This window comes from Micromys minutus, assembly GCF_963924665.1.
Source record: "Micromys minutus genome assembly, chromosome: 6".
NCBI classification, from domain to species: Eukaryota; Metazoa; Chordata; class Mammalia; order Rodentia; family Muridae; genus Micromys; species Micromys minutus.
The window spans coordinates 55,372,311-55,444,399 of NC_137975.1; the positions used below are offsets into that span (position 1 = coordinate 55,372,311).

At 39.2% G+C, this 72,089-nt stretch overlaps 1 pseudogene across 1 annotated transcript; it reads left to right on the plus strand.

Moving 5' to 3' along the window:
• The first annotated feature begins 17,516 nt into the window (after positions 1–17,516).
• Positions 17,517–17,975, plus strand: LOC308422008 (large ribosomal subunit protein eL24-like; annotated as a pseudogene). The gene has a single exon. The product of its transcript is annotated as a large ribosomal subunit protein eL24-like (transcript).
• The last annotated feature ends 54,114 nt before the right edge of the window (positions 17,976–72,089 follow it).

Consider the following 72,089-nt stretch of genomic DNA (forward strand, 5'->3'; position numbering starts at 1 on the left):
TATGCTACATGCATGTAAGTATCCCGGAATTTAAAAAGCATGTGAGATTCTACCTATAGGTGGAATTATAGGCAGCTGTGAGCCCTCGGTAGTGGAGCTGAGAACCAAATGGGGTTTTATTAAAGAGTAGTACAGAGCTATTAACTGCTGAGCCATATCTTCAGATCACCTCCTTCTTAATAATTTTTATTATTTCAGGGTTTTTAAATAACTCCAAAATATAAATCCTTCATGTGCTTTTTTATATATATCTAAGCCTTTTAGTGCCCTGTAAGTCCAAAATATGCTCGAAGAATTGAATAAGAAAACATAATTGGTAACATTGCCCTGATATGAAGAGTGACTAATACTGTGTTTCTGAGACGAAGATTTGACTCCATGAACTCACATGCATGGACACTTGACAACAGTAACCGAGAGGAAAAGGTTCCTGTTGACAAACTCCAAGCAGCAAAGCCTAGGAGGAGACCGAAGGTGCTCTGAGGGCTTTATGTATAAGCTGCAAATAGCCAGCCCTAGGAGAGCTAGCAGAAGGGTAGAAATGTTGCCTTGTATTCTTTAACATAACAAATAATTATGGAGCTGGCAAGATGTGGATTAAGACACTTGCAACCATAACTAAACTACGTGAGTTCAGTCATCAGAATCTGTGTAGCAGAAAGATAGAGCCAACTACTGAAAGTTATTCTCGTATCTCCATATATGTACCAGGGCACATGCACATGCATGTACACACATACACACACATACACAACATATATACATATATATATATTATACAAAAATTAACAAATAAGCATGGACAAATAAAGCCAAGGAAATCAGAAATGCATGTTTCTTAAGAGAAAATTTAAAATAATGAGACTCGAATTGCTTACATATAATCTGAGAATATAGTTTCTCCCTCTTCCTGTTTCTCATGTGAGGACAACTATGAGGCATAGGAGTCAGAACGCAGCTCAATGTCATCCCCCTGGATCAACTTGAGAAACCAGGCATGGATAAAATGTTCCTGGTGAGTGATATGAGCCAAGACTATTGAGAAGTGAGAAAAGCTTGCTGGAAGGAGTTTGGATGCTGCTTCTTTCAGGGGCATGGAAGTCCTTCATAGCTTCAAGCTTTCCTGCTTTGTTGGGATGATGGTAATTCATGGTAATTTTCCTTGAGAAATATATAGCATTTGTACATTAGCAAATTTTATACATGACCACTATAAAGAAAGAACCTCAATCATATTGATGGCTTCTATTGTTCCTAGACTGTGATCTCAGATAAATATACATTTACATTAATACTACTCACATTAGGCTATTTATAAATTTATAGCCTTGCTTTGTAATTGGTCTCACAGGTAGCTTCCTTCAACTAAAGGCACTGCAGGGCAATGGTGCAGCTGTACCCTAGAGACAAAAGAGATAAAAACAATAGCCAAAAACAAATTATTGGTGAATTGAAACCTATACTTAAATAGACATTATTTTTATTTATCTATCTATTTATTTATTTATTTATTTATTTATTTTGCAAAATGGACTTTCTAATTACAACAAAGGTATTAATAAAATATTGAGCAGGAATATTAATCCAATATTGAAATATGATAAGTCCCCTGAATGAAAACCAAACCAACTCCTCCTTTCATTCAGTAACATGGCTTTAGGTCTCTTTTTAGAACTAATTCCATTATGCATTATATTCCCATAGGGCAAAGTAAAATTAATGTTCTTGTAGATAGAAGGAAGTCATAGAATAAGAGTCTTCTTAGGCTAACCTTAACATATTTTTGTTCAAGGAAAGAAAATGTTTTTTAAAACCACTCCTCCTTCTCTGCTCTGGTGTGAATTTAGTTACAATGTGAAACCAGTTCTCAGTCCAATATTGGATGTGAGCATCTGCCTCTGTATTTCTCAGGCTCTGGCAGAGACACTGTATCAGGTTCCTGAGAATGGGGTCCCCAATGGAGGAGTCAGAGAAAGGACTAACGAAGCTGAAGGGGTTCACAACCTCATAGGAAGAACAATACCAACCAACAAGTCACCACCCCCAGGGCTCCCAAACCAAAAAATACACATGGAGAGACCCATGGGTCCAACCACATATGTAGCCAATGATAGCTTGTTCCTGTGACTGCTCAATGCCCCACTGTAGGGGAATTCCAAGACAGAAAAGTGGAAAAGAGTGGCTGAGTGGGGAATCACACTCACAGAAGTGGGGGTGGGGGGAATGAGAGAGTATTCTGGAGAGGAAACCAGGAAAGGGGATAACATTTGAAATATAAATAATGAAAATATCCAATAAAAAGAACACACACACACACACACACACACACAGAGAGAGAGAGAGAGAGAGAGAGAGAGAGTTTAAGGCTTTATACCTTGGTAAATTTAACTGCAGAGTCATCAAATGGTTTGTCACTAAGTCTGATAACTGAGTTAAGTTCTCAAGACTCACCTAGCAGAAGGAAAGAACTGATTCCACCGTTTATCCTCTGACCTCTAGATATATTATATACCATAGAACATGGGCCAGCATGCATACACATGACTCCAGATGAATGTATGCAGCCCTAAGCATGGGTGCACAAAAACATCTACATTCAGGCACACAATAATATTAAATAAAATTTATGTATATAAATATTTTTTGAATTGTGATTGCACAGTTTATGTAAATATTAAATCTGCATCCAAAATATACAACAAGGTACAGTGTGGAAAATCTTAAAGATGATTCCTTATTATGTTCTATGACAGAAATAAGATAATCATAACTTGGCACAACCCTGATTTAGTCTTAGAACTATGTTTAAGTCTCGAATGACACAATAAGTGTCAATATCTCTTTAGAAACAAATCCAAATTTTAATAGATATTTTTCTAACTCAAAGAAATACTGGTTTTTTTAAATAGCCTTCTCCATGCTCCCGTTACTACAAAATGACATCGAGATGTCTCAACCCTTCTGTGCCCCTTTGTCAAGATTGGTAACATTTATCTTCCAACCTCTGGCCATCATGTCCCAGAAATGATGACATGGAGCAATGTTCAGGCATCATCATGGTGGTAGGATCTAGTTTTGTTCTTTATGGTTTCCATTACTTGTTTCTCAAAAGAGAAATAGATCAGTAGTTAGCTCTTTGAAGGCTCTTCCAGAAGACTAGCATTCTGTTCCCACATAGGGTCACTCTCCGCTACTAGAATCTCCAGCTCTAGGAAACCTAACACCCATTCCTAGCTTCTTCAGTTACCCACATTTGTGTGTGTACATGAGCACGCACATACACACACACACACACACACACACACACACAAATATATAAATATTTTGAAGCCTTTTTAAAGTCATTCCTCTTTAAGAATAATCAAATAAATATTATTTCCCTAAAAAATAAAGATGTGCATTTCATAGTCCTATGTGATCTACTTCTGAGTTCTAGCATAAGGTTGCACAGTTTACATAGGGTGGGTGAGAAGAGAAGCGAGCAGGACAACAGACCCAGAACTGAGGATCTACATGTAGAAAATGGCTTCTAAAGAGTGTACGGGGGATTTTTGGCTACGACTCAAGTAGGTAGGATCACAGAGACAACATTATCAACCTGGGCAGCTGACAGTTCAAAGAGGATGAGGCAAGGAGCTCATAGAACCTAGGAGAGGAAAAATATGACTCAGAATAATAAAGAAATTAGGAAACAGGCAAAGTTCCTGGTGCCATCAAGTTTCCAGTCTGCAGAGTGAGACAAGTATATGAAGGGTGACAAATGTCCTGAGCAGGGAAGTGATGAGTGTTTACAGGGCACATGACAGGGTCTCCTGTTCTAACCTATCTTCATGGAAAAGAAGTAACACTAAATTAACATTAAGAATCATTGGTTTTAAGAGAGCACAGAAAAAATACTCTGGGTGAAAAATAAAATATTATGACAAGATTATAGATGACCCATGTCGTCATGTAAGATAATGTCAATCATCCCCTTTTGACACAAGCCAGTGACTCAGTCATGGGCTCATAGTTCCTGATTTTAGTCTGAACTCTCTCTCACCTTCCAAGACAGACTTGAGCCAAGTCATTCTACATTTATCTGAAGCTTCTTCTCTTATGTAACTTGAACAAAAGGTGACAAACAGCATCTTTCCGTGTTATTTAGAAATCTGTAGGACTCATATTTATGGAGTCTCCAGTGCCCTTTGAGTTCCCAAGTCATAGGCAGATCATGTCTAATTAGTTTCTCTTTCCATATGTTTCATCATACATGTTCTGTCTCCCTCTCATATGTCAAATTATAAGTTTCTCGGTGATATGGAATGCTCTTATTCATAGGAACATGTCTCTATGGGATGTAAATATTTGTTCCTTGAAATTCAAGTCAAAGCCAAACAAAAATGTCTCACTCTCTGCATTTTACTACAAAAAAAATTATATGTCTCTGACATCAATACATCAGGCATTAGTCATATTTATTTCAACACTCCTTAATAAAAAATAAGTAATTGTTATGGTCAATATGCTTAAGTTATATGATAACTTGATGTTCTTCATTGAATACATTTTTGACTAATGTGTTTTGTCCTGTTCTTCCCCAAAACTTGTAAACAAAACAATAAGAATACTTGGGTACAAGGCTGAACCTCCATGTGTCCCAGTAGTAACATGCAGTATGAGTGAGTTGTCATATCTTATTTGATTTAGAGATGTGTGCTACTGGGATGTTAGGGATGGGTCTAATCTAAGTCATTTCTCAATTAAAAGGCAGGTAATCCTCTCAGAATTCTGCCATTTAACAGAGTGCATGTTTTAGTACATATTTAATAAGATATAACAGTAATTGCCTCTTTAGCTCTTCCTATCTAGACTTGAGCCAATGAGTACATTAAATTTGCTATGAAGATGATCTGTTCAGAATATATCTACAGGCAAAAGAAATGAAGAAGGCCCTGCTCTTCTGGATAGTTTTATCACTAAGCTAATCAGCTCAGGAGCTGGCCATTAGGAACACACTGTATCCTTTAGCAGAAAAGCTGTACTGGTGATTAACACATGACATTTATGTAGAGCTGTGCACTTAACAGAGGCTTTTCACACGCACACTACTTCATTCAGTTGACTCAGCAACAGGCCAGATAACCTGCTAGCTGCATTCATCTCTGAGCCCATGTGATCTTCATATGGGCCAAAGAGATTTCATGAGCGTGACACGTGAAGATCACAGGGTTGATCTGCAACATCCATGAACACATAATTTGCCTCAGTTGTCTAGCCTAGCAATATGGTAAGGTTGTTCCAGTTAACTATTCCATAAAACAAATATGTTGCTGTCAAGCATGGTGGCACACACCTATGATCCTAGCACTAAAAAGGTCCAGTGTAAGAATGAACTAAGAACTTCATAAGAACATATTCCAAAACATGAAGGTGAAAGGAAGGAAGGAAGGAAAGAAAGAAAACAGAGAGAGGGAGTAAGGGAAGAGAAGAGATATAGAAGTGGAGGAAGAAAGGGAAATAGAGATTTTAAAAAATGTTGATGGACAAGTGACTATCTATTTCTTGTTTACTTTTTTTAGAAATGGAGTATCAATAGTATCATTTTTGGACTCTGCAGCTCCACCCAGAGATTTAATGTTCACTGAAAGAAATGTTTATTGTGTTTGGGTTGTAGGCATAGCACTTCTCAGAACCTATTCCAACCATCACACTAAACTGCATGGCAAACAGAATCAATCTCTGTTTCCTTTTGCATCATCAAAATAGGTTTTAGAAGACGTTGGGCCATTTAGACATCTCACTGTAACTATATGGAAGGCAGAACTTCCTAGGTGGTGAAATATTTTTGGAAAGAATGTATTTTCACTCCATTTGAAAAGAAAAATACTTGGCAAAGAAACGGCAGCTTTGATATTCAGGTTACTGAGAGTGGCGGCTCAGACTTGCAATCCCAGTGTGGAGAGACTAAGGCACCATAGCTTCAATAAAGTATGGGGGACAGTAAGGTCCTGTTTTGAAAGAAAAAAATGTTCAAGTAAAATATTCATACTATGAGAGAGCAGAGCTCTACACTGGTGATGAAAAAAATTTAAGCTTCCACACCTGGCTCCAGAAGTTCAGTCCCACCTTCAGATTCAGTCTTGTGGAAACTTTATCCATTAAATTTATAGTCTGAACATAAGCAAAGTTGAAGACACATGGAATGCTGGAAATATTAACACACACACACACACACACACACACACACACACACACGAGGAAGAGAGAGAACACATCAAGCCCCATGGTACCTGGCTGGGCACCTCCCCTGGGTGTGGCCTTCTAGCTTGATTCCTTCCCCAGGCATCTCTTTATCTCTTGCTCATCTGTCATTAGTTCCTGTCAGTGGAGTACAGCCATTCCAGATGGAGAAAATCATTCTTAACAGAATTAGGGAAATGAAAAAAGTTTTTGGTCATGGAAATCCCCACGGTTTTAAACTGATATTTTATTCATGTTTGGAAAACAGTGCTTGTGGCTATTTCCATCTTCATCTGTTTTGGCATTTCCTGTTTTAATTCAGAAACCAAATGTATTACAAACAAGGAGGGTCTTGGCCTAATTCCAGATCTGTATGCCAAAAGAGATCCACCAACTAACCAAATGACTGCCAGATTTTATGAAAAAAGAGAGAGAAATTTGATATAAATTACCTCATAGAATCAAGGTCAGAATTTTCTATAAAACTAGGGAGAAAGCCTGCTAGAGAAAGCCAAGTCCTTTCTGTGCTAGCCAGTTGAGTTCGTAGGTGATGTGGAAGAGCAGAAACCTGTGGTATAAGGAAAGATTTTGATGATTACATCATGAAAGAAAGAACTGCCTTCTCACTACCTACATCCAGCTTCTCTTCCCATTTCTTTCCCATTGGCTTTGAATCTTGAGGAAATGTTGGTCACAGCTGATTGGGTAGAATCTGAAGTTTACTGTAGCCATTAGATTCTATAACTGTAGAAAAACAATAATCACGGAACTAAAGAGCTTTCAAACCAGATTTTAAAAAAATACCATGGATGGTTGTTAGAGTTGGGAAAGAATGGTGGTTTTTTCTCACTTGTGACAGTTGATGACACTGTTGTAGCTGTCTCACCACGTGATACCCATCAAGGCAACAAGGACAACAAAACTATCTTCACTCAATATGAGACTCATCTGAGATTTGCTTATGAACAAATTTGCAAATTGCGTGTGTGGCTAACCTGGATTAAGGACTAGACAAGTTTTCAGAAAAAAAAAAATGCTGTGAGCCACAAGCAACAGAGTTTAGATCAGAGCCAGGAAATATGACCCATTGAACTGTTAATCAAAAGGAAATATCAAATCAAATAGTGAGATCTATGCCTACAGTGAGAAAGGGACTCGATGAGACACTGATAAATTTGCGGTTTTCTTAACACAATTGAGAATTAAACCCTCAAGTGATGAAAATAGGCACAAGCAGTTTAAAGGAAATAGAGCATTCTCTCATTTGGTAATTATTTCTGCCTTATGACAAAGGAAAAATACCAGATATATTTTCTCAAAACAGATCTGTAAATAAATGAAAATTTCTGGGAAAGCTATGAAATACTACTAACCATCTCTATGGTGTATTTGATGTTAAATTGCCTTCCCATATATTTCTCTTATTTTTTAAATGTACATTATTATTATCCCTCTTTTTACTTTTTCAAGTCCACATTAAGAAACACTGGTACGAAGTAAAGGCAGAACAATACAAAATGGTCACCCAACAACCTACTGACCCGCAGTGATGCTTTAATCCCAGGAATACAAGGCAAGGAAGAGTCAACATTCACTATATTTGCAAAGAGGTGAATAATTTATCAATAATCTAAAACCCAAGATTTTTATTCCTATATTGTTTTTTAATCCAGCAAGTTTGTTTTTCTTGTGTTGCTTTATACTCATCCATAAATGCAAAATAAGATTAATATGAGCTCAGTTCCAAAAGTAAATGAAGTACTAAAATGGATCTCATTTAGAATCTAGAAAGAAACTCTTCCTTCAGAATGGTCCATCAGATATTCCATTCCCAGTCACAGCTTTTGAAAATTTGACTGAAACACAGAAACACGCAAAATAAATTTGCTGAGCATGTCATGAATTACAGCAGATCGGGGGAGGAGATGAAGAGAGCCCAGAGCAGATCCTGCTGAGGTCTCCAATTGCAGAGGGCCTTGTCTTCACACATAGATTTGAAACAGAGGAAGAGGGACATACCTGAGGCAGGTACTTGTGGTTCAGTCTGACTTCCTCTTCAACTGTTCTTCAAGACTTCAAACTTCTCTGGACACCAACAGCGTGGGTGCTACTGATCCCTCCAGCCACACCATGTATGATGCCATCCACCCTCTCCTACTTACACAGCCTGATCCTTCCATTAAGCCTAATAAAATTGTTCTTCTACCTTTAACGTTAGCAAAGTTAATTAATTCATATTAATAGAAAAAATGTCTTGGCAAACCCAGATGAAAATCCTTTCATTGATGCAATCAACTACTTTCCTCCAGATAATTGCCCGCTCAGGCTGAGAAATTGAAAGCATGCCAGGCTGAAATGCTTTTAAAGACTTCAATCAACATTCTCCCCCAAAAAATGAAGAAATAAAAAGCCAGAGGGCAGATCACGGACCACACTCCACTCTTAACATTACCCAGCCACACGTATTTATATTATGAGCACTTGACTTCCACATTTGACCCCAGATTGGCCTCTGAATTGGTAGAAGAAAAGGAAAGGGACAAGGCTGTATAGTCCAGAGAAAGCAGAAATAACCTGTCTTATTAAATTACTTATATTTCTAAGCAAGTTTAAAATAACACAAGACCACCATCCTCCAGTCTTGAGATTTGAGGTTTATTTTTAGACAGAATGTTTTCATTTCTTAATTAGTTCTTTGGCTCTTCATACAGTTAAAAATGGATAAAGGTGTTTTATTCTCTCTTGTAACTTCCTATAAGACCTTGTGTTGAAGCAAATATATATAGTTTTCAGGAAAATAAATCAACAACAGTTTTATATTAGGCAGAAGTATCAAGTAGTTTCTAGTAACTCAAAGAATAATTATGACTTACTTTTCAAAAGCAAAAATTGAAACTTTATCCAAAGTAAACTTTGAAATACTAGAATTTTATACTGCCAACAGAAGTATGGAGAGGTGGAAACACTAGATTGTGGCCTTTGCCTGAAGAAACCTTTATGGTTTCAATATGAATTACCTGCTCACTTATTTTTGAGCACTTGAGCAGCTGCTGGTAGGATTTGGTTGTTGTTTTGTTGTTCGTTTGTTTCTTGTTTGGTTTGTGGAGTTTTTTAGGAGGGGAAGATTCTAGAAACTAAAAAATGAGATGTGTCTGGCAAAAGTAGGTCACGGGCAGTGAGTAGGTCTTAGGCTTTTATTTTCTCGGACCCTGTCTGTCTTATTCTGTATTTGCCTTTAGTGAGATGATGCACTGTCCTGTGGCAAACTCTCCTGATGTGTGATGTTCAACTTAAGTACGTGAATCCAAACATGCACAGACGGAACTCTCTGAAACTAGGAGCCAAAATCAATCTTTCTGCTTTAATATTTCCTCTCGCAAATACTTGAGCATAGAGATGAGACAACTCAGTAAGGCAGGCACTTCCCCCAGCCTGTGTGTGTACTCCTTCCCCATCACCTGCCGATTTTGAGCATATAGTTGAACTAGACTAATCAGTTAATCAAGAGACAAAGTACACAAATTGACTAATTTGTACATTTCATAGAGTGTAACTTTAAATATGGTTTTAGTTCATTTTCTCTATCTGATTAACATGTTTTATTATTATAAGAATAAAGTCAAAACTATGTCATACTGGTGTCTTTATACTCTCCCGTCTTAAGGTGAGGAGCATGTTTAAGGACATTAGTTGTGTACTCAACAACTAAATTCCACTAGAAAGATCCAGGAAAAATGAACATTAAAACAACTCTCAGATTTTAAATGTCTTTAAAAAATATTCTATCAATCATAGAGTTTAAGGAATACACTTGTAGATGGCATATGATAAAATAGTTTTAAGGAGTCAATCACAATCAATTATTTTCTCATAATTAAATACTTGAAATGAAGTGATTGTGTTAAATGGGTTTATGTTGTGGCTCATTGTTAAATGTTTTCAAAGGTATATGTGCATGAACACTCAGTTGTAGTATTTAGGAAGGGTGGAGAACATTTGGTAAAATATTGCTCAAGGAAAGAAGCCACTGGTTTTAGACATTATAGGATTTGGGGATTGATTTTGGCTTTGGTTTGGTTTGAGACTGTGTCTAAACCAATGGCTAGCTATGGCTAAACTTCACCTGGCTTTGTAGGCTATGCTGACTCCAATTCATAGACATATGCCTGCTTCTTTCTCCAGAGTACTGGCATTAAAATCATGCATCCATCATGCCAGTTGGTTCATTAGGACTGCATAACCCAGGCCCACTTTTTGTATACTCTCTTACCTTCTTGACTACAGAGGCAATGTGAGCAACAGATTTCTGCTTCCACTGCCATGACTTCACCAAAATGACTCCCTGTATCTATTCAGATATATAAGCTTTTCTTCCCTGAAGTTTCTTAACAGGTATTGAATGAAGCAGGTAACTAATACAGGATTTATTATTGGGTTACAAATAACATCCATTGTTATATGATAATACTTATAAAAATCATGTCTAGAAGAATTAGTCTTTATTATTAAAGTGCTATGAAAAAGATTTTTTTTCTATGTATACAATTCCTGTGTTTAAAAGTAACTTATAGATACTCATGAGGCCGGTAAGCCTGACCAGTTTATCTGAGTCTGTAATTTTAAGAACTATTTCACATTTCTCGTTTTTGTCACTAGACGCTTGGATGTGCCACAGTCATAAGTACTCCATTAACTTCTATGTGCCTAACCTACCTTGTTGTCCTTGTTCCTTTGAACTGAAATTACTAAATTAAAATCACTTCCTAGGGTCAGTATGAAACCAAACAGGAATACACAAGGAAGGGGCATTTGTGAGTCAATAAAGATTAACAGTGGGGAACAAGCCAACCCCAGAAGTCATTCTTAGATTATCCCAACTTAATTTTTATTCTTGATGTAATCATACATGTTATAGAAGCCATGGTGCTTGTAGCATCTGCTAAGAAAAATAATCTTAAGACGACTTTGAGTAAATGGTAAGTATTAACAGATCCTAAGGAACCATCCTATTTCAGAATAATTAGGCTTTGACAATAGTTTGCACTCAGTATAGTTGTGCAACAATAATCACTTCTTGTAAATGATCTCATGGATTTCAATTTTAATGAGGCTTAGGAGTGAACAATCCACTTAATGGAGGAGGAGTGGGCCACTGGGAATAAGATGTGACTTCAGAATAAGAAGAGATCTGGGACCCGATTTAGTGGGGTCATTTGAATTATGATTTCTTTCTTTCTTTTTTTTTTAAGATTTCTTTATCCAACTTAGAATCAGTTATCTTGGATCTGCATTTCCTCCTCCCCTTGTCAAGCCACTCGGTCTAACTAATTGGTTCTCATTCTACTGCATAAGGTTCTCCAAAACCCATCATCCACACACTTGGCATAGGAGAGTCGTGAGATAAAAGAGAAGGAACTTCATTCAAACAAACTTTTAGGGGCAGTCCACAATAGTGTTTTGGTGTGGCTGAGTGACAGACTGAAAATTCCTTACTTACTGGAATTTCAGTTTTACCTGGCCAGACATGGTTGTACTTTTACATAACCACAGATTATAGGAGGCTTGGGCATAGTGAATACTCCCTAAAATGTTTATGGGGTAAATCAAATCCAGCCTTAACAGAAGAAAGCCTACTTTTAAAAATATAAAATAAACTCAGAGTTGTTGTTGTTATTGTTGTTTTCCTCCTCCTCCTTCCTCCTCCTCTTCTTTCTCCTCCTCCTCCACTTTCTCCTCTTGCTCTTCTTTTTCCTCTTCCTCCTCCTCTTCCTCCTCCCTCCTTTTCTTCTCTTCCTCCTCCTCTTCCTTTTTCTTCTTGCTCTTGTTGTTTCTGTTCTCCTTCTTCTTCTTTTTCTTCTTTCTTTCTTTCTTTCTTTCTTTCTTTCTTCCTTCTTCTTCTTTTACTTTTTCTTCTTCTTCGTTTTCTTCTTCCCCTCTTCCTCCACCTCCGCCTTCTCCTCTTCTTTCTCCTCTTTTACTTTGCCTCCTCATCCTTCTCTTCTTTCTTTTTTCTTTTTCCTTCCTTCCTTCTTTCCTTCCATTCTCTCTCTCTTCCTTCCTTCCTTCTTTCTTTTTCTCTCCCTGTCTCTCTCTCTAACACTCTCCTTTCCTACTCCCTTCCTTCCTTCTTCTCTCTGTCTCTATCTCTCACTCTTTCATTCTACTTTTTCTAAATCTGGCAGCTACACAATGTACACATGGAAAGATGGGTTCAGTGCAGAATTTTGTCAGACATTTATTGACTACCTAAGTACTCTCCAAATTATTCCACAAAATAGAGTCAGATGGAACAATTCCTAACTGATTTTTCCAGGCCACAATAACCCTTATTTCTAAACCACACAAAGACTCTTCAAGGAAAGAGAACTTCAGACCAGTCTCACTTATGAGCATTGATGCAAAAATACTCAACAAAATCTTTGCAAACAGAATCCAAGCACACATCAAAATGGTCATTCACCATGATCAATTAGGCTTCATCCCTGGGATGCAGGGATAGTTTAATATTTGTAAATCCATCAACATAATCCACCATATAAACAAACTCAAAAAAAAAACACATGGTCATCTCACTACATGCTAAGAAAGCATTTGACAAAATTCAACACCCCTTCATGTTAAAAGTTTTAGAAAGAACAGGAATCCAAGGCCCATATATAAACATAATAAAAGCAATATACAGCAAACCAATAGCCAATATCAAACTTGATGATGAGAAACTTGAATCAATCCCACTAAAGTCATGGACTAGACAAGGCTGCCCACTCTCCCCCTACCTATTTAACATAGTACTGGAAGTCCTGGCTGGAGCAGTTAGACAGCAAAAGGAAATCAAAGGAATACAAATTATAAAGAAAGAAGTAAAAACATGACTCTTTGCAGATGATAGTGTATGTAAGTGACTCCAAACATTCCACCAGAGAACCTCTACTGCTGATAAACAAGTTCAACAAAGTGGTTGGATATAAAAATAACTCAAACAAATCAGTAGCCTTCCTCTACTCAAAGGACAAACTTGCAGAGAAAGAAATTAGGGGAAAAAAATAGCCTTCAAAATACAAACAATATGAAATATCTCGGTGTGACTCTAACTAAGCAAGTGAAAAAGCTGTATGACAAGAATTTCAAATCTCTGGAGAAGGAAATTGAGGAAGATCTCTGAAAATGGAAAGATCTCCCATGCTCATGGATTGGAAGGATCAACATTATAAAACTGGCCATCTTACCAAAAGCAATCTACAGATTCAGTGCAATCCCCATCAAAATGCCAACCCAATTCTTCATAGAGTTGGAAAGAGCAATGTGCAATTTCATCTGGAATAACAAAAGACCTAGAATAGTGGAATCCATCCTCAACAACAAGAAAACATCTGCTGGAATTACCATCCCTGACCTCAAGCTATATTACAAGGCAATTGTGCTAAAAACTGCATGGTACTGGTATAGAGATAGGCACATGGATCAATGGAATAGAATGGAAGATCCAGAAATGAGCCCTCACATATATGGTCATTTGATTTTTGACAAAGGAGCTGTAAACATTCAATGGGAAAAGGACAGCCTATTCAACAAAGGGAGTTGGTCCAACTGGCACTCAGCATGCAGAAGAATGAAAATAGACTCTTTCTTATCTCCTTGTACAAAGCTCAAGTGCAAGTGGATCAAAGATCTCCACATTAACCCAGGTACACTGAAACTATTAAAAGAGAAAGTAGGAAAATCTTAGAACACATAGGCACAAAAGAAAATCTCTTGAAGAGAACACCAATGGCGTGTGCTTTAAGGTCAAATATTGACAAATGGGACTTAATGAGATTGCAAAGTTTCTGTAAGGCTAAGGACACTGTCATGAAAACAAAATGGTAGCCAACAGAGTGGGAGAAGATCTTTACCAACCCCACATCTGACAGAGGCCTAATATCCAAGGTATACAAAGAACTCAAGAAGCTAGACACTAGAGAATCAAACAACCCTATTAAAAATGGGGTACAGAGATAAACAAAAAGTTCTCAATTGAGGAATATCTAATTGCTGTGAAGCATCTAAGGAAATCTGGACATCCTTAGTCATCAGGGAAGCACAAATCAAAACCACCCTGAGATTCCACCTCACACCAGTCATAATGTCTAAGATCAAAAATTCAGATGACACCAGATGCTGGCGAGGATTCGGAGAAAGAGGAACACTTCTCCATTGTTGGTGGGGTTGTAAACTGGTACAACCACTCTGGAAATCCATCTGGCGGTTCCTCGGAAAATTGGACATAGTACTACTGGAAGACCCAGTTATTCCACTTCTGGGCATATACCCCAGGGAAGCTCCAACATACAACAAAGACACATGCACCACAATGTTCATAGCAGCCCTATTTATAATAGCCAGAAGCTGGAAAGAACCCAGATGTCCTTCAGTAGATGAATGGATACAGAAATTGCCGTACATTTACACAATGGAATACTACTCAGCTATCAGAAACAATGACTTTATAAAATTCTTAAGAAAATGGATGCATCTAGAGAATATCATTCTGAGTGATGTAACCCAGTCACAAAATAACAGACATAATTTGCAGTCACTGTTATTTCAATACTAACCCGTGAAAGCTCTGAACACTCCAGAAACAACTCACAGACTACATGAAGTTCAAGAAAAACAAAAGCCAAAGAAAAAATGAGAAATCTTTACACACCAAGAAAACTTTGAGTATTTCCAGGTTACATCTTGTTTTACATGTACTTTATGCTCATTGTCACTAGTAGGATCTTAATGTACACTATCAAACCTTTAAAAAAATCAAGTACTGACAAAAATGTATTCATATACTTTTATGCCAGAATGCTTTTAAAATATGTACATTTATCTCTGTTTTCTTAAAATAAAAATTTTCAATTTAAAAAATTAATTTATATGTTAATCGTAATAGAAGCTTAACTACAAAAAAATAGTAATAAAACAATCACAGTAAAATAGTCTTACTATAAAATTCCCAGTGAATGTGGTGTTTCTTCTTTCAGTTGTCTTACTATACTTACTATACTTGCATATTTTCTCTTATGACAGGTACCTTATAGTATACCCAAATTGTCAACACTGTAATTGCCCAACTTTGGGGACCATACAAAGGTTACTAGAAGACAAATACTGTGACACAGTGCTGGCTGATCTGATAACCCAGGTGGTTATTCACTAATGAGCAGGTTGCATATGCAGCGAGGTCAGATTTTATCGTGCTACTCAGAAAGGCGTGCAGTTTAACCTCACAAGATACTTCTGGAATTTTCCATTGAAATTTTTCAGACTGGAGCTGACCACAGGTAATGGAAAAGTAAACTGCAGATAAGGCAAAGCTGTTGTCTCCTGTAAAGTGCTTGGGGAGACACTTGGAATGATCTCACAAATGATGTCTTTCCATAAAAGACAAAACCAGAAAGCAGAGTAACTGGGCCCTCTCATCCTCTCTGTCCCCTGTGCCCCCCAAACACAGGATAATTTGAAGAAATTACTCTTACAAAACTATGGTAGCTCACTCAAAGTTTATCATAAAACAGAATTTTATCCTGGAAACTACAGCTCGTTCCTGAAGTTACCCAAAATGAACAACATGTTGAATGATTCTGAATGCATTCTCAGTTCCAGAGTTGATGAAGATGCCTCCATAAAGGATCCTTCAAGCTTTGATTTGATCAAGGGGACTGAGCTGGGGGAAGCAGATGTTGTAATCTGCAGGAAAAAGTATAGAAGGGGCATGTGATTAGCAGGCTCTTAGTTCAGACTAGAGAGATCCTTGCAGCTGCAAATCAGATAGGATGAGAGTCAAATCTGCAAGACCCCATCCTTTCAAATCAAGGTTTCAGTGTGAAACTCATTCTCTGTTCCCAGTGCCACAAGTGCTGTCTTACAGCAAAATGCTCTGAACTGAAAAAGAGCTCCACTGACTGGTGTTCTAAGCATGCTCCCCAGTAGTGCTCCATTAATAAACTCCATTGCTTCTGCACACTTTGTCATTGAGCACAGTTTTCTCTTCCGCAGATATTTGCAGAATTTGCAGAATCATTTGGATAAGTCTAGATAACTATTTCTAGATACTTGTCACTCTTTATTCATGAACTACTTAGAGGTATGTGTCTATTTCTTTTAATGCACTTAGCATCAACACACAGTGCTTTAGAAAGCTGACAGCCTTTCCCCCAGCCTTATTTACATTGTAGCTATAAATGCACTGAAGTCACTCATCCTATATTATTACATTGTCATGGTTGCTACCTTGTCTTTCACTGCTCCTCCCTCCCTCTGTCTCTTGCCTTCTGGCAGATCCTCCTGTCACTAGGCCAATTATCAATAACTATTCAGCTTTTCCTTCTGACCAAATGGATTCCTTGTTCTTTAGCTGATGACAGTCTTAGAAGGACGCAGCCAAACTGGCCGTTAGCTTCTGACCTCTCTATAGACAACCTTATTATGGTAATTGTAAGGCTGGAAGTAGCAGAGACTAGGCCAATTACACCTGTCCTTTTCCCAATTCAGCCTGGGTTTAAATTACTCAGATGGGGTAGGGAGCATGCTTTTGGCTCTGGTTGAACAACAACTTTTCTTCTATTCTTGTGAAATTCAGAGACAGACATTTCTAATTATGGTTGTCATTAGGACATAATGAGCTAGTATTTCTTTAAATTGCATCATTCTTTATCAAACAAACCAATGTACTATATTTTAATAAGTAACTTTACTGGGGTATTTAAATTAAACAAATCTTTTAAATATATCTCTTTGAAATACAACAAAGCCTAAACTGAAAACAACCACTGCTTGCATTTGTAGTCATTTTGATATTAATGAATATAGAGATTTATGTAAATATTTAATATTAATAAGACTTTTAAATATTATGTTTGTATGTGGTTATATCTATAAAATTATGCATAGTTAATTCTATAAATGGCTAACCGTGGCATACATACATAATTATACCAGGAAATATATATATGCACATTATAGCTAAATGAATTCATTCTTTTAATTGCATTGTAAAAAACATTAGGAAGGAGAAGCTTTTACACTCATTTTAAAATTAAATTGGTGAGCATCAGAGTAGCACCCATATTAAATAATATATCGCTATTAATTTAAATTGAAATTAAACACATATATTCTTTTTTAATTTTAGCTAATTCCTCGTAGAATGTCTTTAATCAATTCAAGTCCTACATTTTCCGAGTACTTAGATACTCCTAGGGTGCTATTTTCGAAAAGAAATTTGGGGCCATCTTTCCCCAGGCAGGGTGACGTCTATCACCATGAAGGTCCAGCGGTGCAGTTTTAGTTGGTACGAGATCTACCCAGGACACAGGCGGCGCTAAGCCAGGACCGACCGGAAGGTTTCCCAGTCTCTCAGTGCAAAATGCGAGTCTGCATTCCTTTCCAAAAGGAATCCTCGGCAGATCAACTGGACTGTCCTCTACAGAAGAAAACACAAGAAAGGACAGTCGGAAGAAATTCAAAGATAAGAACCCGCCGTGCAGTCACGTTCCAGGGAGCCATCACTGGTGCATCTCTTGCTGATAAAATGTTCAAGAGGAATCAGAAACCAGAAGTTAGGAAAGCTCGATGAGAGCAGGCCATAAGGGCTGCCAGGGAAGCAAAAAAGGCTAAGCAAACATCAAGAAGACAGCAATGGCTGCTGCCAAGACCCCCACAAGGCAGCACCTAAACAAAAGATTGTGAAGCCTGTGAAGGTCTTTTCTTTGAGTTGGTAGGAAACGCTAAATTAGTAGATCTGAGTTTAAAATAAAGATCTGTCTTTAACTCAAAATGAAAGAAAGAAAGAAAGAAAGAAAGAAAGAAAGAAAGAAAGAAAGAAAGAAAGAAAGAAAGAAAGAAAGAAAGAAGGAAGGAAGGAAGGAAGGAAGGAAGGAAGGAAGGAAGGAAGGAAGGAAGGAAGGAAAGAAAGAAAGAAGGAAGGAAGGAAAGAAGGAAAGAAGGAAGAAGGAAAGAAAAAGAAATTTGGGAATCAGAGAGGCACAAACAGCTTAGAAATGGTACATTAGTTCAAGAATCCTTGCAAAGGCTGTATAGGTGATTTGAAAAAAGCATGTCTCTGCCAGGAGGGATTTTCCAAGATGAGGCCTCTCATCCTCAGTTTCGTGGCTCTGTTGCTCCTTCTGTTAATCTGATGTTGGAAGGAGCCACGTGAATGATGGTGAAGGGAACATGACAACTTTTGCACGAAAGAGTTCAGACGATCCACGTCTATCTCCAACAGTCTCACATGGGGAAGGCAAGATTCTTCTCTACTTTGTAAACATCTTCCCAGGAGGAGATAAGGTCTTTCTCCAGCAAAGTAGTCAAAACCTGGTTCATAGATTCACCACAGACCAGTTCCACTCATAGACACAAACAGGACTCCTTTAACAAGAGCTGTCTCATTCTCCCACCAAATCATCAGAGTTAAAACATAAACCCTAGTCAACGTTTCCAGTGCACCCTACTATTTATTCTCTATATTTTTGGTTCCCTTACCTAGGAATAATAGCCATATCTAAGAAGGAGAATCATCATGAAATACATTAAGTATTTAAATCCAGGTCTTAGCATGATGCCTCTCCCAATAATTCTACATGTTAGGATTTTCCTGGGTTAAGTAACAAACCTGAGCTCAATCCTGATTCTAGTATTTACAACTGTAAAGACAACACAGTGCCTCTAAAGATGAGGCTCAAGAGAAGAAATGTCTATAAATTTAACATACTTCTGATCTGTTTCTATGACTCCCTAATCTTCATAATTGCTTTCCTTTTCTCCCTTTCATTCTTCCTTTGGATAATTGAGTCACAGGACTTTGCACTGTCATATATAATCTATGTACAAGAATAATAACATACACATAGGACTTCATGTCACACACGTATATTTTTATTTTCTGGAAGAATAGTGTGTTTTTGCTGCCAACACCCACTCAACCAGCACACCCTGATTTTCTTCTGCTTCCTTTCCCTGTACTGATTCTCACTCTGAAATCACCTGGAGACCACCTAGGAAACAAATCTTCCAGAAAGCTTCAAGCTTATCCATACCCTACATGGTTATTCTGTCTTTCCTTGCTCATATCCTAAATCTCCTTGTCTTGTAGACTCCAGAATTGTAAAGTTGTATCTTTGCTTGAAGCTTTTTGTACCAGTCCTTAGAAATGCATTTGCCCCAGAATTATTGACTTGTGTGTGTGTTGGGGGTGAGGGGACTAATAGCTCAATCAGTGAAGTGCTTCCATAAAAACCAGAATTCAACCCCAAGGATTCATGAATAAAATAAAGTGTAATGACCCTTGTTTACAACCCTAGCATGGGGACACCAAAAAAGCAGGATCCCCAAGGCCAGCCAGTCTTGCCCACTATGCTAAATCTAAGCCAGTTAGAAATCTTGTCTCAAAAGAACTAGAACTCAAAGATAGACAGCCCATGAGGGACACAGTAGCCAAAGTTGTCCTTTGGCCTTCAGATACATCTGCACCTGAACACACACACACACACACACACACACATCCATTTTCTTAGTGTAACTAAGCACACAAAGCCTCGGATGGCCATGTCCACGTTAGAATAACTTTACAAGTCTCATTAAGGTTATTCTGGTCCTTGAGTCCCCACTAGAACCTGAGCAACCATTTCTAATAAGGGTCCAAATGATGCTAATGCAGTGTTCTGGTCAGTTCATTTTGATGACTATTGTAAGTCATGAGGATCATTTGCTTAAACTTCAACACTTTGTTTCTCACCTGATCCTGCCTGCTGTTGTTGTGACTTAGAGAAAACGGGGGGGGGGGCATGGGGGCATAAACCTTGCTGTCACAGAAAAGTTCGAAGGAGACTACTTGTTCCTCCGATGAATGGCAGCAATTAGCGATTGAGCCTGGGGATGCAGAAGAAGCAGATGAAGTAGGAGAAGAGGAAAATTATAAAGTGTAAATTATAATCGTTCATTTCAGTATCTGCTCAAATTCAAATTTATTTTCCTTAATCCAGCATGAAACAAACACAAAAGATGAGGGGAGAAAAATATCAAATTGCAACCCAATAAAGTGAACTGTTCTCTCCCTCTCTCTCTCTCTCTCTCTCTCTCTCTCTCTCTCTCTCTCTCTCTCTCTCTCTCCATTTTTATTTCCAGATCTCTGATGAACATTGTGGGCCTGCCTGGAAAGAACTTATCTCCTCTGGATTATCTGTAATTAGATTGCTAGCTGCTTTGGGCAGTAGCTGTGGGCTTGTAATCAGGTTTTGCACAGTGCCTGGTATAGTCTCTTAACCATAATAGGGCACTCAATAAATATTTATTGATGATCGTTATCTTTAATTCCTTGGGAAGTGTAGCCAACTAAGTAAGCTCCTCTACTTAGCTGAATGATAATGGAATTGATAAGTCATTATAGGGAGAAAGGACAGATCTGGTAGGTTTTGTAAAACCAGCCCACCATCAGATATGCAGAGTGGAGAGTAGCATTTGGTACCCTGGGGGCATGAGAAGTATAATGTGTTATTTTGTGCCAAACTCATCATACTGAAGTGCTGCAGAAGATAAAGCAACACACAGCAAGGTCTTCAATGTGGCTCGCCCCCAGGACATCCATGAGAATTGCTAATATTTGTAATATTTGAGGTTTTCTCATCACTGATCCAACTTTAAAATAAGCACAGAAAATTGACCTATAAAACAAATAGTTAATTACTGGCAAGCATTATTAACCACTGGATGACTTTTCTTTGTTAAAAATCATGGAGATGACATAAGTTGATACCTGATCCTTGCTTGGCTTATCTCGTCTCTCCCATCTACAAAACATGTCTGACCCTCAAATATGATGCCTGACATGAGGATAAAGTAAGCAGAGATTGCTTTTCAGAATTTAAAAAAAAAAAAAAAAAGGTTAAAGACTCCAAGGTTTTCTCCAAAAATGTACGTCTAATTAAAAACACACACAGGGGCCGGTAAGATGTCTCAGATGGCCAAAACACTTGTTACCAAGCCTCAGTACCCCAGATAAATCCCCAGGTCCAAACACTGGAAGCAGAGAACCAATTCTTATAAGTTGCTCTGGATGTACACCTGTGGTATTTACACACATTTCAATCAATCAATCAATCAATCAATCAATAAATATTACCAAATTTTGAAACAGTCGATTTGTATCTTGTGGAAGGAAAATGAAACAAGAAATTCAAATGCCTCAAACACTCTAGGAGATTCTTCTTTGGAAATCATGCCTAGGAACAGGGGAAAGAAGGGCCATTTCTCTTTTATGCACCCAGGGAATTTAGCAGTTATACTGCAAAATTCTCATTTGGTCAATGACCAAGCCAATGAGATTATTTTATTGTCTATATGATGCTTGACTGGCAAGAACTGTGGCAAAAACTTTTGTGCCCTTTTACCTACTCCTCAGTGAACACATGGAGTTAAAGAACACATTAAGTAATAGGTAAAATGTTTGGAGACAGAGACTTAGAGCACAGAATCCAAGAAGAGAATAGGAGGATTGCCCAACATGTGCCTGTCCACCAGGATCAGTGTTAGGAGAAGACATGACCCATTGTTTCTTACAAATGATTCCCCTGGAATTCTTTTCTTGGCTTGTCACATTTGCTCACCTTTTGACCTTAAATATTCCCCTTACTGCCTTGCTCCTTGCCTTTGAGCTCTGCTCCTCTCCTCCATACAGGGATCTTCTGTTGATTGAAAAAAAAAATGCATAGAAAAAGATTTAAAGGCTTTCATGGCCATTCAAAGAATAAAGACACCTTGCCTTGGTCTCTTCCTAGAGCTAAGTTTAAAATCCCACAACCTTCAGCACACAGCAAGGTTTTCTGTCTCAGTTAAAGATGTGGTTTTAGGGCTGTTTTCTCTTCTTTCTTATCTATAATGAGTACGCAAAAAAGTGTGTTAACAATTGGATACGAGGAGCCAAAATTCCATCTTATGACTTAAGTGGGATTGGAATTCTCTCTTTCAGAGGCTGGCTTGAGTTTCTTGGAATGGGAAGACAGAACTTCACCTCTCCTGGGTGGATGCTGATGGTGAGGGGAAAATACTTAAATAAATAATCTACTAGGCTTTTCTTGTTCTTGTTCTGTAAGTTACCTAGCAGGATGACTCAAAAAATGGCATCGAAAATGATGTTCCCTAAGAAGGACTTTAAAGCCAGTATAAGGATGTAGAATAGAATAAACATCACTGGGGTTTATAAAGGAAGCTGGAGGAAGACTGGACAACAGTCACAAAATACAGTTCCATGGAAGAAATAAGTTGTACAGCAAGTTACAATGAATATTACTTATAACAACTTAGACATTTTATAAAAAACCAGAAGAGGGGGGTAACTACGCTGGTGGCCCTGATTTGATCATCCACATTATACATGTGTTTAATTATCATGCTCTGGCCAACAGTCATGTATAAATATTAGATGGCAGGTATTCTTTTAAAGCAAGTGCAGAAAAAGGGGAAGAGGAGGGAAGGGAAGGGAAGGGAAGGGAAGGGAAGACAGGGGAGGGGAGGGGAGGGAAGGGAAGGGAAGAGAAGGTGGAAGATGGACAGGTGGTGGCTCCTGTCTATAATCTCAGCACTCAAACACCTGACTCAAAAGGATTGTTACCGAGGTCAAAGCCTTGACTACTCATCCAAACCTCTTCTCAAGAAAGTATGAGCAAGTGCTATGGAGATAGGTCCAAGGTGAGTGTGTCTCTTCCTGAGAATAAAAACCTGAGTTAAAAATTACAGAAATTAGAAAAATAAGATAGAAGGTAGAGACTGACACCCAAGGTTGCTCTTTAAATTTTACATGTGTAGACATACATGGAAACATACATATAAATAAACATATATGCATCATGCAACACACATATACAATCACAAATACAAAACACAACCAAAAAAATAATGTGGGAATAGATAATGGCTTGAGATGCACACACACAGACACACACACACACACATACACAAACACATACACGCACATTTTATAAAAGAAAATATTTAAAACAAAGAAATATTTTCAGCCTTCTGTGTTTCAGTGAAACAGTGGTCTATGTACAGGCACTTAGTAATTAAAAATAAACTCTAGAGAACTATAAACTCTGTATTCCAAATAATTTTCAAATAAGTTATAAAATATTTTTTTTAAAAGTTTCCATGAAGGTTGGAAGTTTAGCTCAGATGCAGTCACTACCTTCCTAGCATGCGCAGAGATTTTTAAATCTCTGATATAAACTGTCCAGTGGTTAGTAACACATTTCTATCTGCATCCCCACGTGGAGTCCCATTCAATGAAGAGAGTGCTTCCCATGAGCCAGGAGACCTGGGTGCTAATCAAGGCCATCACCTATTTTTATTTTCTTTGGCAAACTATTTCATTCTCTGGTTCTGAGTTACCCCTTCTAGAAAGTGAGCAAGTTGGGCCAAGAGCACAATTGAGACTCCTTTCAATTCAGGGCCAACCAATAAAGCTCACGATAGTGTCGAAGAGTAAAGACTCTGTTCAAAGACCAATTTAAATACCCTGTTCACTAGCTGTGCAAACTTGATCATGGGCTGCTTCCTTATATAAAAATGGGAATGATGATGCTATATATCTGCCATGAAAGGGCCATGACAGCAGTTTAGGAAAACAATGTAGGCAAATGGCTAGTATCTGTTCTCCTGGCACTGTGTTCATTCTAAGATGCTTGAGGTAGTCATGTAAGAGATCATTGCTAGTAGATCATGTGCAGTCTAAGGACTAAAGCACAGAGACAGAGCCACACAGCCTGGGTGTTATATTTCATTTCCCTGTTTGATGACACTGAGGTAACATCCTATCACCCAATGTTACTATTATATCAATAAAAATGCAATTATTTGTGTTGAAAGGATGTAGATTCTTTAGGTGTTTGCCCATTGTCGTATGTTTTTATATATTTCAAAATTTCTTAAATAGACACCCATCCTGAGGCAGGGAAGAAATATCAGCCTTCTGTTTGTTTTAACTATTCAACATCTGTTAAATCAGCAAGTAACTACTCATGAATGCTTAAACTACTCTCTTATTGACACTGAACCTGTTTTTTGTTCTCAGCTAAAGTGTCCATAGTCCTCACATATTAATGAGAACGAGACAGGCTTTATGAATCCGCGCTGTAGGCATCATCTATCTGATATCTATGGAAATATTCTGAGCCCCCAGACTTCAAAGAAGGTTCTTTCTGGATATGTGAAACTTCTTTCCAGGTTGAGCTCCCACAGAGAAGATCTTGTTATGCATGCAAGGATAAATAAGGTTGAAGGAATGCTCAGGGGTATATCTTCAAAATTATTAGTTGAGTTAGAGATACTAAGAGACACTAGGCTGCAGTAGGCTGCAGAGATTGGGACTGTCCCCCAGAAGCCCAAGGTGATGAGCAATGCTGTTTCTGGCAAGTACAATCTCATCTTCCTGAAAAAGGCAATGTAAGTCCCTTAAACCAGTCCTTTAATCACTCCAGATTACTAATGACAATTCAGGATTCTTACACCAGAAGGAGGAAAGTATTCCAAAAGGAAAGACAGAGAGAGAAAGTTTCCAAGGAAGCAAAGAAAAGATATGAATCTGTGAAAATATTGGGGGTTAGAACAGAAAGTGACAAAGGACAAAAGAAATGACTTCCTAATTAGAGTAACAATTCTGATTAAAATATTCCCATTAAATTATACACCTGTTACACCAGAAAAGACAGAATAGAAATAGCTTACGTGAGACCCCAAGAAACTTAGACTTGACAAGCAAATTTTGTGTTCTATCCCTCCTTTACCTCCCTCCCTCTCCTCCCTCCCTCCCTCCCCCTCTCCTCCTTCCCTCCCTTCCCCTCTCCCTTCATCACCACCCTCCCTCTCCTCCCTTTCTCCCCTCTCCCTTCCTCACCTCCCTCCCTTTCTCCCCTCCCCCTTCCTCACCTCCCTCCCTCTCCTCTCTCCCTCTCCCTCCCTTTCTCTCCTTCCTTTCCTCGCTCCCCATCCCTTTTTCTCTCTCTCTAATGAAAGAATGAGACCAAATCCTTTTTTCCTTACCAAATACGCTCTCTAATTTATCATACCTCCTACTCTTCTGGATTGCTCTGCCATTCTGGAGAAGGAGTATACTTGTCAGCACTGAATATCTGACTGTCCATATGAGAACAATTTTGAAATTGATTGTCATATCACAGGTTGAAGAATATCTTCAAGGTAGCAATACCAAGTGAGTAGAGAAGGAGAAAAACACGTGTCATTCTGATGAAACAAATTGGGATGTGTGCCATGTTTCCAGAGCACATACATAAGTTATGGCAGACAGCCTGCCAGGAATAATTAAGATCACTACCCACTTCTTCTGATTCATGTAGGAAGACCCGACATAGTCATCAAAGATCATCAGCAAATCTCTTGAGACTTTGAAGTTCAGGTCAGCAAACAGAGACCTAAGGGCATAGGTAGTGTCTGAACGTCTTTCATCACAGAGCTGCCTTCAGAAGAGAATAGAGAGTTTTTAACAAGGCCATTGAAAAGTGGGGTAATAGCCATTGATTGTTTGTAAATTTAGCCTTGATAACTTAAATGAGGAGAAAAATATATGCTCAGTAGATGTAATAGGAGATTCCTTTCCTATATCAAATTAGGATTTACTGGTGAGCATACTGCCTGACAAACGGAGTTCATTGGCCAAAGATCAGATGGGAAATGCAAAGGTAATGTGAGAGATATCATCAGAGTGAATCAAGTTCAATTCAAGAAACAAATAGTAAGGAATCCAGATGACAGAAAAGGAAGCCCACACCATGATGATATGGCTGTTAAGGAATATGATCAGTAAAGCAGAAGCTGTGTGCTGAAGAGGAGCTATCAGAGGAGACTCGTGGGGAAGAGTATATGAATCTATGAAGAATATGGAATGCAGAATCTTAAAGTCTTCAGAGTGCGAACAAAATGATAGCTATTGTTTCAAAGGGAAAGACTATTTAGAAGTGGCAGTATGGTCAGAATGTGTGACAATGTGGTATATGCAGAAGAAGGCAACATGCGTCTAGAAAGAGAGTTCTGTGATTAACAGCATTTGCTTTTGCAGAGAACCAGAGTGTGGTTCCAGAATCCACATGGTGGCTCTTGGCCTCTGGGGGCACTGCACACAGGATACACCTACGTCCTCACAAACACTCATATACATTAAAAAAATTACCTCTAAGAACAAGTGCTGTCTTCTTGTACTCTAAACTGTTCATGTTGCATTCCTTAGGTCCACTCCATCACCTTTTCTTTAAGTAAGGGTTTCTGTTAGTAAAGTTGTAGCACACAGAACTGTTCAAATCTTTCAACATTCTTACTTGTTAAGTCATATTGTAGAAATTGTTTCCTTACCTAATATCATGAATATAGTCTAATCTAAGTTTTACATTCTGGTTTTCATATTTAGATCTTCAGATTCACTCTGTTCAGAGAACTGACTTCTCAGGAATCACTTTTAAGTAGTCTGTTAAATCTTCTCTGATTCGTGATGATATCTAGGTTGTACATCAAATAGTCTCACTTTTGTACATCTACATATAAACTACTTACTTCTACATTCTCTTCCCTTTTAACCTTATTTTGTCTGGTCATTATTTTAGTTTTTGTATTTTTATTGGTGGTTTTATTTATTAACATTATGTTATCCCCCTTCCCAGTTTCCCCTCCACAAGCCCCTTATCCCCTCTCACTGCTTCTATGAAGGTGCTCACCCACCTGACATCCATTCCTGCCTCAATGCCCTAGCATTCCCCTATCCTGGCCATCAAGCCTCCACAAGATCAAAGGGCTTCCCTCCTAGTGATGCTAGATAAAACAATCCTCTGCTACTTATCCAGCTGGAGCCATGGGTTTCCCCCACCCTGCCCCGGTGTACTCTTTGGTTGGTGGTTAAGTCTCTGAGAGCTTTGAGGGGTCTGGTTGTTTGATATTGTTGTTCTTCCTATGGGGTTGCAAATCCCTTCAGCTCCTACTTCTCCATTGGGGTCCTTATGCTTAGTTCTATGATTGACTGGGAGCATCTGCCTCTGTATTTGTCAGACTCTGGCAGAGCCTCTCAGGAGACAGCTATATCAGGCTCCTGTCAGTGAGCTCTTTTTGGCATCCACAATAGTGTCTGGGTTTGATGTCTGCAGGTGGGAAGGATCCCTAGGTGGAGCAGTCACTGGATGTCTTTTCCTTCGGTCTCTACTTCACTTTCTCTCTGAATTTCCTTTTAACAGGAAGAATTCTGGATTAATATTTTTGAGGTGGGTGGCCCCATTCCTCAACCGGGGGCTGTGCATATCCACTGGATATGGTCTCTACAGGTTATTTCTCCCCTTTGTTGGATATTTCTGCTAATGTCCTCCCTGTTTGTTTCTGGGAACCTCTTGGTCCCTGGCATCTGAGACATTCTAGTGGCTAATCTTAGTTCCGTTATTCTCTCCCTCTCTCGCCATCTCTCCCTCTCCCTCTCCCTTGCTCTTGCTCTCTCACTTTTGCTCTGTGTGGGGGGTGGGGTGGGGTGGGTAGCAGGATGAGTGTGAGTGTAGGTCGGTGCATGTAGTCACTCGTGCCAAAAAAAACTAGTGTGAGATGCCCTGGAGCTGTAATTACAGGTGGTTGTGAGCTCCCAGACACAAGAACTGAGTGGATCCTTCAAACGAGCAGAAAATGCTCTTATTCACTGAGTCATATCACCAAACCTTCAATTCTATTAATTACCTTAAACCTTTCTAAATCAAGTCTGTCTTTGTTGCTGATACTGTCTTAAACTATCTTACTATTATTGTTATTATCATCATTATTATTAGCATTAGCATTGTCAATTCTTATTTAATTCACCTATTTATAAATACTTTTAGTAAGGATTTTAACATGAATAACAAGAATATGGTCTTCTGAGTTATATCTCTTCTCCAAGCATCCTCAGTACTAGGTAAGGTGTATATAAGTAGTATCTCAGTCTAAGACTATTTTAATTCTACCTTTTTCTTACACCATAAAATACTCAGTATAAGCTTCCTAACTAATAGTAATCTCTCCTTTATTCAGGGCTTATGTGATTCTGAAATTCTGAGTCTTGCTTTTTCACTGTCTGCTGTAACTGTAATTGTTCCCTCTTTCTACAAGACATTTCCATCTAGTGGCTTTAAGATCTATTGATGGTTGGCTGCATCTTTCCCACTAGATGGCAAAATGACTTTTATGCCTTTAGGAAACTTATGTCCTGGTGCATTTGAAACCTTTATATTTTTTATTTTTTAAGACTAGCAGCCATTGTATTTTTTTTTTACATTTTTGTCTTCTATTCTGTATTTTGTTTTCATTTTGAATTTCTTTTTCCATAGACAGATATAAGAACTTTTGAGTGCCCATTATGTTAACCTCTTAAGACTTTCTAACTTTGTGTGTGTTTCGTTCTGGATAATTTCCTCATATCTGACTTCTAAGTCTTTGCCTTCTTCAGCTGCACTTGATTATCATTCATTTTGTTCATTGTGTTTCAATTTCCATTATTATTTGCCATTGTCCAAGTTCTATTGGGTTGTTTTCTCCTACTTGTTTAGTTTCTTAGGGACATGTTCTTTTCTTCTTTAATCAGACCTCCATCACTGTGTGTGCATATATATTAAATTCCTCTTTTATTGACTATTTTATGTATTTATATTTTATACCCTTTCTCTGTTCCCCTTCTCCTGATGTCATTCTCCCTCCCCTGCTTCTATGAGAATTCTCCTTCTCCTGTCCACTCACTCCTACCTCACCAGTCTGGCATTTCTCTATACTGGGGAAACACGTCTTCACAGGACCAAAAGCTTTTCCTCCTATTGAATTTTAATGTGCATAAAAATTGACCTAAACTATGTTTTAAGTCATAATAATAGCAACTGCCATGTGTTAAAAATGGCCTCGGAGAGAAATATGTCTGTATTATGAACTGTCCTCAGGTTCAACATCAACACTAAAGGAGAGAAAAAGGAGAAAACCCATGCAAAGAAAGCAGTTGAGCTACGATGCCTCCCCATAAAAAGCAGGGCTAATGACTTTCCAAAAGTTGTCTTTGATGGAGACAAGAGTCTGGCCTATGTCACCTCACCTACTGGGTCCAGGAAAGGAGAATACTGGAGGGTGCAGTATCTATATTTAGACAGTGCCCACAGAAAAGATAATAGCTCATTCATGCCAAAATTTAATTGGGGTTGACCTACACAAATTAATGCTCATCCCAGAAGCCATCAGTTGCACAATAGTAAGTCCAGTGTTAGGTGGGAAATACCTCCCCTGAAGATTTTGGTCAGGGATGACCAAAAAAAAAAAAAAAATCACAAAGCAGTGCAGACTATTGGCACTGATCTTAGTTGCCAATTAGAGCTCAACGGTAAGATCCCCATTGCTGACAATACCTCACATTTTATATAGGACATATAGAAATCAAGTTAGTGCTAATCAAGAACTTCCTCTCTGCTGGCTAGCTTTTATAGCACCTAAAAATACTGCACATTCTAACAAGGGGACATCATCAATTTCTTTCCCAGATGTGAACACTGAGAAGTGTAACAACTGGCAGAGCAAAGATATGCCCATAATTACAATAATGGCACACATATTACAGAGGTAACCAATTGCTACTTGAGAAAAAAAAACACATACATCTGGCCAAGAACCAAAAACTGAAAAGGTTACAGACCCAAGGGTGAACCTTCTACTATCATTCTGCTAAATCTAGATAGTGTCAACCTGCCATCTAAACATATGTACCTGTTTTTAATTAATGCACCTGTCAGACCTTATCAGAGGTGTTTCTTTGTGTGTTGATCAGTGGCTAACCCAGAAACTTTCAACTGATCAAAGGGAAGAGAATCAATGAAAGGGAAGTGGTCAGCTAGAAAGGAGACATCTATATCAACACTTCCTGCCCGGGAAGTGATATTTGGAGGCAGAAGAGTGGGCAGAAAGATTGTAGTGACCAGAATAATAGAGAATCAGAGAAAAGCAGTGTTTTCTGGGCATAACAGGATCACTGTCCTCATGAATTCACAGCAGATGTAAATACCAACAGAAGATTCTAGCAGGGGGATGAAAGAGGTTCACAAGCTTCTAGCCCCAAGGAGCTGTTGACAGTGGGTGACTTCTAGGAGAGGAAGAATCAGTTTTAATGTTGTGTACCCAGATAGGCTGAACACACTATAGTGAGCAGCTTTAGACATCAATATAATGGGATCACCAATTTAAAGGGGAAAGAAGATAAATTATAGAAAGAGAAAATTAAATAAATCTGGGAGGAGTTAGGTGAGGAGTAAGGATTGGATAGGATCAGAGTACATTGTATAAAATTTTCAAATTGTGAATGAAATTTTTATAAAAAATTTTTATTCTTCACAGAAATGAACAGAGAATATAATTTTGGGGGTGAATGGAGAAATTTTCTGTTGAATAAATTGCTTACTTTTCTTTGGACATGGCCTTTTGCTGAGCCTGTGTCTCTTCAGAGATATAGTTCTAGGACTCTCAGTTCAGAGGTGGGTGTTGAAACAAAGCCCATTCCTCCAGACTTGTTCTCCAATCTCTGGGACACTTGTAATCCCAGCCTTTGCTATTCAGGCATCACTGACTTTTCTGGAGCTTTGAGAACCAGTTATTTTGTCATCACTTCTAGATTGTTTTGGAGATGCTTGTCCACTAGTTCAAGATCTTATATATCCAAAGATGATATCCCTTTGTTTGAATCATGTTTTCACAAGGCATCAACTCAATAAAGTGGAAATGATAGTGCACTTCTGATTTCAACAGCTTCACTGAGAAACATACCATGAAATTTGCCTTTTTAGGGACACAGTTTAATGGCTTTAGTACATTTGCGTCATTGTGAAAATATCGTTATAGTACAGTTCAAAGCATTGTTCATCATCAAACACACGTACAGATACAGGCTTTACTTCCTATTTCCTTCTAACTTCCCACCCTCACCCTTCGGGAGCTACTAACCACTCTCTACAGTTCTGCATTTTTGGCCATTTCATATAAATAGACCAATTCAGAGCTAGGGTAATAGTTTAGAGAGTAACATGATTGCCATGCAAGCACCAGGATATGACTTTGATCTCCAGGATTCACAGTCTTAAATAGTCCAATGTCATGGTTACCCCCACACTGTGGTCACAACCATAAGGAGGCGGAGACAGGCAAATTTTTGAGTTTTGCAAATTATAAAATTCCAGGCTGATATCCTGTGTCAAAGGAAAACAAAACAAAACAAAACAAATAAACCAACAAAACCAGTTGACAGCATCCTAAAGAACAACAGCAGAACTTTCCCTCTGATGTCACATGAGCATGTGTATGTACATGCTCGCATACACCATATGCATCTTGAATTTATCACTGTCTAATGACTGCCTTCAAGTGCTCCCCCAAGCTAGGAACTAATGGCATCGTATCAGTCAGAATGAATATCTTCACAAAACAGGGCTTCACTGCCTCCAGATTTTCTTTTTCTCACAAAGTCATTTTTGTGATTGCATGCATATTCAACAGGTGATCTTTGAAACATCCTCAGTTAAACGAAAAAGACCTGCACAGCCCATGGCTTTGTTTCTTCCCTACTATGAGAATACAAATAGCATTTTGACTTGTGCTCATGATGAGAAGCATACAAGGGATCCAAGCTCGGAAGCCTAGGCTGCTCATTCTGCTGATGTGATGAAAAGAACATTAGCCAGCAGAAATACCATGCAAGTGTCAAGTACAATTTAAATTCTCTGATAGCTACATATGAGTAAGAAAGAGAAATCAATGACATTGAGTTTGATATGTTTTATATGGTACCTCCAAAATATTTCCTTTTCAACCTACAGTGAAATTACTGAGCTGTCTTTTATATGAGGTCTACTACATCCTGTAAGATTGTCACAAAATATTTCCTTTTAGCCTACAATACACAAAAAAATAAGGTCTGTGACACTGTACATATAACATAGCTTAAACTCACAAATACTTCTGGATTTGAACTCCTCACATTTCAAGTGCTCAGTAGTTACCTGGGACCAGTAGCTTCTGTACTGAACATCTTAACACACTTTTACATAAGGGCAACTAGAACCACTTTCATAAGAAAGACTGGTGATGTTCTTGACTTGCAAGGAACCAGCCAAGTATTAGTCATTCTATTATCAACTCAAACAACAAATTTAAAAAGAGCCTTTTTTTCTTATTGGTGTTAATATGACTAAATTTTCCCCCAACAGACAAAAAGTTTGGTTGAAAACAACCATCAAAGTGTTAACTTCATCCCTTTCTTCCTTTCTAAACAAGCAAACAGGGACCATTGTCTCACGATGTGAGGCTGTGTCCCTCCCAGATACCTAAATATAGAGATCCATGACAGCAACTTGAATGATGGCCACAAAAGTGCTGAGATGAGCGGTGTGTGATTCATCAAGCTTGGTTCCCAAGGGCTGAAGGGGAGACGCCACAATAGGACTGAATGTAGACATCACCATCAGAAGGATGATGAGATTTGGTGTAGTTAGGATGTTTTACTTTCCATCCTTTCCCACTCTGTCAGGAGCATTGCTCCTTAAATACACCTCACCTCTATGCAACGTAATATTCTGTGGAGGGCACGGTACTTGCCGATTCCACCCTTCATAGCATTAAGATTGTGAATTAAAGAAGGTGAATTAAAGAATAATTATGCACTGTGGAAGCAGCTAGGTCAGTGAAGTACTTAGGCTATGCAAGAATAAGGACTTGATTTTGATTCCAAGACCCCACATAAGAAGCCACACACAGTTGGTCATGGTTGTATTCCCACTGATGTCTGGGTAGAGAGCGGTGCATTCCTAAAGCTCACTAGTTAGCAGAGTAGCCTAACTGGTGAGTCCAAGGTCAGTGAGAAAGGATGTGTCATACAAGGTAGACAGCCCTTTAGGAAGAAGACCCAAGACTGACCAATAGCCTCCAAAGGTATATACACCTATGTGTACCTGCACACACATATGCTTCTACACACACATGAACATATACATGCATAAGAATATTAATATGCCCCTGCTGTTTGAATAGTTAGCCAAAAACTAACTTTCAATTCTTAGCAAATTGTAAAGCTTAAATTTGGGCCAGCCAGACGGTTCAGTGGATAAATGTGCCAGCCACCAAACCTGGGGACCTACATGGCAGAAAGTGAGAACAAGCTCCTGCAAGTTGTCCTCTATGTGTGCACCATTGATGTCAGTGGCCACACATATGTAGATATTCACACATGCACACACGTACACACACACACACACACACACACCAAGTATATAAATAAATAAAATAGATGAATTTTTAAAACATAAACCCAATGACGACTGAATAAGCAAACAAAAATAGGGGTAACTATGCAGTCTCCCCACTTCTGTGTTTCTCAGTTCCCCGTTCAACAATTTTTACTGTACTTGTGACTGTAGTTTTAAGAAACATAGCTCAAAGGCATATTGGTCTGCTGTTGTTCTAAGTAAATATTTGCTTAGGCTTTTTTCGCATTTTAAAGATAGTGTGACTGATCTCATTTTAAAGATGAGAAAGCAGAACCACTTGGATTTATTATGATCTGTATGCTATCATGCATGTTGGGTGAGTTACTTCAGGTAAAGCTTTGTAAACTCTTGAGTAATAGATACTAATACTAAAGAATTTGAGGAACCTTTGAATTTGCCCATCCCTTTCAACATCTGTCTAAAGACTGATCCCTTTACAAATGAGTTCTTAATCTACTATTCTGGTTGGATCAGGCTTTCAGTAAAGACTTTCTGTCTTTGTAGACTAAAGGAGAAGTAGAAAAATGCCCACAGAGTTTGTATTCCACATATCTGCTTTCCTTTTCCTTCATTCTCAAAGTCCTCTCAATAGTCAAAGTAGGTTTTGGAAAATGAGAGGTGCAATGTGGCATTCTTAGGGACGTGGCAATCTTGGCAGAAGTTTTATTTAACACTTGTAAAGCCTTGGTATTTGATCCTCAGCCCTACCATCCCCCTAAGAAGCAAAACCATAAAACAAAACAAAAACATTAAGGAGCTAACCACAACCAAAAACCATGCCACCAGTTTTTGGGGTGACATAGAAGCTACATCATGGTAGATGACCTTTTGGCTCTAAGGGTTGGGGAATAATCCTTTCAAAACAAGAGGAATCCTTCTAACCAGTAAAAGTCTCCAATTTTAATTGAATTAGTTCCAAATTTCTGTAAATGTAGGTCATCCTAACCTGGAACCACTTTTTACAGTTCTTTATGCTGGGTCATGACATTGATGGCTCTTAGTCTTTTTGGTATCCTGTCTCATTGAGAAAAATCTTACAGTCTAATAAAGATCTCATAAAAATGTGCATAGGCACACACAACTTTTTCATCTAATAGCAGAAATTTGATAGCCCTAAGGAATACTATACCTGTCATGCTCTCTGCAAATGATCACATAAGCAGATTAAAGACAATTGGGTTCAAATCAAAGGTTGAGATGTGTTTCCTGTTGGGAGAAGGATAACAAATATAAATTCATGACCTAAGGTGCACCAGTCCTTGCTCTTCACTGGATGAGTTGTATGACATAACTTACTATTGGTCTCCTTTTTAGTTTTCAATGATGTCTTTGAGAACAAGTCTCTCTCAGAATATAGATGAGAATGAGCTACATCCACCTGTAATATGAAGGTATGTTGTCAAATTAGATCAGGAAAATTAGAACGTCTGATCCTTGGGAAGAACACCCAGCTGTTGACTGACAGGTGGGCTTTGAAAAGGAAAGAGATACTACATAGTAAAAATCCCAGCACCAGGTCTTCTTTCCTGACTTGAGTTTCCTACTGGTTGACATTCTGGCACTTTCTGTCTCTAAACTATGTTATAACTAAGTGGAGAGAGATGAAAGCTAACACATACAAAGAAGGAAGGAGAAGAACATTAATCTAATGAAAACAGACTTTTTTTTTTTTGCCAAGAATGGAGGCTGATGTGGCAAGGAGCAACAGATTAAACGGGAAGCTGGGGCAGGTACAAAATCATATTACACTATTAAAAATAAAGATAGAGCGATGTCGCAATGCCAATTATTTTCAGGAAAAAAGCACAACATTACCAGAGACCTTTCAACAATGAGATGAGCGAGATCTGCTTTAGATGTACAAAAAGGGTGCCTTTTGTTCTCTGCGTATATTTTAAATTAAATGCTATTGTATAATTAATAGACTCCAACATTATGCATGAAAGAAAAGCATGAAGTAAAATGACTATTTTAATCCATGAAGCCACTTTGAAATCTCAAAAACAAGACAGAGCATGTGGTTCTAAACTAGGGGAAATAAGTTACCCAGGTTCCCATTATCTTCATCTTTAAAACTCAGGTCCTTAAGCCATTCTGATCACCTGAATTAAAAAATCTTAAGGTTAGAGGTGAAAAAGATAGCTCAGTAATTATGAGCATTTTTTTTTTTTTTTTTTTTTTTTTTTTGGCTCTTGCAGAAGACTCTGCTTCAGTTCCCAGAATTTACGTGGTGGTTCATAACCAACTATAACTCTTGTATGCATGTAGTACATATAAACACACGTATGAAAACATATATATATATATATATATATATATATATATATATATATATATAGAGAGAGAGAGAGAGAGAGAGAGAGAGAGAGAGGAGATTAAAGCATAAAACATCATTTTAAACATCCAGAAAATAAAGGTGCTAACATATGAAAATGGATTGTTCCTGTCCTTGGCTGACAGGCTTGAGGAAATACTATCCTAAGAGAGTGGATTCCGGAAGCATAGGCACATTCTTCCCACTGCTAATCTATCCATCATGCTGCTGTCAGCCCAGATCTTTCTCTTCAGGGTGAGAGGGGAAGGAGGAAAAGCTTCCCGGTTCCCAGGGAAGCCTGACTGCACCTGGACTTCTTGTGTTTTCCAGGATCTTGCCTGTCACTCACTCCTGCATAGCTTCCCTATCCCCACCACAGACTTCTGTTCCATTAAAAGGTGGGAGCATGTGGACAAATGTCACCAAAGTAAAAGGAACTTGAGCGCCATCTTTGTATGTCCAAAGACTTGCTCATGTCTCCTTCAGATGTTTGTATTGTACACATTCTGTTTAAATAGAAAAATAAGTGACAAGGTTTCAGGAAGCAAATAATTTTTTCATTTCTTTATTTCTATTGGTTGTCTTTATAGTGATTTAGGATCTAGTCAAATTCCCAAAAGAAAAGGACTTTAGATAAAATAGGACACAATAAAAACAAAGGAAAACAGGGATTCTAAATCTTGGGCTCTTGAAAATAAAGAGGTTCGCAGAGCATCCAAATTATGAATAACCACTTGAATGTATTCGTTCCCCACAGTCAACCCTAAGTTTCTCAATTTATAGCTCCCCAGGTTCCTATAAACCACACCGTGCTAATGCAAAGCTCTAGGTTTCAGCTGCAGGTGACTTGGAAGAATCAGGGGGACTCTTATCATGTATTATTATTACTATGACATCCTACTCACTGCTCACTGGTGAGTAGTATATCAGAGAGAAAGGAAAGCCTGCTGCTACCTAAGGAGCAATGCTCTAGTTTCCCAATAGCAATTCTGCACCTTTGCACTGAGTCTTCAACTTTATTAGTGGAGTGTCACAGGTCAGAGTCAATAGAACCTTTAAAATCTTTGTCTCATGTGTTCATCCATTTCTCATTTACATGATATGATAAATTTCCAACCAACTTTCTGAGTAATTACTCTGACTTACCCTTAGTAACTGTTATGTGTCCACCTCTTCCTTCACTTAGAAGTGAGTGTGAACACCCAAAAGCTTATGGCCATTAATTATGTTCGATGAAACCATAGCTTCTTTCAAATACTTCCACAGTCTTACTGTGTGTTTTGGAATGAGTCCAGTTTTAATAGCCATAAAATAAGGATGTTCATATCCAAATTGCATAAGTTCTTATATCTAATTTACACCCATTTGGTGAGGTCTTCTGTGTAATGGGATTTGTAATACACTTGCAGTGTGAAGTCTTTCACAAACATGTGCCATTATCAAAGTGTTCCAAGACTCGTGGAGGAACTGGCAATAAACAAAGATTTGGAGGAACATCTAAGGACAGAGTCTAAATTGTTACTGGGCAGAAGGAATATTTGGGGAGGATCTTGCAGAGGTAATAGCATCTGAGAAGATAGGTGAAGGGGAAAGAGGTGGATGCTAAAATGAGAAATGGGGAGGGAAGAATCTCACTGCCATGGAGGGACATCAAGAGTCACTCCTAAAGGTGCTCTAGAACATGGCTCACTCAGGATTAGCCAGTAATCAGCTTCAAGTCAGACAAGGGTGGAGAGCGAGTTCAAAGTCAAGCTGGGTGGAGAGATGGTGAGATTCAACTCTAGATGCTGGAGTGGTAAGAAGAATTCAGACCAGGAAGAACATGCCCTAGGCCTGGCAGAAATAGTTTCATGGCCTGGAGACATAAAAAGTCCCCAGGAAAGACAGAACATCCTTGGCTTTGAAGCTGAGAGAGATCACATTAACTGAATTGAAGGTCCATTCTGATACACACCATTTGTTATTTAGTAGGTTCTGAAAGGTGACTCTGTGTTTATTCAATCACTTACCTCCTACTGATGGGAATAACATACTCCTTCAACTTAGGGAGTAGCGTTCACTGAATTTTTCTTAACTGATAGACTGGGGATGTTTTCTAAAATGTCATACACCATATGTTTGGTAGTCTAGTCACAAATAAGAGCAGTGGACAAAACTGTGACCTCAGCCACTTAATGTGTGAGAGACAACCCATGACTAATGACAGGCTGCTAACAAACTCAGGACTCAAGGCTCCTCCGAGCGTCATTTTCCTCATCAGCCTATCATTGTGAGGCCCTCCTACTCAGATAAGCCCATCAAATACTTAACTCTTCTCAGTAATGGGACAGCTCATTGACCACCCTCATTATCCATTATATGGAACCTTAAATGTCCACCTTCCTTCTGCGAGTGATAGAAGGACCACAGCCTGAAGTATAGGCTACAAGCAGAATATACTCACACAGAACCTAGAGTTCAGGAGACTTTCTTATATCCTATTGACTTCAGTGCCAATAAAAGAAAGGTAGCTTCACATCTGACATCTGAACAAACTGAATCCAAAATTTGATTGTCCTGATCAGGAGAGCACTGAGGTGATCAGGAGAGCACTGAGGTGCCAGTCGGGGAGACTTGTGATGAGATCATTTGTTTCATCTGATAAGGTTTTAAGGACATGGACTTGCACAACAGAGCATCTTAGTGCTTTGGAGAACATTCTGGAATCACCAATTAGCCGTGGAACATTAGTCATCATTTACTAATAATCACCCTGAAAGAGACAAATGCTCAGACTGTAAGTAAGTCAGCGGCCTGGATACAGACAAGCAGCAAAGCCAACTGGCTCTCTCAGCTCCTTTCCTACAAGCCTCTCCAAGATGAGAAACATGCTGGTGTGAAGACATCCAAACCCTCAGGATCTCACCCATCACTCAGGGTCCACCAATCACTCAGGATCCTACCAGTCTCTCGGGATTCCCCACTCGTTCAGGACCTAGGAGGTTTGTTTTTGTAATATACCAAGATTATGAAATCTACCTTGTTATAGCAGCCACTATAACAGTATTGTGAAAATTATTGTTTCCTTCTTTTTTGTCCACTCTTGCTGTGGCTAGCATGCAAGACTATAATCCTCTGGGCTGTGAAAAAGTATATAAAGTGACCTATTGTATATAATTATGTTATAAAGTTTAAATTTCTGTAAATGGAACAATAGAGTGCTTGGAGTGATGGCTTAGTCTATAAAGTGCCTGTCACAAAAATATGAGAACCTGAGTCTGATCCCCAAATCCTGCACTTAAAAAAAAAAAACCCACAGAGACAGCTAAGGCTGCTCTGTGGCCTACACACACACACACACACACACACACACACACACACACAAACACACACACACTCACAGGGGTGGGAGAGAAAGAGTGATGGGGGAGGGAAGAAGGGAGGAAGGGGGGAGAGAGAGAAGTGTAAAGTGAATGCTATGGTAGCGTGTGCTTGCAGTCCCAGCATGTGAGATACTGAAGCAGGAAGACTGAAATCTCATCTCTGCTTGACTCAGTCTCAAAAGTCAAACCAACAACAATCACACCTCATGTTCTTTTTAAAGTCGTGTTTATTGTCTGTTTATTATACAGCTTTCTGTGTTGTCACCAGGAATGCTTATAACTGTATTCATCTGACCAATAGCAATAATATTTATTGAATGATTTTAGTGGGCCTTAAACAAGTTAAGCTTTACAGTTATATTAGCCAATCTTTCCAACAACTCTGGGTAGCCAGTAATATTAGCTGGAGGTTCCCAATAGGAAAACTACAATGTAATGAAATTCAGTAACATGTAAGTGGACATAAGGTTCAAAATGGTAGAGCCCCAAACTCACTAAGTCTATTTTCTGTTGTCTCTATCATAGGCTCTCTCATAATAAATGCATAAGTATAGGAAATATGTGCACTTAATTTAAAAAAAATTCTTGTAATGTTAAGGAAAACATACACACAGAAATTATGGGATAACAATGTGGAAGTAATGTGACTTGCCGAAGAATGGGTGGTAAAATCATCAGACGTTCAGCTTCATCAACTGTAGAAGTTCCAGGTGAGAGGGAAAAACCCACATGAACAAAACAGAAGAAAACAAAAAACAAACCAAAGCTAAGGTGGATGGTGTGGCTGTGGAATATCTGAGGTTGATTTCTGGCTTCCATGAGCTCATGCAACTGTGCATAAACAGAAACCCATAGAAATACACATATATAAAAAGAAAAAGGGAGGAGGGAAGGGGAGAGGGAGAGAGGGAGGAAAGGCAGAAATAAAATGTAGGAGAGGTAGAAACTGGAAGAAAGAGTGAAAGGAAAATAAAAATAATAGAAGAGAGACAACATTGGAGGAAGGAAGAAAGGTAGGTAAGAAGGAAGGAAGGAAGGAAGGAAGGAAGGAAGGAAGGAAGGAAGGAAGGAAGAAGGAAGGAAGGAAAGGAACAAGTAAGCGAGCCATGAAAACTCCTTTAGGGATTGAGAGGAAGAGAGTATGAATGTGGAAAGGTACGTGCAAACCTGGAAAGGGAGTCATGGCTGGAGAGGAAGGAACAAGTTCAGTTACTGCTAAGTCAGGTTGGAAAGGACAGTGCCAGATGCCTTGTCCCCTGGGAAAAATGAGTCTCTTGATGCCGTCCAAGCATCAGAGGCCAACGACATACAGCAAGTGTGACCTCTAGCAAGTAACCTACTCCTGATACACATCAGTCGCTGTGAGTGTGGTATTTAGTGATCATATTGAACACTGTTTGTTGATTAGAGATAACTTGTTTACTGATTAGAGATCATTTGTGTGTAACTCCATGTTTGGCACAGAAGGCCACTGATAAAATACAGTTATTGTTCCGTTCTGTTGCATTTATCACAGGTATAGTCTCACTGGATAAAATAATGTTGATCTTCTCACTGTGTTTTTTTCAAAGACAACATAGTTTTGCAGAAGAAATTCAGTTTTGCTAGGTTTTTAAACATTAATTAAAGAGTTGAAGAAATGATTCAATATTTAAGAGTACTTGCTTGTCTTGCTTAGGTCTTGCAATCAGTTCTCAGCGCCGACACAAGGCACTTTGCAACCACCTCTAACTCTAGTGGCAGGAGAACCAACGCCATTATAGAGCCTGCACAAGTAATGTATACACACACACACACACACACACATTTTACAATCAGGGAAATCATTTTAACAACATGAATTAATATCTTTTGGTAGGCAGCTTGTCGAGTGTACACGAAATCCTGATATCTGATCCCTGAATCACATGACCTTAGTGTACTGGCACACACCTACTCCCTGCACTGAAGTAAAAGAAGGACCAGAAGTTCAAAGTCATTTTGATATCTTGTTTAGATAAATATCTAGTTTGAAGCACTCCAGACTACATGAGATTATATCTAAAGAAAAAGGTACTGACTCTTTTCTAGTATAAATATATGAAGTAATTCATAATCTAGCCACCCAGCATTAGCTTCCAATGTGTTTACTTCCATATGGTTACAACAGGTATGATGCTATGCTATGACTCATATCATAATCATATGTCTATATATGAACTATGTGTATATATATGTGTATATATATACATACATATATATATATATATATATATATATATATATATATATATATATATAATCTTGTTTTAGTGATGTGTTGTTTTTTACTGACTGGTAATGCAGAAAGTGACAATGGACATTGGACAAAAACCCAATTTAAAATGATCCTTAGCTATTTCCAAATTTATCTCACATAAGAGTTAAAGATTTTAGACATGCATGCAAAATAAGCACAGACTCATACACACACACACACACACATACATACACACACACATACATACACACACACATACTCTCTCTCTCTCTCATACACACACACACACACACACACACATTCTCTCTCTCTCTCTCTCTCTCTCTCTCTCTCTCTCACTCACACACACACACACATACATACACACACACATACTCTCTCTCTCTCTCTCTCTCTCTCTCTCACACACACACACACACACACAAACACACACACACACATGCACATGTTACAAAGTAAGAAGTTCTTTTGCCCAGAGATGTTAGGCTACTAAACCACAGCCCCTGTCTTCAGCCTCACACCCCTTGCTAGAACACCTGGAACAAGGTTACCAATGGCCTGAAAAGATGCATTAGGGGATCTGATTGCAATTTTCGGATGCCTTCTTAGCTGTTCATGCCCACGGAGCCCAACATTGCATCTCTCACGGTTATCCCCAAGTGATCTAGCCTGGAACGGCAGATCCTTACATCAGATGCACTGCTTCAAGTGCCGGGGCTGGAAATCTGGTACATCACCTCACAGTTCTCAGTGAGAACTGGTATGCACTTTTTCACTCTTCACTTGGCCTGTCATGTCGAGGCACTCAGAGAACATTTTATAACCTGAAAAATAGAAAGAAAGCTGAAAACAGCACCAAGGTCTTTTTTCTGTTCCCAAGGAATACACAATGTTGACAGAAATATACTCCAGAGGAATTTAATGCAGCCTTTTTTTTGGGGGGTTCCTGGCACAGTTTCTTTCGTGCATCAGTAAGTGACAAATGAGCACGGGAAACTCCTGACAGTGGAACAGAGCTGGGGAGAGCCCTTGCCTCCAAGCCAACGATTAGATTCTACTGTACAAACACAGTGACGGCTGTGAACTGCTCACCTCTGGAAGGTAAACACTAGGAAGGGAACACCCTCCCACGGGCTTTGAAGCATTCACCTTGTAAAAGGAAAAAGGATGGCTTTAAGGAGTTCTTCATGCAGAGAAAAGAGGAAGCTCTTTGAAGTCGGGCTAATTCTGGGTCACTGTGAAATCGGCCATGCTGCTGTCTTATAAGTGCTTCTGACTCTCTTAGACCAGAAACAAAAGGACCACAGCAAAGTGCTTTTTTCTCTTCTTCCTTCATCTGTATGAATACAAATGGAAAGTAAAAGTCTCCAGAAAAGGTACAAAACCCTTACCACCAAGAGGCAGCTAGCTTCTTCCATTCCTTCTCCTTTAACTAAAAGATATTCAATTGGGGTGGATGTATAACTCCAAGCAGATGAATTGAAACCCACTAGCTCAGGCTGTGGAGATAGCTCAGTAACAGAGCACTTGATTGCAAAGGGCCTTGGGGGCAGGGTGGGGGAAATCATCTACTCTGTAGTATAGATAATAAATAGGATGCATTTCCTCTGAAAATATGGTTGGTAGATAAAAAGGATAAAACTTTGAAAATTGAAGATTTCTAGAAAGTATGAGTTCTTAGCTTTTGATGTATTTAATAGTCACAGCCAGGCCCCTCCCTCTGATGTAAATTTTAGTGACAAATCAAGTAGCCACCCAAGACTCTCTAGAACAGTGGTCCTCAACCGTATTATCCCCATCACTCCGCCATATGTGTCCCAGAAGAGAATGACAAGCCATCTCAGTGACCTGCATATGGGTTTAGGTGATTCGTGCATAATCTTTGAAGTTTTACAGTAATGGAAATGCTAAGTGTCCTGTTGTCATTTGTCTAGTATTGTCCTTGCTTCTTGGAGAGTGTTTTATTGGGAAAGGTGGGTGAATATGGCTTCCATTCCTGTCGACCAGTGTCTTGGGGATGGCAAGTGGGTTGGACAGGTTGTAGAAACGCTTGCCATGTTGGCCACATAGCTTTTGACTTTTGGGAAAACTACCCGCATCACAACAAGTTCCATAATCTGTAGCTCAAGGTTGCTCAGGTACCTTACACAGTGGTTGTAAGTATGGGCACCCTGAATGGTAACTGATATGGTTTTTAAGATAATTTCACAGAGGCTTATCCATAATGTCCTTGGAGAGTTAGTTGCCCTTCCTTTAAGTACTGATACTATGAAGAAGCAACTGAATATATTCCCTGTATCTCACTAATGCCTGAGAAAACTCTGAAAATCTTTCTCAGGATCTAATAAAATTTCTAATTGTATGGACCATCTTCCTCATAGCCTAAGAGTGTGCAAGATGCTGTGTAAATCTATACAGTGTTTGTACAAGACGAAGCTACATATGGTCACTAGCAGACAGGTTTTGTGCTTCGTATACCCTCTGAAGATCTGAATCAGATCATACAGACTCGGGGAGATTTGGGCAAGCGTGTTATGAGTTTGTCTAGTCCTTGTTGGTCAGCTTCATCTCTTTTGTTCGACTTTATTCTTACTCTAAGCCTCCATTTCTAATCTTCATGGACTATTTCATCTCATTTAAACCAGGTGACACCTTCTAGATATAATTTTCCAAACTTACAAATTCAGGTACTGAGTTGAATTCAAATCAGGCCAGTGGAGAGCGAAAGCTACTTTTTTCTACCAGTAAGTACCGCCTACCTAGGAAAACAAAAGCTTGGGCCTCATTAGTCAGAATCTAACTTCTCCCTATTCTCCCTTACATCATGCAAGTGCCTGCACAGGCATTCCCCAAATGACAGATAGATCACATTCCCTGCTTTATTTTGAAATCTGAATTTAATCCCTATGGAAACAAAGTTATAAATGGCTGTTCCATTCCTGCCCAGCTCAGGAAAGACAACTTAACCCATAATGTAAATGAATCGCTGTAGACTTGCTGGACAGAATTCTGGGATCTAGAAATAGGAGACTTGTGGTGACAGCCCTTCAAACTACCCGATGTATTTGCATTTTTATAAAAGGTGCTCAGTGTGCCTGAGCGAGAAGGAATGAGTGCTGGGGTGATGTGTAAGGTTTCAGAAGGCACTGGGAAATAGCCAGTGTGCCTATGACAGTTTAGGCAACAAGCAGCAATTCCTAGAAGTCAACAACTAATGTTATTTCCTTCGAAAGTCCTTTTTTCACGTCTTTTTATCTAAAAAAAAGTAAAACTTAAAAACAACAAATACTGAAGATAAAGACAATGCAAATCAAAGAGTTATCAAACTGCATCACAATGCACACACCTTAATGTTCAGGAAAATAAATATTATCATCTTTATAAAGGGAACAACTTTTCTGGCCCTCTTCTACCAATGTTCATTCTGTACCCCTCCTAGGCCTACAAAAGAAATCATTTTCTGCCTCTCTAATATAGCAGTTGCCTTTTGTTTCCATACTTCTAAGACTGGTGCACACACCAGTAAATTATCTTATAAGGTTTTAATCGTTTATTGTTATACATAAATAAAATCGCTTCTTAAGCCTGCTTTATTCTCCATCTCATTTTACTCAACATTACATGTGAGGCATTGAACCAATGCATAAATTCCTTTGTTTTAATTGGGGTATATAGTCACTTGGCTTTACGTTGTATAATGTCGATTTTGCTGGCTACTTTTTTTAACATGGAGAAATCACTTATATCAAGCATTTCTATCATGCCTACACCAAGAAATAAAACTTCAGGTAATAGTAACCAGAAAGACTTAATTTTAGTGCAGGACACCAAAATCCTCGCTGAAAAGTTTGCATGATTTTGATTCCTGTGAAAATGTGTTAGGCTTCCACTGTCTGATGATGCACCGTGGGAGCTGGCTTTCCTATGGGCCATTCTGATGAATAGTGACATTTTTGTGTTCTTAACAACATTTCCTTTATTGCTAACGGTGCTGAACAAGTGTGCTCACTTCACTGCCCCACTGGATGCTTTCCTTGTTTTTTTATCTTTTAGATGTTAATTTAATGTTAATCAATAGTATTGTTCTCTAGAAAGTGCACCTCTCTTGGTTTTTGTTTGGTTTTTTGTTTGTTGTTACACCATTCCCATTTACTGATAATGGCTAATTTCTGTTTTCATTATTTATTAATTTGCTTTATATCCCAATATCATCCCCCTCTGCCCAGTTCACACACACACACACACACACACACACACACACACACACACAAGGCTCATGGAGAACAAGGCAGATCCTCTACAATTAGGGCAAGACAAGACAGACCAGTTAGGGGAACAGGATCCACAGGCAAACAACAGAGTCAGGGTCGGCCCCCACTCAAATTGTTGGGGACCTACATGAAGATCAAACTGCACATCTGCACACATGTGAGGGTGGGGTGGCAAGGTCCAGCCCATGCTTGCCTTTTAGTTGATGGATCAGTCTCTGGGACGCACCAAGGGTGTAGGTTAGTTGACACTATTGGTCTGGCTGAGGAGTCCCTATGCTCTTTGGGTTTCTCAATCCTTCCCCCAACTCTCATTTCTAAAAGTACCAGCTGAAGGTCCTTTGATATTTAGCTGTTTCATTATGTGTCTTTAGTGCATTTGGTTTGTTAGAGTTCACTTTTGATTTGACTTGTATACATTATACATGTTCTTAAGATGTTTCCTCTGCTCTATGGTATAAATTCTTACTTTCTGATATCTTTGGGTGAACAGAAATTTTTGAACAAGTTAAATGGTTCAACATGGATACTTACCTCTGAGCCTGAGAAGCGAATCCAGTCTTTGAGCCCCACATGATTGTAGAAGAGAACAGGTTCTCTCAGTCTGTACTCAGACCCACATACACAAGCACACACACAAATAAACAAATGTAATTTCAATTATAGAACTTATAGATTTTAAATGAGCCCATTGCTGTCAGAAAATAATTGGCCAAACATTTGTATATCTATTTGTGAAACCTATTCTACCTAATTGTTTCTCCTTGTTACAAGTTACCCACTTTTATAAACATAGCTTGGCACTTGCTAAGGAAATGCCCCATCTGTTTCTTATTCATATATTTCCTCTATTCTGATCTTTCTTTTACTTTTATAATTCAGTTAAAAATCTCTATTTTTTTCTGTCTGCTACTTTTTCTCTGTTGTCTCTCTTTTTCTCTTCCTCTTGCACACACATATGCTCATGGTTAGTGGTTTTACTAGAACTGGGAAGTGTTGACATTTTTTTATAATATTTTAGTCTCTTGATGATGTGTCCTATATCTATCTAGGTCTACACATTGTCTCAACATTTAAAATTTCCAGTAAAAAAAAAAACACATATAACTTTAACACATTTTTCAATTTTATTTTCATATATTTTATGCTAAGGATCAAAAACATAAATGTTAAGTTTATAAGTGATATATTAAGAAATTCAAGTGCAATAATTTCATTGAGGTATGATTCACACACAATAATATATACGTACTTAAAATGTAAATTTTAATTAGTATTGGCACATGCAAACACCCAAGAGACTGTCACAAAGTCGAGATAATGAACATGTCTATCACTCCACAAGTTTCCCTGTGCCCTTTAGTAACCCTCCTAACCCTTCCCCATGACCTCCGGCCTCTTGTCAAGCACTAACCTCTTTTTAACTATATATGAGTTCGCCTTTTCTAGACTTCTATTATTTATGGAGACATACAGAATGTGCCTTTTTTGGTCTGGCTTCTTTCACTCACTTTAATTATTTTGAGATCTATTCATGTTATTGCTTGGGCAAAGAATCAGTCTCTCTGTGTGTGAGAGAAGTATCACATGTGTGGGCAGGCCATGTGTTCTTTATCCACTTATTCTTTGTCCAGCAATTGATTTGTTTTGGAGGTACAGCATTATAAATAAAGCTACAACTATGCCCAATCTGGGTATGGGCATATGCTTGTGGTTTTTATGCACATGGTTGGATAAAGAACATGGTATATTTTAACTTTGTCAGTCTGCTCATGTGTACTGGGTTTATTTCCTAGTCTGACAAGTCCTTCACAAGAGCTTCTGTTATTCCATGTGAACACCAGTCTGCTTCATTTTATCTACTTGATGAAATCTAGTTAGTACGTCGTAGCTAATTGTTAATTTTTCAAATATCAATAATAATGACTCGTGTCACCTCCTTATTTACATTCATTGAACTTCTTGGGGGGAAATACATGTTTAAGATGTTTGCTCAGAATATGTACTCAAAAATTTGCTTTATTTTCACTAAGTTTTCAAGTCCTTATACTATAGACACAAATCATTTGAAAAATATTGGTTTGAAAATTTTGTTTTCTTATGTGTGGCCATTTAAAACTCTCTTGCTAGTTCTCCTCCCCAATGTACAGGAAGTTTTAATTTCCATGAATTTTTTTTCTTTTGTGATTCATGCTACTGCAACAGTATCTGAAAAGGCTTTGGTAATACTAGGTGCCATGACCTAACCTACACCTGCTTAAAATGTATATGTATAATATTTAATGCTACATAGGACTGCATTTTCCAATGATGAAAATTAATGAGGTCAGAAGGGCAGAGTCTGAACCAATAGGATTAGTATCTTGTAAGAGAACACAGCTCTCTACTTTGTCTGTCTTCATCACATGAAGCCACAACATAATATGATGTGGACCACAAGCCAGAAAGAAAGCCTCTACCAAGCAGCTAATGTGTTACTGTTTTGATTTGAAATTGGAATTTGACTGCCTTTGAAACTGTGAAGAATAAACCTTGCTTAAGCCATAGTACAGGAGATTCTATTTGGACAGTTCACACTAATTCACTATCTGATAAGAAAAACATTACCCTATATTTCATCTACAGTGTTTGTAAATTCAGTGGCTACTAAAATGAAATTTGGGATCTGGGTTTAATGTGTAGTGATAGAATGTTTGCCTTGTGTGCCTAAGTCTCCTGGGTTAAATTCCATATTGTGAAAAGTATACATAAAATATACCTAAAACAGTTTTTTAAACAGAATACAGACATACAATCTATTTTGAGTTAGCATTTGTATAATGTGTAGTCTATGAATCTGAATAATAAAAACTCAATCAAGAACTGAATATGGGCTCAACACCCCTTTTTCCTTCAAGTAAAACAAATCTGTTTTGCTGAGTTAGTCCAGTGTTTAATACAGAAAATCATTACTTAAATCTTGTTGAAATGCCCCACAGTTCCCAACCAACATCACTTTCAGAGCTGTACTTCTGCAAATCTTATTCTTCCTAATTTGAAAACCTCTGCTCTTTCTAGGGCTTTCCCCTTGTCGTGGTACCTGATACATACTGACTGGTACCCAGCCAAGATAATTCATTTTCAATATCATCTTCTCTAGGAAACTGTTCCTCAGCACAAAAGACTGCCTTTTCCAGGTATTTCATCTGAGTCACCCTGAAAACATCACTTTCAGTAAGACACTGCACTCATCTCTTTATTGGTAGGTCTTATTGGTAGGTTTTAGTTTCTCAAGAACAAAATCAGTATGACTGGCAAGGTGGCTCAGTGGATAAGGAAACCTATTACCAAGACCTGAGACCAATACAATGGAAGACGAGAACTAACTCCAGAAAGTTGTCCTCTGGGCTCTGTTTTCAAAGATCCCAGGCTCTCAATGAATGGTGGATAAATGAAAATATCAGAAACTAGAACACCTGAGTCAAGACAAGTGAAAATTATAGTCAATTACTGAAACTTGTCCAAATGACAAGCTATAGCAATATAAAAACAAATATCATAGAATACATTGTCAAACATCAGTCAGCAAAAGTTTTGCACATGAGAGCAGATCCTCAAGAAAAATTAGTAAACAATGTCCATCTTCAAGACAAAGAAAAAAGAAATATTGGCCAGCCTAAATCACAATGCCAGGAGAGTCACTGAGATAAATCATCAGAATGATCAATTTTGCAATCACCCAGGAGCATAACAGACTGGGTAGAAACCAATGGGGCTTTTAAAGGAACAAATCATGCCAGACCGATTTAATTTCCCACTATGATGGAGTGGCAGACCTTATAGATAAAAAGGATGCAGAAGATGTAATCTCTCTAGACTTCTGTAAGCCTTTGATTCTGTCCGACCTGACATTCTCATCAACAAACTGGGGAGATCTAATCTAAACCACACAACTGTTTAAAGGATGCACAGGCCACTGGACAGAGGCATTCAGAAAGCAGTTGGCATCGTCTTTGCATTAACTAAGGAGAACATTAGTAGCAACAGTTTGGCAGTGTGGCTGGACTCATTCATTCAGCTATCTTACAGTCAAACAGAAGGTGAGTGCACAAGTAGAGACGTGTGTGCAATAAAGGATGAGTTCACACGGGAATGACTGCAGACAAATGTGGAACCGAAAGACTGTTTCTGCATAGAAGTACATGCCATAAAACAAATAGATGAGTAAGCATAGAAATACATGAAAAGTGGCCCACTTGTAAATATTTTAGCTCTAGTCTATAACTGCATCCTTAGACAAATGGAACACCATCAGGGCCGGCGTTGAAACCTCTGTGAATCGGTGCCCTTACATCTGCCTCTACCATCTTTTCATTCTGTGTTGCATGGAATGTTCATTCTACCTGTATCCTTTCCCTGTTTCCTTAGCTACCTGTGTGACCATTCCTTAGCATTCCTCCTCCCTCTTCCTGTTCATTCTCTCTGCATCAACTTTCACTCATAGGCTCTAACAACCTATTCTTATCCATGAGTTTTTCCCTTCTTCACTAGTCTGAAGGAAGGATGAGACAGTGTGAATGGAGACTCAAAATAATGAGACAGGAAGAAAATAAAGAAATGATAAATGCCAGGGACCATCAGATACTAGGGCTTTGAAAAGTATCTTTTACCATTTCATGCAGGTATATAGCACATTTTCTACATATGTGTGCATATATTGTGTACACCTCCCATTACCTTCCTTATCCAACTCCCACTTCTGTGAAATTCATTCTGTCCAAACATTTCCCTTTTCCTTACATGTTCATTAATTACAGTTTCTTGCCTAAGTGCACGGGGCGGGGGTTCATGATGGCAACTAGAGTATGGACAACTAGCCAGTGGTCACACCACGGGGAAGAGAGGCGCCTCACCTTTTCCTCTTCCCCTATAACCCTAGAGGTGAGAAACCTTCAAAGCCTCCACTTGTCCATAATGAAATATGGAAGGTCTGGTTTTTGTGACGGTAACTGAAGCTGCTGGTTTTATAAATGCAATGGCAGTGTTGTCTCCAGAAGACGGCATTTTAAAGGACTCGCCCCCATCCTTTTGTTCTTGCACGTGTCCCTCCTCTTATAAGGATGGATGCTCCCTGAGCCTTGTTGGGGAGGGGCTGACAGGGCGCAGTACCCAGTAATCACTTATTCCCCACGCTGTGGCCTTGCAGAAAGGTCTTTGTGTTGCAAAAGCACAGTCCACTATATTTGGATATGGAGTCTCAAAATTGTTAGAGTACTTTCTCCAGAGTGGGGCTTTCTGGAATAGAGCTGGCAGCTGAACGAAGGAGCGGGAAATGAGATGGTATAAAGAATCAGGCTTAGGATACAGGCAAGGTTTGAGCTATCCAGACAAGGGCTCAAGCATAAGGCATGAGAAAAGCGGCATGGTAGAAGTCACCCTTCTACTGTGTGTTAGCTCTCTGGATAGATCGAGGACAGTCATTGAAAGTTCTAGGTCGGATTTGTCAGATTTTATATATTATAAAAAAATAAATTTATATTTATTTATAAAAACTAAATGTGTTTATTACCTGAGTGAGCCATACATGAAAGCAAATGAAAAAGCACATGAACATGCAGCAAACTAGAAAGCACTACACACCTACTAAATCGAATCACTATAATTGTTGTTGTTGCTGCTGCTGCTGATGTTGTCAATAACCAACAGTAAGTAGTTAAGCCCAAGAAAGGGGGCTCTCAACAGAGGAACTCTTACGATTACTATGTAAACTTGTGCCCTAAAGATAAGGAACACTCTACTCTCTAGGGGGAGTAAGTCTTAATTCTCAATTGGCCAATTCAATTAAATGTCCATTCTGAAAGAACCTAACAATGAAATGTAATTTGCATTTTGTAAAAACACTTTAAAAAAAAAACAGCAAGTTAGATTTTATTAAAGATAACTTTAGCATCCTCTGTTAGTTCTTCAGTGAAAGAATAAAAAATAAATTGAGCCTGTCCTTTGCAGCAAATATTATAGATGATGGGAGACCACCACACTTATAATGGAGGATTAGGGGTTAGTCAAGAAAGTACAAGCCTACAATGTCTTCCATCCTACCTTTCTCTAAATACCTAAAGAGAAAGGAAAAGTGGAACTAAGCTTTTTATATCTTCAATTTACTTTGTACACATAGATTATAGTTAGTTATCATAATAATATAATCATAAGCCTCCACATTGGCTGGAGGATTCCCCTTCATATTTACCTTACTGATTAACACTATGTTTAAAAAATAGAGAGGTCAAATTATTTTTCCATTTCCCACTGAGGAAACTCAGATGACCAACACTATCACATAGTGAAAAGTTGTCTGAATTCAGCTCTTCCTGCTTGAACAACACACACATACACACACTACTGACAAAGCCATGTCTCTAGCCACTGTTGATCCATTTTCCCAACAAGTCTACAGTGAAGATTGTAAGTATCACTTCACCAGGCTCCGTATAAAGTCTTCAGCTCATTTATAATGAATTGGACGTTTATATGCTGAGAATGATACGGAGGTGAGGTTGTGGAAAGGATGACTTTCCACTGTCCAATTAGATGACTCAGGGGGGAGCCTAAGCCCAGGAGGCCCTACAGGAGTGAGTGGTGAGTCAGGGACCAAGGCTGAGGAGGCAGATGAGCGCAGCCTATAACCTGAGGTTGTTACCTCAGAATTAACCTGCTGTGGGGCACAGCACATATTTCAAGTTGTGAAATATTTCAATAGTTTCATCATTTCCTTAGGTCCAACTCATTTTTATACAATAATGTACTCAAATTATGTCCAATTACCAAACAGTATTGTGACGTTTTATTTCAAGAAAAACTGGATTTAAAATGCCATATCACCTAGGGAAGAATGTTAAAAAAATCATATTTTTACATTTGTTCACTGTAGGTGATTGGTTAATGTATATATACTATATAATGCACATATATCATGCACTTCAAGTGACAGAAAGAACCTGCTTTCTATATAAAGAAACATTAGGGCCATGATCTACCAACATGCCTTTTCTTCACTTATAAAGAGGAAAGAAATCAGCCAATTCGGTGAAGGAAGGAGGTGACCAGCCAGAATTAGCAATACCTGTTGTATTTCATAGTTCAAAGGTGAGCAGAACCTCTGTGGAAGGCAGGAAGATTAAAACACCTATAAGCAACTGCTCTTTGATCTACTAACTTTTATACTCCAGTGTTTCCCTTGCACATTTCTTCACTCTCCTTGCATGCATTGGAAGGAAAGCCACGTTGGCAGATCTCATGGGCATCTCTTGGTTGCCAAATCAGACTAACCATTGGGCACAAATGGCAACACTGGTACTACAGAAAAAGTCTCCGGAGATACCATAAAGCAAAATATACCAGGAAGATGCAAGTGGAAATCTCAAGGCTGGGGGAGCCAGAGGAAGATCATGAGCAGAGGAACAGCCTAGCTACACAGCGAGTTCGAGAATTGTCTGCGCCTGCGCGTAAGAAGAACCTACCCCAGTAGAAGTAATAGTATCGATAACCACAACAATGATAACCATGGAATTCAGTTCAGAAGAGGGCCGGCAGATGAAACAGAGGTCAAGCTCTAGTCAGAAAGAAGAAACATACTGATCTCAGGACTATATGGCGTACAGTATTGCTATTTCAAAGATAACAGAAGACAGGGACTATAGCTCAGTGGGTAGAGCATCTGCCTAGCATACACATGCCTTGGCGTATTTAATCCCCAACACTGCATAAACTTCGTACGGTTTTGTGTATCTGCAACCTCATTCTCGTGTTTAGGGGTCGTCTCAGCTAGAGTGAGGACTTTAAGGCCAGCCTGTGCTACCTTAAACTATCTCAAACAATAAGCACTGGAGAGAAGAAAACTAAAGGAAGATGCTTCACCAAGAACCAATAAAGGTGTGAGGATGAACACTGCTTATCACTGGTAAGGAGTGACTCCCTGCTCCACACTAATCTCAGTCCTTCCTACATAGTCAGTAACTTAATCTTTACCAAAATCCCAGATTAGCACAGGTTTGGTGATGAGCTAAATCAGAGCCACTGAAGATCAAGTTCTTCCTGGAAGAAAATTACTAAACAATAATAACAACATCAGTAGCAATAGTACCTGCTAAGTGTGTCAAATGATACTATGTTGGCCACCACCGCTCTAAACCCTTTGCATGCCATCTCTCTTAGCTCCTTATCAGCATTACCAGACTACACTATTTTAGCAATAATGAAACGTAAGGGAATGAGTGTTCTACAACCTCCCAGCGACTGACTTAACCGAATCAGGATTCAGACTGTGACTAAGGAATGCAGGCCATTAAAAAAATAGTTTATTTTTAGCAACCACATAGGATCAGTGTGGGTATCGATACGAGCTGAGATGGGCAAAAAAAAAAAAAAAAAAAAAAAAAAAAAAAAAAAAAAAGTTTAAAACCATGTTTGATACAAAATAAGATTGTAACCAATATTAACTCACATTTGTCTCATTATTGATATCCTAGACCGATGTCTCTCGAAATGCTAACCATGAAGATGAGGAAAAATACAACAGAAAGACTGGTGTTGTAAACAGACTATTCGTTAGAACGGAGTAAGCGGTGTCTATTAAATACCAGCATTTGCAAGGATGACACAAGTTAGATTTGAACACTTTACAGTTTAGTACTAAATACACACCGGATATAGGGGTGTGAAATTAAACGACAAGATTAACCAGAAAGAAACGAAACCAAGTTCTGCTGCTGTTAGCAATCAGGCAACCTCCTCGGCCAGCCTTGTCTGGCAACAGCTGACCCGTCAGGTAACCTCGATAGCCCAGCCCAACCTGTCGTCCATAGGACCATCAGACAACCCAGCTACAACAAGACGTGTCATCATTAGCTGCCCAGAGGCACTACATTCCACATGTCTCTCTGTGGATGCACCACGGTCTCTATAAAGAGCCACATTTTGCCTCTTCACAACCCCTTCTTGTTTTCTTTCTCCCACCATCGGCTGCCTCTGTGAGCCTCTCGCCCCTCTCTTTTCATACGCTTCACACAAGAGACCTTTGTCCCACAGTGTGATTTTGTTGGAACCCACCGGCTAGTTCCATCAGCTAAAACAAGCGAGTTGAAATCTAACCCAGGATGAAAAACAATTTATCAGTATAGTGTGTAAACAATTTATCAGTTGTGTGTGCGCATGCGTGCACGCAAAATATTTATAGAGTCCCAGAAAAGAACAACCTAAACTTTCATGCATCCATTGCCCTATAAGTAACAAAGAGCAAAAGTCAAGCCACCAAGTGCAGAAAATCTAAAGAAAATCAAAAGATGTGAGCCTAGTGTGTGCATGGCCAGATGGCCTTCGGTTCAAGTTCATCCAAAGGCAGTGGGCAGAGATTTATCCTTCCTTCGAAATACTCACTTTGGTATTCCTGGCCTGGACTTTAGCAAGATGATAGATGTCTGAACCCTCAGGGTCAGACAGCACGGAACTCCCGTTTGATCTTTTGCCCTTGCTTTGCTGTCAAAGATGACATCATGCTGACAGTGGACCAGGTTCAAGGGGTTGGTATAGCCACTCACACAGTCTTTTACTGAGAAGGACCCTGTCATTGATTTAGAGCTTCGCCGATGCTCTCTTAAAATTCATAGCAATTCCATCTTTGAAATGATGCCATTTAAGTGACATCCAATGGGTCAGTGGAGAATATTCACGAGCAGAGAAAATACCCACAATGTTTCCTGCCTTCCTGTTGCTCAACTCCCACAGAGCTCTTGTGACAACCCATGCATGACCCATGAGCCATGGCATTCTCCAGACTCCAAAACACAATAAAAAAAATATGGGGCTGGTGTACTAAACATGCATCCAGGAGTAAAATAAAAACAAATGACTCAGAGCTGAAGATGTAGCTCCGTGGTTGAACACACGCTTGACTGTGCAAGAGCCTGGGTTTGACCGTCAGCACTGTCAAACAAAACAAAATGCCAGTCAGCTCTCTACATCATTTTCACGGTTCTGGTAAGAATAGTTTACCTATCTACATGCAGGCTACAAGGTATACGTCCCATGCTGGTGGTGTTTTGTGTATTAGAATAATTTTGATATTCTAATATTTTATTTAAAACTTCTATTGTGTATTATAGAAATAAATGATAAAAATCCATGAATTATTGAAATTTTAAAGCTTTCATACCTAGAATGACATGGAGGAAGAGATTAAGAAAAACCCGAATAAGCCCATAGGAGAAGGGAAAGGCTTGATATTTGTACAAATTTTAATAGTCTTTTAACTAAAGTTTAATAGAGCATTTACTTGCTTCTGTAAATGAAAGGCTAGCTTTAATGACTTGTATTTGGGGGATGGAAGAGTGCTTAGTAGTAAGAGGGCTTGCCGTGCAAGCATGAGAATCTGAGTTCAAATCCCTGGCATGTACATAAAAACCCTGGGAGCTGCTGGCTAACAGTCTATCAATCCCTGGTTCAGTAAGAGACCCTGTCTCAAAGAAATAAAGTGGACGTGTCTTTACATACACACACACACACACAGAGAGAGAGAGAGAGAGAGAGAGAGAGAGAGAGAGAGAGAGAGAGAGAGAGAGAGGAATTTTTCACAGAGTTGTTTAGGTTTTGCACTGGATGTGGAATTTGACAAGGGCTGAGAAGTGCTTTGTGCCTGAAAGCAAGGGTGTTCCTAGCTAGGGTTCCTTGCCACACATCCTGAGTCACTGTTTCACCAGGGAGCGCCTGTGTCTTCGGAGGCAAGGGAAGCTATCCACCCCCAGATTTGCCAGCACTGGACCCATCTTGCCTATTGCCTTACTTCCTACACTTTTCTCTGTTTCTTCTATGTCACCAAACCCTTCAGAAGGTTCTCTAGTGATCCTCTTATTCTGTTCGGGTTACATTGCTGCAGTTTCTCTAGAGTGGCAAAAGCCAGGGGCCTGTGGCATTTATTACCAAATGCCCAACACCTGCAGCTGGCAGTCACAACCTAAATGTCATCCTTTGTACCCAGAACCTACTTCCTATGTTCCTTGTATGTTTTGCATGAATAAAATGATAAATAAAATTATTTTCCCCAAAGCTTCTACTTACAGAGGAGAGAGCTGTTTCAGTTTTATTGTCTTACTGAACTAAATTCAAAACAAACCATCTCATTCAACCCACGAGCCATGCCTCAGCACTGCACTCCATTCTTTCATGGTGTCCTGTATTAGAGTGAAATGGAAGACCAGAACAGTCTATCAGTCACCCGCTTTAAGTGGAAGAACAAGACCCATAATTAAAGAATGCTATGGACACTAAAATAATAAATTAAATAAATAAATAAATAATAAAATTTAAAAGCAGACCATAAGAACTGAAAAGTAGTTTGCATTGAGTGGTACACTAAAATTGTGATTCTCTTTCTTTAGAAAATGAATAGACCAATCCTCCTAATTGTGCATATATGCCCATAGGCAATTTCGATTATATTGCACTTTGGAGCCTGATTCTAGAAGATTACAGATAAGTAGAAATGCTTGTAGCTCTCTTACCTGCTTCCCTTCATCCAACAGCCCAATTCCATGTGTGGCTAGCTTAGCTCCTGCTCTCCTGGTTGCCATAGCTTCCAAAGTACTCAAAAGAAGACATTTTAGGATTTTGTCTTCCACAAAAATTGGTGAATACTTACCTCGAGGATGAAGAAATAGGTATGTCAACATCTTTGGCTATAAGAAAACCTTGGCATAGTCAAGGTATTGTATACACCTGCAGTATTAGCACTCAGGAGTAGACACAGGAGGATAACCAATTTGAGGCTAGTGATAGTTGCTTAGACAGTTCTGAACCAGCAAGCACTACATAGCAAGACCCTCATTCAAAGAGCCCCGAGTATCAAAAACAATGCAGCAACTTGATTCACTGAGAGTGAACTCCTCTCTAATTATTCTTTATACTTTATAATTCTTAACACGGTGTGTGTACAAGTTAATGGTACTGTATTTGAATTCAGGTCCTTAGTGTTCATAAAATTAATATTTAAAGAGGCATGGTTTTGTGTGTGTGTGTGTGTGTGTTTTAGTTAAAGAACAACCAATGAGAGCAGCGTGACAATGAGGTGACAATCACTGAGTCAGCAGCTGGCATTGTCAGTGGCTCCAGCGCCAGACACAGAAGCCGAAACCATTTTAGGTGAACCTTTAGCTAGGCAGAAGTACACAGATTTCCTTCCCAAACCTCCAAACCTCGGACCTCCTTTTCTGACGCTGCCTTATCTGTAAGTAATCTACAGAGCAACAGACTCAACAGACTCAGCTCACAGCATCTTCCTGTCTGACTGTGCCATCATCCCTCTGCCCCTTGCAGAGGCAAGAAAGCTCCTTTTATTGCGAATTTCTGTTTTGTCTCTTACTCCTGTCCAGCTTGGCTCTAAGAAGAACAGAATATTCCTAAAGGATCGTGTTGACCCTACAAAGATAAACTTCCCCATGGACTCGATGCTGGGTCTACTTAATTTTCCTGCACTGGAATCCCAGCAATGTGCCTGAAGCAACAAAATGCGGACAACAATGTGGGTATTCATCGGGACATTAGACAGTAAACCAATGCTAGATCCTCGCTTTGAGATGTTCTGATTATTAGAAGTCCTTAAAATTTGTTCCACCCTCTCTAAACATCACCCTCTGTCCCCCCTACCCCCCAAAATTCATTTTATTGCACATTGAGAGGGAAGCTTTGTGGCAATGATCACTCCAATCCCTAATTAGAAAGTGGTAACAGATAGGCAGTTAGATCCACTCCTGGCGACATCTCGACAGATTGACACCGCCACCCCCCCCACCTCCCAAAATCCCTGCAAGGCTTCTCATTTCAAATGTGACCATGCTCCAACACAATGTTGGCAAGCCTAGTCTCGTGTTGGCGGAGGGGGAGGGGACTATAAAAGCAACATGTTCACACAAGCATGGCAGAGCCCATGCATAAACCATTTGGTTTTGCAATTAAAAACAGGTTTGTCTTCCCTCTGCATCAGTAAGACAACGTCAAAGCAACATTCGTCCTGAAAATTTTCCCTTGTGAATTCAAATGAACTGTGAGTCTTTGGGGTTCTCTTTGTTTGCATGTGCATGCCTTGAGAATGAATTTTTACAAGTGTTCAATGTGTTTGCTTCTGGGGTAATGCCATTGGTGTGTGTGTCAAATCACCACTATGAGACAGGCCTCTGTCACACTGTTCCGTTCTCTGTCCCTGAGGCATGTAGCTAGCATTTTGATCTGACTCATCAGGTTTATCACCGAAGGTAAATTCATTCTCCAAATTTAAAAAATGAACACTTTTTCTAAAGACCTAACGAAACTGACCCCCACCCGCTGGACTCAAGTTTCAAATATAGGAAAATTCACAAATACATTTACTCCCAGGGCAATGTTGTAAAGCTGTCTATAACAACTAATTATATCTTTATTGTAATTGTCCTTAAATAATGCATTAAAGTATTAGATCTTATGATATTGAGAGAACACTCTACCTCAAACCTAAAAGTCCTTGCTTTTACTGTACAATAAACAACCTAAATACTATAAAAAGCTATTCTACTTTAACAACTAGCAATTTTCTACAAGGTAGAATTTGCTTTCATTTGTCTTTTGCTGTAGCCCCATCCAGATAAATGGAAAGAAATATCATCCCTTATTTGAATGTATACTGTAAAAATATCAGTTCAAAAGTTCAGCCACATAGGAACATTCCATGTCGCAGATCTTGGTAGACATGAGTCAAAACCACCTGGGAAAGCCTAGGCTACATGAAGAAATCCTCACAATAAAATAAGCCAGAGGTTTCTGAGGTCTGTCTCCAAGGCAAGTGTTCAAGAAAAGTTTTGTGTAAAGATAGTGTCTTAGAAGTGCCAATTATTCGTGAGTAGTGAAAATTCCTATTAATTAAAGGAGAAAGATGTGTCAAACAAGGGGGGGACAGTTATTCTCAGAGCAACATATTTCATCTAAAATCATACTTTTCTGAATTACCTTCTTTGACAGTCTGAGCATCAGTTGCTGTAGAGGAAAATCACTAAAGTATAAACTGATATTTGGTTGTATCATTCTGAAAGTGATCCTTTGAAATAAATAATAATGAAATTTTATAAAGTGTGAAGTAAATAGAAGTATATTTGACACAAAGTCAGAAAAATGAACAAATCTATGTGTGAAAATTGGGCAGTCTGATTGAAATGGTCAAAAACTACGCTGGTCCATTTTTATCACATAATTAGATAGTTATAAGCAAGAATGAATATATGCATGTACATTTTTATTTCTCCAAACTGTAGAGATTTGCTTACTTTTGATTGGTGAGACCAGTAAATAGAAAAAAAGCCTAATTCAGGGTGCAGTGTGAATTGATAAGAATATTGACTCTCTCAAATAAACAGTTATTAATTATAAATAAGTATTTTATAATTTAACTAAGTCTGTGTTGAAGCTACTAAATTGACTCTGTGCACCAGTTGCTGGCTGTGTGTTTTCCAATCTTGCAAATAAAAGATAAAAATGTAAGAAGCTGCCAAGGCAGAATTAAATTCAGCATTAAAGTTGTAGAAATAATATGTATTTAAAGCAAAGTAAAGATATATGGTCACGACTATAATTTTAAACCTCTGCATAATTTGAGTCTTTCTCTCCGCTTATCAAATCACTGAATCTTGTTGAAATTGTTTTAATGAGTCAGGAGCCATGAACTACTTATAGGTTGAATGGAGAAAGACCATTTTGCTTTTTATACATATATAAATTTCAGTAGAGGACTATTTTATGTAAGAAAATCCTTTATTAATTCACTGTTACTGGCTCCATTTCTAGCAGTTATTATCCAAATAATTGAAAAAGAAAGGAAGGAATCAGGGTGGTTTTTATGTCTTTCAACTCAGTTGTTCAGATGCTCAGTACATGACCCAATCACGTGACTAAAGGGGGTGAGTGAGAGAAGGCTGAAAACAATGGAGCACCCTCAACTCTTTTGGAATTGTGATAGTTACTTTCTGTGAGTATTCGAATAGCCCAAATGTAGAGAATTGCTCATAAGGAAGAGTGTTGGAGAACCTGAAAGCTACTAATGAGCATTCTGGGATCTTAACCATGAATCTATATTTCAGGATATTAGACACCCTTTATGTGATAAAAAGATAAAAATGAACTAACCCGACTGGATGAATAAATCGGAAAATGTTACCATGAAATTTATTCCCAAGTAAAATTGTGTTGTAGTTACTTTTTCTTCTGCTGCATGTCTTCGGGTCTGGTTCAAGTGACACATTCACATTTATAGAATATTAGCTTTTCCAAATTTACTATAAATTAAATTTTTTGAGTTTAAAAAAAAAAAAACCTTAAACAGAGATAGATAGCTGTGCTGTTTATGGCACACACGATTTGGCAGGCAGGCCTTTGTTTGCCTGCTGTAGTTAAAAGAAGAAGAACAAGGCATAGCCTCTACCCTTGGCTGCTTCACTCATGTTTACCCCTTAAAACCACAGCCCGGCAAAATCACAGAACAACGCCACAGGTGTGTTGCATAAGCCACTAATAAAAAATGATTTTCAAACATTCGCAAACTGCCAAGCTCTGAGAAAATGCTCATTAACGTCTAATGAAATGGTAAGAATTTGGGAAGAATGCACACAGTAAAGCTTTCCGTGTGCTCTGAGGGAGTCGGGTGAGTCCACTGCCACGTGGCCTTGGCTATGGCAAAGTCGGGGCAAGAAAAACAAGCTTGGCCATTATTTCATAAAGAATCACTGAGAGTCACAACCAGACAGTGCACTGCCAACCAGTCACCCAGGAAGGCGCAACCTTTCTGTGCTCAGCCATAAGAATCCAGAAGTTTACAAGTGACTGAAGTTTCTGAAACGTTGGTTTTCTAGATAGCATCTATTTCCTTCAAAATAAAAAATGCATTTAACAAAATAAAATTTCAAATGGCCACTGGGTCTATATCTGACTAGCGTTTGGGCCACAGGGCAAGTGGAAAAACTGAATTGAATATTTGCATTACAAGTCAAAACAGTGGTGACATTGCAGTTATGAAGTGGCAATAAAAATAATTTTATGGTTGGGGAACAGCAGACCATGAGAAATTGTATTAGAGGGTGGTAGTGTTAGGAAGGTGGAGAACCCCTGGGTTGGTTTCTTTTCTTTTCTTTTATTCTGTATTTACATTTCAAGTGCTATCAGCTTTCCCCCCACTCCCTTCCCCCCCTTCCCCCACAACTTGCCTCCATAAAGATGCTGCTTCTCCCACCCACCCTCTCCCACCTCAGCACCTTGGCATTACTGGATTGGTTTCTCATTGTATAGATAGTTATCCTTATAAAAGGTCACAACTGGGGCTAGGCAGATGACTTAACAAGCGAGGGCTCTGACTGCACTTTCCAGGTTCAATGGCCATCACCCAAATGGTGGCTCACTACCATCTGTAACTCCAGTTCCAGGGCTTCCAGAGATCTTTCCTAACCTTTAAGCACTACCAGAACCCATGTGTGGTGCATGTATTGGAAAAAAACAAACAGCTATATACAGAGAAAAATAAAATGTGTTAGAAAATACGGTTACAAGGAAAAAGACTGAATTTTCTCAGTGTTATAATATATATGTAAAGCTTTTAAGTTTTAATTTAGAAGGTGTGCATGTGTGTATGCATGCATTACTGCGTGTGTGCACAGGATGGATAGAGATGTTACACTTTTCTGTACGGCCATATATAGAGACCAGAAATAGATATCAGGGACCTTCTTCAGTGTCTTTACCAGTTTATTTTTGGGGCAGATTTTCATAGTCTTGCTGTCTAACTAAGCTGACTAGCTAGCAAACAGCCAGCCAGCAGCAATCTCAGCTCCCCAGTGGTAGGGATGCACATGTTCTCCACCATATATTGGTTTAGACTTGCTGTAAGTCTCTATGCAGGTCCCCACACTCCCCAAGTAACACCCACCTTACTGAGTCACCTGTTCACTCCGTTTAAAAGTATTTCAGGACAACTCCATCGATTCTGCAGGCTTAATTCACTGCTAAGAATCCCCTGACTCTGATCTTTGCTCCAACAGGTTGCTTTTAGATCTGATAGACTCCAAGACTCCTCTGAATATTAAACTGGACCAAAAGAACCAAGACCTCTAGGGAAGACCCTGAGCAAGGATGTGACTTAAGCACCCTGGTTTTAGAAGCTCCATAGAAACCTTCATGGCGAAACAATTTTTCCATTCGTGGCTGAAGTTGGAGAATTCTAGCTCAATTTGAACAGATTTCACATTGAAGAAACAGAATGTTTTAGCTGGAAGTGTGATTCAGTAGGAAAGAACCCATTTAGCTAGTGCATGGTCTTGGGTTTATCTCCAGCATTCACAAAGAACAAGCAGGAAGAATGCAGAAGTCTTTGTAATAGAGCCTCAAGAACCACTGCACTCATTTCTATAGCGACTTTCTGAGATCTGATGTCTAGCCTAGAGAGGGCATGTCACCATAAACACACATTTACAAACATCTCATCTCAAATCCAGAGAAGTCTGTAGTAGCATGCACACACACACACACACACACACACACACACACACACACACAGAACCTCACTCACAGAAAACAAAACCCATAAAGAATGTTTCATTACTGAGAAAAAAAATTATTCAATCACCTAACGTTTAGCCAATAGTGACTTGGCATTGCATTAGACTCCACCCCAGCACAGAAGATGTAATGTGTCACACAAGCATGTACCTAAGCAAGTACGTGTTCATGCAGAACAGCCTAGGGAGAGTGGAGCTCTGAAAGAGAAGAACCTGTAGCTTAATAAGCTTCTGTATGTGAGATGGGACGGTTAGAAAAAAGGCAGGGACTTGTATTTAGGCTGACCACTTCTGCATTGAAAATAAAATTTACTGGAAAGCCACAAGATGCCAACAAACATAGCATTTAAAATGAGCTTTGTCTCACCTTTTGACCAAACAAACTGTACCCAACGGTACTACCCACCACAGTGATTAATGATCGAGTTGGTTTTATTTTGGCTTTTTGTTGTTTGTTTGTATGTTTTTGTGGAGAGAATGGAGCCACGCAGGCCTCTTAAGTATCTGCTTGCATAACAAGTTTTGAAAAGAATCTACTTAAGTAGGTCAGCTCACACAGTTTGTCTACCCCCACCAAACATGAAGTAAAGTTGGAGATCATTTACCCAAAAATTTTTTTTGTATTTTCTATATTTATTGGAATTTCCTGGCTTTTGGTGAATATGTTTTACTATACAGAATGCTACTTGTTTAATGAATGTAAACACAATATGCAATAAACACATTAATTTATGCCACTTTATTATTGTAAAAGGAAAAACAGGTCAGAAAAGGCCCCATGATCACTGGAGGTATAGGACCTTTCTGATATGGCTAGTGATAGTTGCAGAGGGGCAACTGTGGACAGGGCACACAATGGCTGCCATGTTTAGGTCTGTCAGGCAAGCCCATTAAATAGTTCCCTCGAACATCGCCAGGGAAAAATCCATTCTGAAAAAAAAAAAAAAATGAGTGCAGAAGTTAAGAAAATGAAATGTTCACCTCCAGAAACCTTAGTGGCTTGGCCTGCAATCTACCCAACAGATCTGTGCTCGCTCTAAAATGTCTCAAGGAGATCCTGATATGTGATATGTTTGCTTTGGAATCGGATGCCTGGAACGGTTAGTGAGTGACCCGCAAACCCAGAGAGAAGTTCGGCCTTGCCTATTTGCTTATTTGCCACCCGTGTGCCAGGACTGAAACTTCCCGCTTGAAGATTGGTTTTCAAATTAAAAAGTGAGAGTCTGAAAAACTGCTGGGACGAAAAGAGTCGAAGTTGAGGGAAGCACGCTTGCCCTATTTTCAAATTGCAAATCAAAGGAGATATATATGTCTCCCGTTTTGTCCCCCTTAACTGCTAGACAAGGCTTGTAGCTTCTAGAATGCCTCCTTCATTATAAAATTTCCATCCCAAGATATATCTACTTTCTGCTTTCCCTGGACTTGACTAACTTGAAGGTACATGAGACTAGCTACCTAGTAAAGTAGCATATCAGCCACCCAACCCATCACCCTGCCCTTATCTCTCAGATCCCTGTGAATAAGTCAGTGCTGACTCCATTGAGAATTTACAGACAAGATTAGAATTTCTCCTGAGCTCATAAACATGACAAACTTCAAATATGTCCATTTGTGAATACTCCTATTCTGGCTTGGCACTTTCCTGGGACATAGAGAAGACTGAATTAGAACAGATTGTGAGCCCTGTCCTTGTATTTAAAGAAGAAAAGTCTAGTTACAAACAAGCAAGGGACCCTGCAAAAGAAACACTCATGCTGAAGTTGCTGGCTATGAACCCACATGGAAAAGGAGTATCAAAGCATGCCATCATTCCAGTGACAAATACTGATTGAGAAGAACCTGCCATATGCAGGAAACAGTTATGGGACAAGCAAATATAAAATATATATTCCACCTGCCGTGAATTGAATAAAACTTATTCATGAAATACAACCTAGGCCAAAAAAACGGGGGGGGGGGGAGAAAACTGCACATGAATATACAACTTAAGCAATCATATCACAATACATACACGCAACCAGTTTTAAAGGAAGATTACAGGGACCTGAAAGAAAGAAATCAGATGTGAGGTAGCTCACAGGCCAAGGCAGAACAACCATTTCTGATGTAAGAATTTGCTTCCGTGCCTGGCTGTACCCAACTCTGCTTGATGCATCTGAAATACTCTCTAAGTGAAGGGAAATGCCAGCAACAAGTTCATGGTTGCTTAGAAACAGGCAACAGAAGAAGGCATGAGCAGAGGTTTGAATTTTGCTTTTTTATTTTTATTGTTTTGAAGTTTTGTTAGTTTGGTTGGATTTGGTATTGGTTTGGTTTAGTTTTGTTTTTGTTCTTCTTCTCCTTCTCCCTCTCCCTCTCCCTCTCCCTCTCCTTCTTCTCCTTCTTCTCCTTCTTCTCCTTCTCCTTCTCCTCCTCCTCCTCCTCCTCCTCCTCCTCCTCCTCCTCCTCCTCCTCTTCCTCCTCCTCCTCCTTCTCCTCCTACTCCTCCTACTCCTACTCCTACTCCTCCTTCTTCTTCATCATCATTTCGGTTTTATTTTGTTTCTGTTTCTGTTTTTGTTTGGGGTCTTGATTTATTCCTTCACTGCCAGAACATGAGGTATCAAATTTTCCAACTTTGAAGGAAGAATGAGGAACAGTGTCTCAGAAGCTTCTGAGTCTATGGAATAATGACTCTCTGCTTTCTTTGTATCCAATTCTGTTATTGCAGTAACTGTCAACTAAAGTCAGTACAGATTCATAAATACCCAGTTAATGGAGACCCACACTGGGCTGAGCTTGGCATCGTTTGTAAGCTCTGTCATGTGTGGCCATTTCAACCCTGCCTCTCTGCAGCTCTCCTCTTGTTACTTGCATTAATGTCATGTAATGTGCTAAGACTGTTTGTCTAAAGTATATTTTTCATAGTTCATGCTGACACAAGAGTCACTTTGACCTGTAGGGCAGCTGGAAACAGAGATGAAGGAAGCCAGTGGAGAGGTGAAACAGGAGGGAGGAGGGAGCAGAGAACGAAGAAGGAGAAAGGGAAGGGAAGAAAAGAGTGTGCCTGCATTGTTCTGGGGCTCTGTCTTGGCTTGTCACAGCGATTTCACTCAACTGCAGTAATAGGGCCATAAAGTTCTAACATCAGTTCCCTCAACAACAAGCCTGCCACCCACACAACCCTGCCACTCAATCGCCTTGTTAGCTTTTCTCTTTAGCTTATTATGATGGGCCTCTTAGTCAAGTCTCAGTTTGACTAACCTATATTGCCACAGGCAACAGGTTAGTCAACTTTCATCTTATTTAACCAAAGCAATGAAATGGCCCTGAACACTCCCCCTGCCCTTGTCTCAGCTCTTGCAGATTCTGCCAGACAATTTGGTTAATAAGCTGTACCTGAAATTAAGAAACCCCCTAGAACCATGGGCCACTTTTTGTAATGACGGGATATGCACTTGACTGTAATTCATCATTCATTCCACTCAGATATATAGAAAAGAACGTATCATTTGTGTGTGCAAATGCACATCTGGAAAAGGAGATGCTCCAGGAACTGTAAGAGAACTGAAGACCAAGGTGGGAATGAAAATTAAAATAATCATAATTAACATGATGTATTGCTTACCATAGGCCAAACGTTCCAAGAATCTTGCCTGTGTTGACTCATCTAATACCCATTACATTTCAGTGAGGTGGGTGCTATAATTAACCCTATTTTACAGAGCAGAACCATTAAGGCACAGGAAAAGTTAATTAATTTGTCCAGGGTCACACAGCAGTTAAATGGCATTTCAGAATTGAGGTCCAGGCTGTAGACCTATACTCCTATACTCCATGCTCTACACAAAACAGTAAAGGAACATAGCTTACTTATCTTCTGAAGCACTCAGTATATTCTGTAAAATATGGTCCAATAAAAACTCTACAAATAAAGTTGCAGAAAAAAAATGAAGTTAAACAAATGGTTGTCTATTATCCACATTATATCCCAAGAATCTGAATCCATGTATGCAGTTTTTAATCTCTAAAACTTACTTTGAAAATAAATATGCTTCATATGAAAAAAATTCAAGGAATGTGTGGCCCATTTCCTCATTCACACAGTTAAGAGGATAAAGATAAAAGATGCAGAGCCATAACATTGTTTGATGTGTGGTCCACGATCAATGAACAGTAGTTACTATGTATTACTACTATTGGATTCCCCTCTGACATGCCCACCATTATCAGACCTAACGTTAGGTGTCTCTTCTCACTGCAGAAATCAGTGTTCCCACCCACCCACCCATCTAAAAAAACCACAACACTACAAAATGATATGCCGATTGGGACTCCTGTTGGGAAATAGCCGACACACAAGGGAGAACTCCCTCGAGTTAATAATCAGGTTTCAAAGGAAGTACTTACAAATGATGGTGAAAGTTATTTGAGAAAGATCTGTTAGAGCAGATACAGAGATGGAAACTTGGATAGACACCTTGACTGAGAGAAGGCTCCAGCGGAGTTATAATTAGATAAGGCATATCTCTGAAGTACAAGGAGGACCTCGTCACTCCACTCTGCATGGGAAACCACTGGAGCATGTTGCTCCCAACTCTCTTGTTTTCTGGTTCTCTGTTCCACTCCCCTGGCACAAGAAAAAGTAGAGGAGAGCCAACATCTGTGAAGCAATGGGAAGAGTCCTAGACAGAAACTGTGAGTCTGCTTCTCTGGCCACAGTCATGGAATTGGGGAAAGAGTCAGAATGCCACAGGTGAGAACAGAGGCTGCCTGGAGAGTTATCAATGGACAGAATATAAAATTAATTACAGCACAAATAATCAATGCTGAACCTGTCCTAGTTCACATGTTTTGGCTTCTGTTGTGCCATTATCAAGAGAGCAGATGTATTTATTTTCAATAGCTGAAGACAGGGTCCACAGCTTACTAGGTGCACACCAGGCCTTTACCACACCCACACACACACACACACACAGACACACACACACACACACACACACACAGAGAGAGAGAGAGAGAGAGAGAATGTCATGGAGACATGAAACTAGCTGGAAGGTTGGGAATCAAGAAGAGCAAGAGAGGAATAAGACAAGGTAATAGGATGGATATGGTCACAATATACCCTAGATTTACATGTAAATATTGAAAACGAAAGTTAAAAATTATAGATTGATCAGGGTCTTTCCTTCTGAAGTGAAGACTCAGAGTCAGGTCTCCAGCTAATTTTTGTCTTTGTAAAGTCACACTATTCATCCTCTTGATGGTTGTTCTAGCAATGATCAGGATCCTCATAGCCCAGATTGTTATATGAGCCCAAACCCACTAATACTGATGATGGAAAGGGTGGTATGAGGAGGGTAGAAGTGAAACCATAAATGACTCCAAAGATAACACTGGAGAGGTGTATAGTACAGAGGGTGGTGTGTGTACCTATGTATATGTTTGTGTATTTGCTTGTCTTTGTATATGTATATGTGTGCCTATGTATATGATCCCTTTGTTTTTTTTCACTCTTTCTCTCCTGTGGGCATGAATATATGTATATGTATGTGTGTGTCTGTGTGTGTCTGTGTGTGTGTGTGTGTGTGTGTGTGTGTGTGTGTTTAAGCTGGCTTTAGACATCAGGGTACAGTTTGCAGTACCCACACTGGTAATCTGATGGCCTGAATTCTCATTTTTACCCTTCACTGATTTCCTGACTGGCTCCAGGCAAGTCCCTTTTAGTCAACCTAAGTGGTTAGTGTTCATTTGAATTCTTTCTCAACTTCTTAGTGGATGTGTAATATTAGGCACATTGCTTAACCTTCTCGCAGCTCAGTCTTTCTCATCTTTAAAACAAGAATAATGAATGGTAGTTTCTCCTTCACAGATTTGTGGTGAACGGCAAATGAGATAATATGTATGAAGCATTGTTTGAGGCATCAAAAGTGCTCAATAAATATTAGCCATTGTTATTAGGTCTGAGTCACAGCTCTGTCCTCACACACAGCTAGAGAAGGTTACTGGGTGACCTAATGGATTTTCTCATTTGGAAAATCTCTACCATATAGAATGTAGCATATAACTCGGGCACCCAAAAATGTCTGTCGCCACAACACTTACCCACCCTGCCAGGTTCCTGTTTTGCATGCAGCTCTGACAATTATGTTTATCTGATATATTAGGCCACAGCAAATTAGATGTCCAAATTAGGAAGCAAGAGAATACTGGAAGAAAAACACCTGGCAGACAAGAGCATTTGCAGCCTGAGATTAGGGGATGAGAGAGTAAACAAATGCTATCACAGAATAAAGTCTATGCACACCATCATGACTCCAAGTCATTAAAACTATTTTAATTACATTGAGCACACTGCTCAAGGCAGTGGCCAAAAGTTAAACAACTTCTATCAAACACCAGGAGCTGTTTATATGCTCAGGATTGTCAGGATTGATCATTTTCCTTAAGGGCAAATGGCACTGACTACTGTGAAGCCACTGACTGGAGGTGTTACCCTCCTGTCTCTCCTGGCCTGGCCTCTCTGGAACCCTACGATACGTAGGAGGACTCTGTAGAATGGCTCTGGTCTCCCCAGAAGGAGGTGGGCACAGGACAAGAGCATAGCCAGCCATCTCAGCATACAGCCTGTGTGAAAAGGCGTTTCTCTATAAGACTGATTTCATCTCTAGTTTAAAAATTTTGAGATGGTTAAGTGGCCTCATCCTTCAACTGGGGACCATGCCTATTTACTAGAGGTGGTTTCTACAGGTTTTATGTCCACTTTGTTGGGTATTTGAGCTAAAGTCATCCCTGCTGGGTTCTGGGAGCCTCTTGTGTTCCCGGCTCTGTGGCTACCCCTAGTTCCCCATCCCCCATTGCTACATATTTCTATTCAGTTTCCTGACCCTCTGTACTTCTCTCCTGCCCCTTCCCATACCTCATCTCCCCCCCCACCTTTTCTCTTCCCATCTGCCTTCCCCCTTCTCTCCAGAGTCCCTCCCTCTACCTCCCATGATTATTTTGTTTTCCCTTCTATGCAGGATTGAAGCATCCACCCAGAAATGTTCCTGTCTAAAGGAAAGACAGAGACAAAAATGAAACAAAAATGGAAGGAAAGGTCATCCAGAGACAGCCCCACCTAAGAATCCATCCCATTTGCAGACACCAAATCCTGACGCTGTCGCTGATGCCAAGAAATGCTTGCTGACAGGACCCTAGTATGGCTGTTTCCTGAGGGGTTCTACCAAGAATGTGACAAATACAGATACAGATACAACCAACCATCAGACTGGGTTTGGGGACCCCAATGGAAGAGCTAGGGGAAGGAAGGATTAAAGGAATCGAAGGGGACTGCAACCCCATAGGAAGAACAATATCAACTAGCCAGACCACCTAGAGCTCCCAGGAACTAATCCACCAACAAATGAGCACACATGGAGGGATCCATGGCTCCAGATGCATATGCAGCAGAGTACAGTCTTATCTGACATCTATAGGAGGGGAGGCCCTTGGTCCTGTGGAGGCTTGATGCCCCAGAGTAGAAGGATGCTAGAACAGAGAAGCAGGATTGGGTAAGTGGGAGGTGGTGCACCCTCTTAGAGGCAAAGGAGAGGGGAGATGGGATGGGAGGTTTGTGGAGGAGTAACTGGGAAGGGGGATATCATTGGAAATATAAATGAATAAAATGATTAATAAAAAAATAAAACTGACTTCAAACTCCATCCATGCATCAACATTGGTAATGTAATTTAAAATCTACCTCTTGTTCCAATATTGGACTATGACATTAGGACTCAGGCAGACTAGAATAAGGTCCAAATATTGTCTCAGCCACGTTGATAAGACAATGAAATACTTCTGTGCATCACTTTCTCACACTAGATTATGAATTCTAATGTCTCATTTCTCAGAGCCGTCAAGAACAACTGAGAGAATGGGTACTGAGCACAGTCCAGAGGTAGCAGAAGCTGTAAATGCAAGTCCTAGGTCATGACAATGGCACAGAGGATTTTTAATGTTCACTCAAAGACAAATAGTCGTACTCCTTAGGATATAGTATGGTTTGAACATGAAATGTCATCTATATACAATATATGTATATAGCAGGGAGCTACTTGGTGTTATGCTTTTGTGTTTGGAGGAAGTAAGTAGATTCTGAAAAACCTGACCTGATAAAGAAAGTAAAGTCTTTTGTCACATTCTAAACTTGGTGGTGTCATTGAGAGGTGACAAAAATCAGGAGGTAGGACGTAATAAGAGGAAGCAGGATACTTAAGCCATGCTCTGGAAACAAATAAACCCCCCTTTCCCTTTCTTCCTCTCTCCTCCCATCTTCCCTCTGACTTGCCCACCTTTCCCTTGGCAGCTCTAAAGTGAGTACCACAGGTCTGTCTCTGTGATGCTGTGTCTCACCAGAAGCCCCTAAGCACTGGCACATGAATGAAGCTTCTACAATCCTGAGACAAATATTTCTCTCCCAACTTGTTAACTTAGGTGTCTGTTATAGTGACCAAAAACATAAACCAATATGGCCTCCAGAATAATTTTGGCCCAAGATGGGTGTTAGGAAGAATTTTTATGCTTTGGCGTTTGACATGCAAGGGGTTTGTAAACACTTTTTAGACTTTCTTAACCCCAGTTTCTCTCACCTATATTTGGGAGCATCAGGACTTACCTGGGAAATTTAGTAGAAAAACCTAGGTATAAACATGCTTAAAGAATGTGACTCTCTGAACCAGATAGCTAATGCCTCAAATACATTAAATTGAACCTGAGTCTTTACATAACTTATCTAATCTTAAGGAAATCACTG